This window comes from Macaca nemestrina, chromosome 2, assembly GCF_043159975.1.
Source record: "Macaca nemestrina isolate mMacNem1 chromosome 2, mMacNem.hap1, whole genome shotgun sequence".
Classification (NCBI taxonomy): Eukaryota; Metazoa; Chordata; class Mammalia; order Primates; family Cercopithecidae; genus Macaca; species Macaca nemestrina.
Window position 1 is genome coordinate 135,668,524 of NC_092126.1, and position 72,089 is coordinate 135,740,612.

A 72,089-nucleotide genomic window follows, 5' to 3' on the forward strand; every position below is an offset into this window, starting at 1 on the left:
AATCAGAATCTCTGGATTGGTGGGACCCAGGAGTCTGCACTTTAATAAACTTACTTCCTCCCCTCTGCTGCACATCAATCGTGTGCACACCAGTGATTCTGCTGTACTCAAAAGTTTAAGGACCGAAAATCACTGGCACAGTGGTTAAAAGCTTGGTGTCTAAACTCAGAGCCTGACTCTCTTATTAGCTGGCCCTGTGGCCAAATTAGTTACTATGCTTCATCTCAGTTCCCTCATCTGTAAAATGGGCATAAACACAGCATGCATGTCGTAGAGTTACTGGAAGCATTCAGTACCCTTAGCTGTAAGCAGTGAGCACTGCCTAGTGCTAGCTGTCATACTTTGTGGTTGGTGGAGGACAGAGAGGATATGAAAGCTGTGAAGGCCGAAGACCAGAAGCCAACCCAGACTTTAGGCTAGAGCTGGGGGACTGGGGTGCCAGGGAAGAATGATCCCCAAGCAGAGCACAGCAAAGATGAGATGTCATCCAGGGCAAGGCCCAGAGGAGGTCACATGCTGTAAAGTCCCTGCAGTGAGAGAGCATGGGGCACCTAGGGGTCAGAGCCAGACACAGTCAAGGGCAAGAAAGACAGGTAGGCAGGAGCCAGATGGGGAGAGGCCTGGTAGACCAAGGCATGGGCACTTGATCCTGTGGGTGATGGGGTGATGGGGAGCCATTCATGGGCTTGATGCAGGGTCGTGTAGATTAGATTTGTACATCGTTACACCTTTAGACATGGGCATCTGAGGTTCTTGCTTAGGGTGTGATTTATAAGACTCTGCCCTGGACCCCACAGCCTCCCTAACAACCTGGTTGAGGAGTCGGTGATCCCAAAGGATATGCCACCTGGAACCTACACCTACTTCTTTATGCATCATGCTTTACATACCTGGAACTCCTGCTCCAAACACCCTGAACCTACCTTTGGGGTCTGTGCACACCTATTTCTATTGTCCCCCTTCCTTCTCCAGGGAGGCCGCTGCAGCCTTTGTCCAGCAGGCCAATCTGAGAGGCAACTAACTGTGTGTGTATGGGAGGGGTTGGCAGCTCTTGAACTTGCGTTCTGTGGGGTCCACATGTGTGGGGCTGGAGATGGGCCTTGCACCCTCCTTTGTGCCTTTCTCCCAGGTTGCAGTAGGTATCAGGGGCAGGACTGTTGCAGATTTGATCTCTGGCTGGTCAGAGGGGAACGGACTAGGCGAGGCCTCCACACTCGAGGCCTGCAGACCTGTTATGAGCCTGTTGTCAAAATCCCAGCCAAAGAAAATGGTGGGTTCTGGCTAAGTCGTGGTGGCTACGAGTGGGGGAAGGTGACTGATTCAAGAACTATTCAGTAGGTGACCTCATACTGTTCCCTGTCTTGTCTTTGACTGCTCATGGGAACCAACCCACCATTCCACAGGGAGGAGGAGAAAGTAATTTGAAGCTAGCGGGGTTAGATGCAGAAACAATAGGCTTATCCAGACTATATAGAAAAAGGTAAAAGAAAAAAAAAATCAGTGACATTCTAACTGGTGTGAGATGGTATCTCATTGTGGTTTTGATTTGCATTTCTCTGATGGCCAGTGATGATGAGCATTTTTTCATGTGTCTGTTGGCTGTATGAATGTCTTCTTTTGAGAAATGTCTGTTCATATCCTTTGCCCACTTTTTGATGGGGTTGTTTGTTTTTTTCTTGTAAATTTGTTTGAGTTCTTTGTAGGTTCTGGATATTAGCCCTTTGTCAGATGAGTAGATTGCAAAAATTTTCTCCCATTCTGTAGGTTGCCTGTTCACTCTGATGGTAGTTTCTTTTGCTGTGCAGAAGCTCTTTAATTTAAGGAGATCCCATTTGTCAATTTTGGCTTTTGCTGCCGTTGCTTTTGATGTTTTAGACATGAAGTCTTTGCCCATGCCTATGTCCTGAATGGTACTACCTAGGTTTTCCTCTAGAATTTTTATGGTATTAGGTCTAACATTTAAGTCTCTAATCGATCATTAAAAAGTCAGGAAACAACAGGTGCTGGAGAGGATGTGGAGAAATAGGAACACTTTTACACTGTTGGTGGGATTGTAAACTAGTTCAACCATTATGGAAAACAGTATGGCGATTCCTCAAGGATCTAGAACTAGATGTACCATATGACCCAGCCATCCCATTACTGGGTATATACCCAAAGGATTATAAATTATGCTGCTATAAAGACACATGCACACGTATGTTTATTGCAGCACTATTCACAATAGCAAAGACTTGGAATCAACCCAAAGGTCCATCAGTGACAGATTGGATTAAGAAAATGTGGCACATATACACCATGGAATACTATGCAGCCATCAAAAAGGATGAGTTTGCATCCTTTGTAGGGACATGGATGCAGCTGGAAACCATCATTCTTAGCAAACTATCACAAGAACAGAAAACCAAACACCGCATGTTCTCACTCATAGGTGGGAACTGAACAATGAGATCACTTGGACTCAGGAAGGGGAACATCACACACAGGGGCCTATCATGGGGAGGGGGGAGGGGGGAGGGATTGCATTGGGAGTTATACCTGATGTAAATGATGAGTTGATGGGTGCAGCACACCAACATGGCACAAGTATACATATGTAACAAACCTGCACGTTATGCACATGTACCCTACAACTTAAAGTATAATAATAATAAATAAATAAATAAATAAATAGATAAAATAAATTAATTAATCTGAAGAACAACAACAACAAAAAAAAATCAGTGACACACAAAAGCTAATACAATATTACCTCACTTGCAAAGAGCGTTGCTGAAAGACAGGACCTCTGGTGCGTGGCAAAGACTGAAGAAGAGGGAAATCAGGGAGGGAAGCTTTGAGTTTATGTGAGACTAAGGCTAGGTAGTAATCTCATGCTTTCTCATTGCTGCCCATGAAAAAATTTTAGCTTGCCATCAAAAAATAGAATTTCTGGAAAACTTACACCCTCCACTATGTGCGTGAGGGCTTCCCCATGTTTGAAGACTCTTCTGATAAGATCAGTGTGGATATTAACACATGTGACCTTTTGATATTATATAACAAAATGTGTCAACATTTGGTAGATGTGCGGAACTCTGTGAACCAATATTTTCCAAATAGTTGATATAATGTTATAGAATCACACATGGGTTAAAGGTCCATTTAAAACACAACATAGATTGATTTTAATATGATAAAATATAAAAGCTCACTGATAGGGTTTCAGATTTCAGGTTGCACCTAACCATTACAAAACTACCACTTGTTGAGTTTTGGTACAGTATCAAAAAAGAATAGCCACAGTTTTCTGAAGAGGGTATTAAAATTGTCCTTTTGTTTCCAACTGTATGAAGCTGGATTTTAAAATATACTTCAACCAAAACAATGCATCACAATAGATTGAATGAAGAACATATATGCAAATCTGGCTGTCTTCAATTAAGACAGAAATTGAGGTCAGGCATGGTGGCTCAAGCCTGCAATCCCAACACCACCTTAGGAGGCTGAGGTGGGAGGATTACTTGAGCCCAGGAGTTCAAGAACAGCCTGGGCAACATAGTGAGTCCTTGTCTCTGCTAAAAAAAAAAAAAAAAAAAAAAAATAGTGTGGTGTGCACCTGTAGTCCCAAATACTTGGGAGGCTGAGGCAGGAGGATGATCGCTTGAGCCCAGGAGATCGAGGCTGCAGTAAGCTGTGATCGTGCCACTGTACTCCAGCCTGGGTCACAGAGCAAGACCTTGTCTCAAAAAGAAGAAAAAAGAAAAGAAAAGAAAAGATTAGACTGGCAAAAATGTAAAAACAATACAACTTTATTTTACTAATTTTTAAGAAAATATAATTATTTTTCATAAAAATATGATATACATGTTAACATATAAGGGGTTTATTATTGTTATTCTATTGAATTAATAAATATTTTAAATACATATTTTTAAAAACATTCTTTGGGCTCCTGTAGTTTTAAAGTTGTAGGGTTCTGAGGCCAAAGTTTGAGAACATCCGTTCAAACTATTTCTTGGAAAATCTCACTTTTTCACTTAACACCATATCAAGGACATCTGTTCAAATATAATATCTAATAATGTAAATAATGCTCCCTTTTTAGTACTTAGACTATGCCCAGAGACTGTGCTAAGCAGTTTGCAAGCATCAACTCATTTCCATTTACTGTTTACAAAACAACCTGTGTGAGGTAGGTACATTTACCGCTATCTGCAGATGAAGAAACTGAGGCACAGAGAGGTTAAACTGCTTGTCCAAAGATACACAGCTACTTAGGTGATCAGCCAGTTTTGAACTCAGGCACTCTGACTCTAGAGCCTGCAGGTTTCATAGTAACCAAAAGTATGGAAGTCCCAATATCTCTGTGAATAAACATACCTTGAGTAGGTTTTAAGGACTAGAGTGGTATATAGGGCTTTGCTTAGGAAAACATTGCAACATAAATTTGGGTAGGTGATTTATGTAACCATGAATCTTTCTCACCATAAGTAATCTGTGGTCTTGGTGTACCTGTTGTGTTTTTGCACAGGTCTTCTAGTACCCCCCAAAAAACTCAAAGACCAGAGAAGACTAGCTGTTCACCTGCACACTCTTTTGAGATCCTCAGTGAATACCTAGGGTTTCCCTGCCAAACTGTGAGGAGTGCCTTCTCTAACCCACCTCAATCCACCTTCTGTCTTCTTATTTACTCTTTCATGACCCCACAGTTTTCCTGTAGCCATGTATCCCAATTGCTAATGATCTGTTTGTCATCTGGATTGCTCAGACTTCTGCTCTCTCACTAGATCACGTCGGGGTCTAGTTGCTCCTTGAGAACAGGGAACCTGGCTGTTTGCATTCATCTTTGGGTCCTGTGAACCTAGGACAGTGCTCAGTACACTATAGCTCTCGTAAATGCTGGTCGAGTGAATGACTGTGAAGTAGACACTCTCAGAGCTCTGCACCTAACCCCTTCACTGTTTCTGTTTACACCAGCTCCTGAGGGACTCTGTTTCCTACCAGTCTATCCCTGCGCTTCTTCATCAGGGGCTGCCATCAGACAACTGGAGCCTTGCTGCACCAGTCAAGTGCTGGCGGTACCTGAAAATGTGTGCCCCTCTGGGGACAGCCCTTAACCAATGACAGGTGGTGAGAATTGCAAGTAGAAATACTTCATCATATCACCCCTCATCAGGACACCCCAGATGCACCCCACTCTTTCCAAAGCTCCCCTGCAAGATTGAATCTAAAGTACCCTTCACAGCAGGGGTTTCCAACCCCCGGGCCATGGACCAGTACCTGTCCATGGCTTGTTAGGAACTAGGCTGCACAGCAGGAGGTGAGGCAGGTGAGAGAGTTAATTTTCACCTGTATTTACAGCCACTCCCAGAGCTCGCATTACCACCCAGAGCTCCACCTCCTGTCAGATCAGCAGCAGCATTAGATCCTCATAGCAGCACAAACCCTATTGTGAACTGCACATGCAAGTAATCTAGGTTGCCCACTCTTTATGACAATCTAATGCCTGATGATCTGTCACTGTCTCTCATCACCCCAAGATGGGACTTTCTAATTGCAAGAAAACAAGCTCAGGGCTCCCACTGATTCTACATTATGGTGAGTTGTATAATTATTTCTTTATATATTACAATGTAATAATAATAGAAATAAAATGCACAATAAATGTAATGTGCTTGAGTTGTCCCGAAACCATCCCCCCACTCTCCTGGTCCATGGAAAAATTGCTTTCCATGAAACTGGTCCTTGGTGCCAAAAAGGTTGGGGACTGCTGCTTCATAGGACTTGACTTGCCACCATACCCCTGCTTGCTCCTTTCCCCTTCCCATCTGACTTCCCCACCACCCTGTGTTTTTTCCTGCAACACTTCCTCATTCAGCACACATATCTTTGCCTCTGAGTCTGCTCCTGGAAAACTGGACCTAAGACAGTTTAGAACTGTGTCTCCCTAAGAGGCATCACCCCTCATGCCTTATGGACACTTCATGTTTGTTGAATGAATGATATCAAGATCTCATTTATAATCCTAGAGCTCTTGGGCAAGATTTAAGGAGTGGAATGGCTAAGAAAGAAACTGTTTCAACAATATTCTCTAGAAACCTTGATAATGAAGACCTCTGGGAGGGTGGTATCTCCAGTGGAAGGCTGGAGCTGGTTCCTTCTGGCTTGTGGGAGCCAATTGTTCCATATTCTGGAATTTCGTAAGCCACTTGTTAAATTCTAAGGAGCTTGAAATTGGCCATGGTAGGAGTATTTACACCACAGAAATTGGCAGATGCTCCAAATCACAGCTAGTCCCATCCTCTCTTCTACCTTCAGGGAGCCAGTTTGCTCCACATTACTGGACATAACCCTTCAGGGTTAACAAGGAAAACCTGTACAATAAATAAAATATAGCATATTGGCTAAAACTATGGGTTCTGTAGCCAGAGAGACCTGGGTTCAACTGTATTGTCATTTATTGATTCTCTGACTTTGGCAAGATACTTGATTTCTCTGTGCCTATATTTTCTTCATCTATAAAGCAGGGCTAACACCATTCATCTCTTGACATAATACATTTGGTCTTAATGCCTCATGTGTAGAAGCAGCTCCATGAATGCTGGCTATTAAGTTAGAACCAAGAGACACATAGAAAGTCCTGGAATATGGCCTTGGAGACTACTGTTATGGTGCCCCCAGGTCAGCAGACTTCACCTCACTGCTTTATTCTTTAGTTGTCAGTGCAGCCCTGTCAGGTCACCTTGACCAAAAGCTGTGGTCTGGTGACCTCTTAAGAGGATGAATTGCTGGTCTCAGCTGAATGCTTATCACGTAGATACCCAAGGCACCAGATGTTGGCTCATTCTACAGATCTCTCGAAGAAAGAATGAGCACTGGAACTCTGTCTCTGTGGCTGCCTTCTAGAAAAGACAATCCACCGGAGGCAGATTTGTTAGCAGGAGCTGTGCCCAGATGGCTGGAAATCACATTGCCTCTGAGACCAAGACCCACGGTCCTGGGGCACTACAGTGACACAATCCCATCAGACTTGGCACCAACAAAGCAATACATTTCCTGAGTCAAATGCAATTGATTAGCTAAACTTGAGCAACCTGAGGACTGTGTAGCCAAAGCCACCACTGCCCTGCCCATGTCTCCTGGGGACCAGTTCATACCTGCTGGCTTCCTTTCTGCCACTGCTGCCTTCCACTTTGGCCACTGTCAACTCTGCACAAGATACATGCCCCTAGGAGTAGCTGGCAGCCCATGATTGATCGGAGTTGATGGCTAAATCCCCAGCTTCCTCACAACTTGGGTGAGACAACTCAGGGGTGTGCTCTACGACGTCTCCAGAGGTAACTAGTAGTGGGATGAGTCCAGTTGTCCACAGGAGTGACCTGCTCATGACACACTGTGATGGACTGCCTTCCCTTCCCTTCCTCATCTCCCCACACCCCTACTAGTACCTCCTAGTTCACTTCCCAGATAAAGTATAGGCCCTCACAGCTTGGTTTCAGAGTCTACCTCCAAAGACAATAGATGCCAATTATTCAACACCTACTCTGGACTTTCTTCTGTGGAAAGGTCATAAAAGGGGTGGGTCAGGGTCAGTGCAGAGAAAGAATAATGAGCCAAGCTAAGAATGACAAAGCGGGCTGGGATTTCTTTCTTATTTTTTTTTCTTTTTGAGACAGAGTCTTACTCTGTTGCCCAGGCTGGAGTGCAGTGGCATGATCTTTCGGCTCACTGCAACCTCCACCTCCCGGCTTCAAGTGACTCTCATGCCTCAGCATCCTGAGTAGCTGGGACTACAGGCATGCATCACCATGCCCAGCTAATTTTTGTATTTTTAGTAGAGACAGGTTTTCACCATGTTGGCTAGGCTGGTCTCAAACTCCTGACCTCAAGTGATCTGCCTGCCTCGGCCTCTCAAAGTGCTGGGATTACAGGTGTGGGCTGGGATTTCAGATGAAGGATTGTTCTTCTTCAGTTGGCCTTTCATCCTTCTTGGGTTTTGACATGCAATGCTTATGTCAACCTTGTAAACATTTACTGCAAGTGTTTTACCAAGACCCAGAATTATGGGTTTGCTGAGGAAGCCCTGGAAAAAATGGAGCAGACATTTAAAACGAAGTTTCTGGACTGGACTTTTCCATGAATAATAACAAAAGACAGCATTTATGAGGCTCTTACTTTTTGTCAGATACTGTGACCAAGGGCATGATCTTATTCAGTCGCCACAACAATGCTATGTGGCGGGTCCTACTATGTTTCATTTTGTGGTTGAAGAAACTGAGTCTCAGAGAGATTAAGTCATTTGTCCAAAGATGTCCAGACAGGTAGGTGGTGTAGCCAGGAATCCCATGGTCACCGGTGTGCCAGGCCCAAAGTGTGATGAAGATGTATAGATCAAAGCCTCCCTCTTCCTCTACCCCACTGGACTACCAGATCCAAGGAATGATGCATTTCTCTGATTGGTTCTGTTTTTAACAAGGTGCTGATGCTCATTGTGGAATACTGCAAAATTCCCCCTCCTTTCTCGACCTTTCTGCCTCTGCAGCAGCCTCATGTGTTCATCACAGGCACATCAGGTGGACGGGAATGAAAGCCACTGTGACAAACAAGACAAAGGCCACCGTTGCCAGTGGCCTGGGACCTGAAAACAAGTCATTGTGTGTTAATTCTTCATGGAAGAAAACGAAAGGTCGTGTGTGTCAGTGTGAATGCTGGCTGTGAAATTAATGCTTTAGCCAAATGACTCAGTTGAGACAGAAACATGATTTTGTTCGCACTGATGTGAGCCAACATCTCAAAAAAAAAAAAAAATGCTGCTTAGAGTCAATGGAATCTTCGGAGGCCAGGCCTTTCAGTTTCTGCTGCTCCTAACCAAGCTACTTTGGTCTCTCTGATTGCTGCCCTGCAAAAACCAGACAGAACTCACTTTTCTCCATCTTTCCACAGGTGTAAGAGTACCAGAGGGAGGAAGGTGGAAGCTACTAGAGGCAGGAAGCATAAACCGGGTCCCGATCCCTGATTAATTGAGAATCAGCCAACTTGGGAAGGGGACGGCTGCACAAGCCCACAGAACGCAGACTCCCAGAGGAGGCAGGGGTAGGAAACTCTTGGCTGTGGCCCGATTGTCTGGGAGACAGGAGTCAAGATGGCTTGGTTTCAACAAACTGGCTTTGATTACTTGGCGTTTGGCTCTGTGTTCTCTGGCCGGGTCAGCCTGACCCAAGGTTGTCACCCCAGAGGACTGTGAACTAACATGTGCAGTTAACTGGCCACTGCTGACCTGCACCTGGAAGACAACGTCTCAGTTGTTAGGGCTTTTGTTGGCCTGTTCGGGAACCGATTCTTTTTGCCTGCAAATTATTACAGGTTCCTGAGGGAACCATGCCAGTCCTTGCCCTTTAGCTGCTCTGCTCTGTGCCGGGGGTAGAGGCTAAAAGAGGAGACAGAATGGGGATAAGGAGGAGAGGAGAGGCCGTCCTTCGGAGGTGGATATTTTAAGGCTCTAATGTTAGCTGTGGTTGGAATTGACCAAGGGAGGCACAAGCAAGAGGTTGGTGGGCCGGAAGAGGAAAGAAATCAGACTTTCTCTCCAACTCCTCTCTCTCCTCTCCCTCAAATGGTCAAAATTTTAGGGAGACAGAATACAACAGGGCTGGGATTAGGATGAAGTGAATGAGGCTGAGTTGTGCAAATACGAGGTCAGCTCCTGACCTTGTTCATCATGGAATTTTTGTATTAATGTTGATATTTTTTAAATGTTGCATTGAAATATTTATCTTGATTACTGAGCTTTTTGACATTTCCTTAGACTTTACCCCAGAGCAAGAGCCTTGCTTGGTTCACCCTGGTCCTGGCCTTGCCTTCCAGTGTGTGGGACACATTTACATACAGAGAAAAATAAGCAATCCAATGGTCTAACTCTACTGGATATTCTCTATGCTGCTTTCATGCACTCAATAATGTGTAGTTGAGCACTTCTATGTCAATGAATATAGTTCCACATTGTCCTGGGCTTGAAGGATGTGTTATCAAATATTTTACTAACCCCCCCATTGATGCATCTAGCAGGATCTGTCCATGCCCTGCCCATATCTCTAACATTTCCGTGTGTTCCAGCCAAACTCCACTGCCAGTTCTGCATTTCAGATCTGCAGAATGCCATGCTGCCTATCACTTCAGCAGGGAAAACTGCCATAGAATTAACACCTGCCAGGAATAGCTCTTGACCAATGATTAAGAGGGAATTGGTGTGTAAATACCCCAGCTCCCTTGCCCATCGGGTGGGACAACTCAGGTGTGTGCTGTACACAGTATCCCAGAGCTTTCTCCATAGCTGCAAGCTCCAGTTGCCCACAGCAGTACTTGGCTTAATAACCTGCCTTGATTGACTGTGCTTCTCCATATCACTTTTCCTTTCCCTCCTGGGGCTGTCTACACCCCCCAACACAATAACAACTGCACTTAAATCTTTGTCTCAGGATCTGCTTCTGTTAAGAAGGCCATTCCGATTATTTTGAATTTTTCAATATTAACATGTTCACCACCCGTATGGATTTTAGCATATTAATAGCCCCCACCCCCTCCTTTGGGGATGTGGTCCATACAAACCAAGGGTAATAGAAGAAGGTAAAGTAGAGAAAAGAGACAGAAACTCTGAAATTCTACCATGTATCTCAGAGTTATGTCCTATAAAATGAGCCTTTTCACTATGTGCTGTGGCATCAAAAGTGTTGAGAAGCATTGTTCTCACTGGTCAGACTGTGCCTTCACCTCTGTAGCTCCAGTGAGTGACGCATAGAAGATAATGGATAAATACATGTTGCATGAATAAAAGGAGGAGTAATTGGTTCATGCTCTGAGCCTCTGCCAAGCTGAGTATGTGAGACCATTTGATTTACCTGAGCAATTGAGCATCTGTGCCTCAGGACTCTCTAGTTCTACCATCAAGACAGAGAATGGTGTGATACTCAGGTTAACAAGGTGAGTCCAAGAGAATTGCCCTGGAGGCATAAAACAGGGGCCCAGCCTTTGGAGATAAAGCATGCTGTGGTCCTAAAAGGCAGCAGGAGAAGAATCTTCCCAAAGTGAGAGTCAGGCCACAATACCTCCCCTGGGAGGATATCTGTGCCTGTGTATGTTGGAGAGAGAAGGAGCTTTTTCATCCCAAGCGAGTAGAGAGGTTACATCCTCTGACTGCTTCTCCCTCTCTCTGTCTTTCTCTCTCTCCTGCTGTGAAGGCCAAGTATGACTTCACAGAATCCCTAAGCTCCATAAATCAGTTCTAGATCCATCCCTTGCAGCTGTAATGAAAGCAGGATTTTTAACAAAAACTGGATGCTTCTACTGTTTCAGTTGCTATCAATTTACTCTAGAAGCATTTTTCTAAGACGAAAGGAAATCTAGTTACTCCAAGAGCTGACAAGGGAAGGCTGGAACTTTTCCTGAAATGTCCCATAGGAGCCCTGGCTTTTGAGTACATAGCACTCTTTCCCCCACCACCACCCAGCTGCCAACCCAGATCAAGGTTGACTTTGTTCATGTGGCTGGCTTGTCCCAGACAGTGACCCATCTGATCATGTCTGAGCTACCCCACCTCTTTTCCCCTATCTCCTCCCCACACTGAAGATTTCTGCTCTGTCCTGTAATTCCCTTGGAGAACAGATGCTGCCATTCGAGAACCACCAATACTGCTGGGAGTTTGCATTTCAAGAGACAGCAGCCCCTTTAGGAGGAGCCGAAATGGTGGTCAGCCTTCCACTGTCACTTTGAAAGGTATAACTTTTTATTCCCTGAGTTTGTACGCCTCCATTTTGACTCATCTTCTCTTCATTTCTGTCAGCATATTTACCTGTACTTCTGTCCACAGTTAAATCTTTGCCCACAAGGAGTTCACCTTGGAAATGACAGCATGACCCGACTTCACACTAAACATCCTAGATCATACACACAGATGGTCCTTTCACCTGGGACAGATGAGGAGAGCCAAACTTAAGATTTGTGTCATATGAAGGCTTGTTCTCAGCAGCCTGGCTCCTTGATCTTCCCCAAAAGGCAACTTTTCAGCTTCCCATAAATCATTCACTCACCTGCATTACATCATCTTTGCAGGACAACTGCATAGAAGTAACCTCCCAACCCAGCTGACCAACCTGAGCAGGTAGCAAGAGCTTCGTACATAACTTCCTAGTGGCCTCCTTGCAGGATTGGTTCCCTACCCACTTGTATTAGTCAGCTATTACCAAAACAATGCTGCATAACAATCCACCTCAACATTTGGTGGCTTAAAATGACTATTGATTCTCTCCACTGACTGTACAGTTCAGTTAGCTCCAGGCTGAGGATCGACCTCAATCTGCTTTACTTGCTAACCAGAGTATACTCTTTTCACGGTGAACAGTGGGAATGCCAGAGACCAAGTTGCATTGCACACTTCAAGCCTCTGCTTATGTTGTAGTTGCTCATATTCCATTGACTCAAGCAAGTCACAAGGACAAGCCTCAAGTCAGTGGGGCAGGGGAAGTATCCTGTTCCCTAAATGGGCAGGGAGAAGAGTGAACATTTGCTGAACAATAAGATTATCAATCACACTACCCCTCTAGCCTCATCTTGAGCCCTCTACCCCTTAATTCCTATTTAGCCAGTCAAAATATACTGGGCAGTCTCTAGCCTCAGGACCTTTGCATATGCTGTTCTCTCTGCCTGGAAGTCTCTTTCTCTTCCTAGTCCTCAATTACTCCTTCTGATTCTTCAGATTTATGTCTCCTTACTTCTGCAGAGAATTCTGCCCTAATCCCAAGACCAGGTCGAGCCTACACTCTGTACCAGGCACTGCCCTCAGTCACTGCCCAGCTTCCAGAAAGTCGCTCCATTCATAGCACTCTGAGAAAGCTTCCCATTTTCATGCTTTTGCTCCCTCTATCTGTGGTCTCCTGTCTTTTCGTTGTTGTTGTTTTTGAGACAGTATCTTGTTCTGTCACCCAGGCTGGAGTGCAGTGGCGCAATCATGGCTCACTGTAGCCTCAACCTCCTGGGCTTATGATCCTGAGCCTCCTGAGTATCTGGGACTACAGGTACATATCATCATTCATGGCTCATTTTTACATTTTTGAGGAGACGGTATCTCACCACATTGTCTAGGCTAGTCTCTAACATCTGGGCTAAAGCAATTCACCTACCTCAGCCTCCCAAAGTCCTGGGATTACAGGCATGAGCCGCCACGCCCGGCCCATCTGTCTTACCTGTATCCATTTTGCTCCTTTGTGTCCATAGCTCAGCCTAAACATGACTTTCCCTGAGCACCTAAAGTAACACATTACACTCTGCATAACACTTACAATTGACTTTTTTTTCCTTAGTCATTGGATAGCTCCACCAGCACGTATACTCCGGTAAAGAAAATTCTTGTCTAATTTACTCAACCCCATATCACCAGAGCCTGGCACACTGCTTGGCCCATGGTAGGAACTCAAATATTTTAAAAGCGAATTGCAAATTTGGTAGTAGTGCTTCAGCAGTCCTTGTGTCTGTGAGGCTGACCTCTGCAATGTCTGGGGCCAGATCTGTCTGTTTGCGGTCACACCTCTTTTGCCTAAGACAGGCCCAAGCGGTTAGTTACCTGGCTCAGCACGAATATGTGTTAAGCCTCTGAAAGGCGTTCTCAAGGTTGAGTTCCCACTGGCACAGATGTTAGTGCAAGTGGTTAGGTGACCCAGTAAGAGAGGGGAAGTGAGAGAAGGAAGGGAGAAAAAGCCCTACAGGGTGTGTCTGTGGGGAACTGGGGTCCGCGGTATGGGGAATGGAACACACCTTAGCTATCCCCATGGAGGGGCACAGGAGCTGGGGTGTGTGTCCACCAGGCATGGCTGAGGGCAGCTGGGGACTGGAGGGGTAACACCCTGGAACTTCTGGTCTGGCTTGTACCAGGGGCTGGGCTGGCTGGGGCAGCCAGAGAGGACCCTCGGGCAAAGCCAGCAGTTGTTGGAAACCGTTAGGGTGGGATCAGCCTGCCCAGGAGTGAGGGTCAGCGGCCACAGGCAGAGCCTGTTGGGGTCTGTGACAGAGACCGGTGGAATGAATGAGCTACCATCAGGGAGAGGACAGTGGGGTGAGGAGCAGGGCGGTCAGGCATGGAGAGAGACAGGAGCCATGCCGAGGCCAGCTTTTACAGCCACGTCTGGAGCAGCTCAGGGGTCTTAGGAGGGAGGGGTCCTTCCGATGAATGATGACTCATCCCAGGGGTGGGCCTAGGAGGATCCCGAGCCCAGAGTCCAGGCTCAAAGCCATCGGCAATTACTTGGCAATTCATTCCCGGTTTCTCAGAGGTAACAGCCAACTCAGGAACAGTGTGTTGCTGCCTTTAAAAAGGTTTAGAACATTCCGGAAAGAGACCTAAATTTAATAGCAGGAGAGAGGGAGGAGGGGAAGTGGTTGCAGAGCCTGGAGGGAAGCCAGGAATCCTGCCTCCTCCTCCCCAGCCTTGGAGGACGTGGGGACGTGTGTGGGCAGGTCGTTTCTGACCCATGGCAGGTCCCTGTTGATGGTCAGGCTGGGGACCGTGTCGGCCTTTTTGTTGTCCTGGGGTCTCCTTCTAGCCTATCCCAACACTGTGCAGTGCCTATAACCAAGAAGAAAAAGAAAAGAAACAGAGGAAACTCAAAGCAGCCAGCCTCTCTGATTTGTGAGCGGCTTGGGTCAAGGACCGTGGTTGAGCCAATTTTTAATCACAGCTCACCTGCCTAGTCCCACCCGTGAGACCAGTGACCACTGAAGCCGGGCGAAGGCCCACGTCTCCCTTTGCGGTGGTTTCTGTGGTTATCACCGCTGCACTGCACACCTCCCCTCTCCCCTCCTCCCCTCTTCACTTCTGCCTGTGCGCAGCGTCCAGACCGACTGCCCTAAAGCTACTTTAACTCAAGCACTGCCGGTCCGTGGAGGTCCCCTTGGACACCCATACTGCACAAGGGTTGTAGGTCCTTACCTCTGGGGCCAAATGGTCCGCGTTCAGAACCTGGCTGCGCCAACCACTGGGTCCCAGTTTCTCCGAGCCCCGTTCAGTGAGCGTGTCTTCCAATAAGCGGGGTGAGCCTCACATCACCTCGTTCATCTGGGGCCCAGGGAAAGCACGGTGGTCTGTTCCAGCACTGGAGGAAGCACTGTCTGTGTTGGCCTCGTGGAGAGACGGCTGTCCTCTCCAGGGAGGTCCCTTCCCAGAGAATTTTCAAAGGCAGTTTGACCGTTAGCAATTTTTTTTTTAGACACAACTTGAGAATCTTTTCTCCTGTGTTTCAAGTGACTTCCATTGGTGTGGTTTCTCCCAGGGACACCAGCTTGAGAATCACCTGGGGAAGGGGTAGGGTTGGGAGAGGAGGGGGCTTATCAAATGCAGTTCCTTGGGACCAGCTCGTCCTTTGCTTCTCTCAGAACCCCTGTGAGCAGATGAATAATCAACCTCCCTTACCATAGATGAAACTGAGGCTCCGAGAAGTTAAGGGATATATATGCCCACGATGATTTAATTAAATAATGACAGGCACATCTTCAACTGCTGCAGCCCCGGCCCTTGTCACAGGCTCCCTGTGGACCCCAGCTGCTAAACATAAACAAGCCCGTAGTGCAGCAGCCACAACTCAAGCTGGGGGGCCTTTGGGGAGGTAGATTTTTATCTCCCCCCAATCAGGCACAAGTGAGCGTTTCATAAATAGTTCTAACACAGCTGCCTTCCACAGCCAGCTCTTTGCACTGTAAAAAAACAAACAAACAAACAAACAAACAAAAAAAACCCTGATTTCAGAAACCATGTTCCCAGGCTTCATCGTTTCCTTCTGTTTTTCAATTCTTTGACATTTTGCTTGCAGGGGAACTTTCTCAAACACTTCATGCATCCATGCAACAAATATTTATTGAGTACCTTCTATGTGTCAGGTGCTGTACGAGGTGATAGAATCAGCTGCTGTGAATAAGATGAAGGTCTTGCCTTTATGAAGCTTCTACTCAAGAAAGCAAAAAGGGCAAGTGTCAGAGGGAAATGAGAGCTAGTAAGTAACATTAGGCAGGTGATAGGATTTAGGATATGCTCCCCAAACTAGAGCATCTTGGCATCTGAGAAAACCACAGAAGCGGGAAGGTCTCTCTGATCCCCACCCCCTCCCCTGAAGCACACCATCAAATATCATAGAATCCTCTGACCTTCTGCTGAAGTCGGTCACAAGAGCCTCATGTGGAATACAGTGGAATACTACCCATGTGGGTTGTGCCCAACTCATAAGCGGAGGAAAGGAGAGTCCACGACGCAGGGACTCAGCGGAGAATCTGAACAAACAGGCCCCCAGGTTATTATCAGTAGATCACACCCCCTGTGCCCAATCACACTTCTCCAGGACCGTCCACCTCTTCATCAAACTTAGCGTAAAAATACACAGGTTTCCCCGTTGTTGTTGTTGTTTGTAGTCTTTCACTTCTAAAGGCTCCCATGTCATATAAAACTATATTAAATAAATTTCTATGCTTTTCTCTTGTGAATCTGTCTTTTATGATAGGTATCTCAGTCATAAACCTAGCAATGGGTGAGGAAAGAAATCTTTCCTCCCCTGCACAAGGTAAGCAAGCTGGAGTGTGAAGGTGGAGAGGTGTCCTTTATTTTAACTCTAAAAGACAGAAACTTTTACAAAACATAACCTCAATGCCATTATCGCACTTAAAAAATAACCAGGACTCCTTAATAGGCAATCATGTCCCATCAGTGTTCACACCTCCCCATTGTCGCAAATATTTTTGCATGCTATGAACCTTACTTAAATTCGGGTTCAAACAAATCTCTTTCAGTCTTTAGGTTCTTACCCATTTCCTTTCTTTGTTTTTGTTTCTTGCAGGTTTTTGTTGAAATGGCCAGGTCATTTGTCCCCTAGAATATCCTGCAGTATGGATTTTGCAGATTGCATGCCTATGCCATCATTTCATCTGTTAGGAGGTGCCATTGTATGCAGAATGTGACGTCCGAGCAGAGACTGGACTGAAAGACACAAGGGCGGGAGCTATGCAGAAATCTGAGAGCAAGAGGTTTCCGTTCAGCTTTCATTTTTTCTTAGCTTTACTCTTCATAGTTGTGACCTCTGAAACCTCCTTCTTTTTTCATGTAAGTTCCCCTGCCCGACTATTACAAGTAACCCAGCTGGCTCACGCCTGTAATTCCAGCACTTTGGGAGAACGAGGCAGGCAGGAGTTCGAGACCAGCCTGGCCAACAGGGTGAAACCCTCTCTCTAATAAAAATACAAAAATTAGCCAGGCATGGTGGCATGCACCCGTAATGCCAGCTACTCGGGAGGCTGAGGCAGGAGAATCGCTTGAACCCAGGAGGTGGAGGTTGCAGTGAGCCAAGATCATGCCAATGCACTCCAGCCTGGGTGACAGACTGAGACTGTGTCTCAAACAAACAAACAACAACAACAACAACAACAAAAACAGGTAACCCAGCTGCCTTCATCAATCTACAGTGAAATATGTGTGGTTAAAAGCACTTGGCCTTGAAAACTGGAAACAACCTGAATACTATCAGCAGAACAAATCAATCAAGTGCAGTGTATTTCTAAGTGGAATACTACTCAGCAATGAAAAATGAATGAGCTACTAATTCAAGCACCATACACATGGGTAAATCTCGAAAATAAGTTGAGTGAAAGAGGCTAGATACAAAACAACACACAGGGTAGGCTACCACCTATGAGGTTTAAGGACAGGCAAAACTACTCCGAGCAGCACTTTCTTTGGGAGTGATAGTGACTGGAAAAGGGGCATAAGAGAACCTTCTGGAATGCCAGGGATGCTCCATAGCTTGACCTGGGTGGTGGTTGCACAGGTGTATGCATAGGCAATACTTCCTTACACTTAAGATGTCCATATCTTCCTATTTGTAAGTTATACCTCAATTTCAATAAAAAATTAAAATCAGGTGGACTTTGGATTCAGGCAGACCCAGCCACTAGTTAACTGTTTAACCTTTATCAATTCTCCCATCTGCTTAGGTCCTGTTTCTTCAACATAAAATGGAATAAATACAACTTACTTCATTAGTATTGCATGCAAAGCACTTCACACAGTGGCAGGTAGGAAGCCCTAAAAAATAGCTATTATTCCTTGATAACGTTCTTACTAATATCTGCCCAGCTCCCAACCCATGGCAAGCTCAGGGTGCAACCTCAAACCAGCAGACTCTGCGTTTGTCTCAGCTCCACGCGACATGTCTCTATTAGACTCACCAAAGGACTCATATTTGTAACTTGTTCTTTAATGATATGCACATTACCTCCTGCTGCTATTCTTTTAACATGTTGCTTTTATTTGATCTAATTGGAGCCACAGCGTGGTTAATCACAACATTTAGTGGGAAGTTTGAAGAAGCCAATGGGTCCCTCATGTGTGTTGGGCTGCAACGCCGGCCCTGCCAGGTCTCCCTGGAGCCTGGAGACAAGAGACTTATTGGGGAAACATCCTATCCATCTGGAATCCTTTCTCAGAGGACCTTCTTTGCAAAGCTGCTGCCAAACATTTGCAACTGGTTTTTCAAGAAATCGCAGTTTATTGGGGCTGGGAAATAATCTCAAAATTGACTTCTTCCCATCCATTTCCTTTCTCTGTGTTTGATTCTAGCGGTTTCTGTTGGAGCGGCAGGTCATTTGTCATGTCTGGATGTTGCTGCCCTCATCTCTGCTCAGCTGAATTCCCATTTTCCTTTGGGTAATGTCTCCCTTGGTGACATCTTGGTTCAATTCTGGAACTTTTCAGACACTTTAAGTTACTAGAAAAAGCCCATTCCAAGAAATGAGACTTAGTGTTTTTATAAATATATTTAAATATAAAAGATATGTAGAAAAGTACACAGATTACAAGTGTACAGGTCAATGAATTTGTATGAAATGAACGCATCTGTGCAAACTCAGATCAATAAATTAGACAAGATCATAATCTTACAAACCTTCCTCTAATCATCCCCTCCCAAGGTACCTGCTGTCTGGACTTCTAACACCATAGATCTGTTTTGCTTCTCTCTGAACTTGCTATGAATGAAATCAAATAATGTGTCAGCCTAGCTTTGTTTGCCAGCACCTGTGTCTCTTTGCCTCTTTGCCTGGGGGCTTCCTCTGAGGATTGGAGCTCACTCTGCCAGAGCAAGCAGCAGGCTGAAATTAACCAGGGAATTAACACCTTTCAAGACCAGGAGGCAATCAATGGCTCTTCAGAGTTGTTGAATCAGTATCCCAGCCCCTGTGAGGAATATCTCAGAAGGCATGGTCTCTATTGACTGTCAGAGGTCCCCAGTGGGACTAAGCTCCTATTGCCTGCAGTGATACTTTGCTCTGTGACACACTCTGAAGAGTGTGACTTCTTCCCTTCCCTGATTCGCTTCCCCATTTCTCCTATTAGTGTTTCCTGGAATCCCCTCCTAAACAAACTAATTGCCTCAGAACCTGCATCTAAGGGAACTATAACTAAGACAACCCATGATTGTCTTCCAGTTCCTTTTGCTTGGCCTCAGAAAGCACAGTCCCCTTCCTTTCCCCAGTGAGGTTAGAATAGCTTTAAAAAACAAAAAAAGTGAGGGAGGAGGAGGGTGAGGAGGAAGAGAAAGAAGAATAAAAGGAGAAGGAAAGGAAGAAGGAGAAGGAAAAGAAAGAGCTGAAGGAAGACGAAAGAGATGAAGGAGAAGGAGAATTACACTCCTTCCAAGGCTACAGGACTCTCCCCTCTCATTTTGTTCTTTTAAACTGATAGCTTGTGGAAAGGCAGTAATGATGATTAGTAGTAACAGGGCCCATTCTGCCAACCTTGTCAGGTCTGAGAACAGTGCGCTGCCTCCTTGTTCTCCCCTATCCCAGTGGTGGTGCAGAAATCTCCCTAGCTCTGTGCCACTGTCAGCCAGTCTGAGATGATAGGAGAAAATGCCACTTAGTCTCCTGTTATACATTTTCAAGGCTGGTCTTAGCCTCCAGTCTTTCAGGCTTCTCCCAGACACCAAGAATTTACGTCCTCATCATTCTTCATCTTCCACTTGGGACCCTTCAGTGGGGCTTAGATTCTCCCAGCCTGCCCCTTCGCAGTCCTGGATGACTGCCTTCTAAAACCAGAACCGCTCTTGGCACACCTAGCAAAGCAAGGAGCTGCAAATCGCTCCACTAATGGACTCCACTGGGATTTCAGAGGTAAACTCCCATTGTAAGATTTCTGTGTCAGAAACTTCCACCAAACTCCTGCATATTCCTCTTGCTGTCAAGCAGGAAAGGCCAGGACTCTAGAATATGCAGTTTCCAAGTGCATATCTGCCTCCACAAGGCACTCTTGGAGACGGTAATGTGCTCACTGATTGGGCACATTTTCAATATGAGTTGATTTGCAGGTGGCTGGGACTGCAGCATCAGGCAGAGCCCTCCCCAGCTTCCTTGACACAGGGGGCCGAGGTTGGGCCTCTGGGTTCAAAAACTCCTAAAAACTGTTGGCAAAATGTTGTGTGTATTTGCTCACCTGTGTTGTTCTGAGGAATAGTTTTGTAGATTTCCAAAACTCCTCAAAGTGGCCTAGGACCCCATATTATTTGCAAACTATGCATCCGACAAATGTCTAATATCTAGAATCTGTAAGGAACTCACACAAATTCACAAGCAAAAAACAAAAAAAATTAAAAAGTGGGCAAAGGACATGAACAGACACTTTTCAAAAGAGGACATACATGCTGCCAACAAGTGTATGGAAAAATGTTCACTATCACTAATCATTAGAGAAATACATATCAAAACCACAATGAGATACCATCTCACACCAGTCTGAATGGTAATTATTAAAACGTCAAAAAATAATAGATGCTGGTGAGGTTGTAGAGAACCTTATACACTGCTGATGGGAATGTAAATTAATTCAGACATTGTGGAAAGCAGTAAAACAGAATAACCATGTGACTCAGCAATCCCATTATTGGGTATATTCTTAAAGAAATATAAATCGTTTTACCATAAAGGCACATGCATACATATATTCATTGCAGCACAATAGCAAAGACATGGAATCAACCTAAATGCCCATCAGTGTAGATCTGGTAGACTGGATAAAGAAAATGTGGTACACACACACCATGGAATACTATGCAGCTATAAAAAAAGAACAGGATCATGTCCTTTGCAGCCACATGGATGGAGCTGGAAGCCATTATCCTCAGTAAACTAATGAAGGAACAAAAAACCAAATACCACATGTTCTCACTTATAAGTGGGAGCTAAATGATGAGAACACATGGACACATGGGGGGAATAACACACACTGGGGCCTATCAGAAGGTGGAGGGTGGGAGAAGGAGAGGATCAGAAAAAGTATCTATCAGATACTACGCTTAGTACCTGGGTGATGAAATAATCTGTACACAGAACCTTTACGACACACAGTTTACCTGTAAAACAAACCTGCACATATACCCCTGAACCTAAAATAAAAGTTAAAAAAAAAAAAAAAAAAGAACTCCCTATTGGTAAGAGAGCTGATTATTTGAAAACTGAGTAACCCTCCTAGGCTCCTGTGATCCCGCTTCAACTTTACCAAATAGACACAGGTAACCCAATTATGGCCAACTAGCCTTGGGGCTGGGCTCTAGGCCATGATGCACTCCATTAAATAAACCCAACTCCAGAAGACCTTGAGGAATGATGTAAATCTCCTCCTCCAAGAACACTTGAATCACAACCTGGAACGTAGGCTACATTTCCTCTTCACACATTTCTTTTCTCAAATTCTGACTCGTGGAAGCAGCTACTCTCCCCAAAATCTCCTTTCCCTGCCTCTTCCTAAAGGCCCGCTCTTGCCCCTTTCTCTCACCTCGTGCACCTCTTTTTTTCCAGGTAGCTTGAACCTTTCCTAACTCGAGCCTACTTTGTCTCTCTCAGCTTCTTACCACTGTCCCCTCCACCCATTAACCTGGGCAGCTCAAGGAAGGAGCTATGGAGCCAAGCAACACAGGCATAGAAGTCCAGAAGGTAGCAGAGGCGCGACAGCTCCAAAAGCTATGTCCACATCACTTTGTTGGTATCACACTGGGTAGACAAAAATGAAACCAAAGCAAAAGTTACCCTGTATTTTATTTTTATGTTTTATTATTATTATTATTATTTCTTTTTTGAGATAGGGTCTCGCTCTGTCACCCAGGCTGGAGTGCAGTGGTGTGATCACAGCTTATGGCAGCCTCAACCTCCCAGGCTCAAGCAATCCTCCCACCTCAGCCTCCCAAGTAGCTGGGACCACAGGCATATACCACAATGCCCAGCTAAATTTTTTTTTTTTTTTTGACAGAGTTTCACTCTGTCGCAAAGGCTGGAATGCAGTGGTGCGATCTCCGCTCACTGCAAGCTCTGCCTCCCAGGTGCACGCCATTGTCCTGCCTCAGCCTCCCAAGTAACTGGGGCTACAGGTGCCCGCCACCATGCCTAATTTTTTTTGTATTTTTTAGTAGAAACGGGGTTTCACCATGTTGCCCAGGCTGGTCTCAAACTCCTGGGCTCAAGTGACCCTCCTGTCTTGGCCTCCCGAAGTGCTGGGATTACAGGCACGAGCCACCACCCCTGGCAGTAGTTACCTTTAAATTTAAACTGTGTTATGAAAAAAACGAGGTAGGGCTGTTTGAACTGACATAGATATCTAAGATATATTACGCAGGGAGTACCAGGACATACAGAAAAGTATTACTTCCTTAAGAGTAAGACACCTGGGACACAAAATTTAAGGGTGTGCTCACTGTCAGGGTTGTGCAAACCATGTCCCTGGGCTAACATGAGCCTGAGAGTGGGTGCCTCCTTAAATTCTGCACCCTTGGCCTGGCCCTGATATGAAAAGAAAACAGTAAAGCAGAACCATCTTATACATGTGTAGTATGATCTCGTATGTAAACACTACGCATGTGTATTAAATATATAGAAATCTCTGGAGGGATCACACCCAACCTGTTCTTAGTGTTTCATTCTGAGATGTGGCATTGGAGGGAAGAGAGAAGGGCTTCCCTCTTAACTGTACCCACTTCTGTACTGTTTTAAATTACAAAATAACAATTATATATGGCTCTTATAATTTTAGACAAGACAGAAAAATAAATAGAATAATAAACCGTATTACATGTCAAAGGGTCTACAAAATATATATACACAGACTGTGAGGATTTTCTTCTGTGGTCAGATGCAAATTGTGAAAACTGAGACATGTTGACGATTCTTTTTCCCCTGATTTCAAAGCACCCTCAGTCCGCACGGCAGCCGCCACCTCTGATTCATCTAGTTTGAGGTCTGTTCATGCAGCAGATGGAAGTCAGCATGCCCTTGGGACAACACGGCAAGGGTGGAGGGTGGTAACGCTTCCCTTTCTCTCCTCCAGAGTGAGGGTGAAGGCGACAATCAGCTGCCCCTTCCCATGGGGTAGCACTGTGATGGGAAAGAGTGAGGCAGAAGAGGCTGGGACTGCCCCACTGCAAATGTCTGGCTGGCAGACACACCTAGGAAGGCTCTTAGCCATCCATGAAGAAGCCTACACATTAGAGTTGTTTTTCCAGACTCCAAACTTTCTAAGCAGTGATATTTATCCACCTATCTTATCCAAGTTTTTCAGTGAAACGTTTAAAATGTGCACATTACTCCAAGCAGAGCAGAAGAATATAACGACTTCATTGTTTTCCTTCCTGGCATCCTCTGCATGTCCCTTGACCCTGGCTCTTCCTGCCTGACTCAGGAGTTCTCCATCATTGGCACTGTTTCCATCATTCTTGGAATCAGACAGGAGATATACCAAGCCTGTGGCCCAAGGGTTTCTTGTCAACACCCCAGAGAATTGTGAGCTTACTGGAGAGTCCCCAGAGCAGTGGTTCCTGTCTAATGGGAACTTGCACCCCAGGGGACACTTGGCAATGTCTGGAAACACTTTTGGTTGTCACATCTTAGGAGGAACTCTTGGCATCTTGTGGGTGGAAACCAGGGATGCTACTATAAACAACCTCCAATGCAGGGGGAAGCCCCCACAACACAAAATTATCTGGCCCAAAATGTCAACAGTGCTGAGATTGAGAAACCTTGCCCTAGAGCCTCACTACTCAAAAAGGGGTCCATGGACCAGTAGCATTGGCATGTCCTGGGAGCTCGTTGGAAATGCAGAATCCCAGGCCCCACACAAACCCCAAGTTGAGATAGAGCAGAAGATGAATAACCCCTATGTCAATCAGGATAGGCTAGTCAGTAAACGTTCGTGTAGAGGGCCAGATAGTAAGTACTTTAGGCTTTGAGGGCCAGATGATCTCTGTTGCAACTACTCAACTATGCCTTTGTAGTGTGACAGCAGCCCTACATGCTAAGTAAACAAATGCACATGGCTGTGCTCCAATCATTTGGCCAGCATCACTTTGCTGACCCTTGCACAAAGTCCATTTGTGGAAACAAATGATCCCCCAAATAGTGAAGATTATTTCCCATGCACACTGCATGTCCATCATGAGTTGTCTGAGGTCCCTGCGCCATGCTAGCCCCAGTCAGGAACCCAGGGTCCCAGATTCTAACACCACAACCTTCACTGATCATCAGGGAGGGAAAATACATAGCAGGCACGGCACATGTGGTACACAGACCAAGCATGCGTTTGCTCCTGGAGCTTCCACCTGGAAGTACCACCCACCTCTCTCATATTTTATTGGCCAAAGCAAGTCATCTGGCTGTGCCTAAATTCAAGAGGGTAGGAACATATTCCCAGAAGGATGGCAATGCCTAATGACCGCCTGGATCTCCTCTCCTCAGAAATCCCGGCCCTACCATAGGCTTAATTCATCCCATCTATGAAATCCATTAACTATCTGGATAGACTTGAGCAGAGTTGCATCTCAGATTAGGCATGGACCACTTAGTGGTGAGTTCATCTCTTCCTCATGCCTCTATAAGGAATAACAGTACAAGCATACATTTATGTGATTGTCTGTACTGTGCCAGGCACTGAGCACTTAATATATTTCATTTATTTCCAATCTCACAACAGTTCTAGGAGGTGAATGTTATCTGCCTTTTACAAATAAGAAAACCTGAGACCAAGAGGTGATGTAGCCTGTCCAAGGCCACCAGCTGGTAAATGGTAGAGTTAGGATTCAAGTTCAGGTCTGTCTAACCTCAAAGCTTGTACATTTTAACATCATCTTTTGTTTTTGTTGTTGTTGTTTGTTTGTTTGTTTTTGTTTTTGTTTTTGTTTTTTGAGACACAGTTTCACTCTGTCACCCAGGCTGCAGTGCAGTGATGCCATCTCAGCTGACTGCAACATCTGCCTCCCAGGTTCAAGCAATTCTCGTGCCTCAGCTTCCCAAGTAGCTGAGATTACAGGCGCAAACCACCATACCCTGCTAATTTTTTGTATTATTAGTAGAGATGAGGTTTTATCATGTTGGCCAGGTTGGTCTCAAACTCATGACCTCAAATGATCCGCCTGCCTCGGCCTCCAAAGTGCTAGGATTACAGACGTGAGCCACTGCACCCGGCCTATACTTTTTTACTTTTAATCTTCACAATAATCTGATGGAGTATGTATCATTAGACCCATTTTACTGATGAGGAAAAGGGGCCAAGAAGAAATGTGTCCAAGCTCACATATTCAATGGTAGAATCAAGATTCCAACCCAGATCTACTGACACTGAAGACTGCGCTTCTAACAGTTTCTAGTACTGGGACATCTGTTCCGTAACTGAGGCCCTAAGGCACTGTAGGTGCCTTGCCCATATCCTTGAATCTTACCACTTCAGAGGGCATCAGCTGACTGTCAACTGTTAGGACTTCTGTCTCTTTGCTTGAGGGCTTTCTCAGAAGTCACACAAGGAAGACATTCCCTGTCTGGGCTCAGGGAAATTCAGAAGAGCTGAGAGATGGCCACTGGAGAACCAGCACCCTGCCCCTACCCAAACTTTCAACCAAAGATTGGCAGAGTAGGTGTGAAACATCCCAGCTCCCTTGCCTCCTGGGTCCAATAACTAGGCGTGTACTCTAACTGGTTCCCAAAGGCCACAGTAAGATAAAATTATAGTTAACTTCAGTAGCAGCTGACTCAATCACATACTCATTATTGGCTATTATCTTGGATCATCAGAGTTCACAAATAAAAATTACAGGATCCCCAGTTAACTTTGAATTTCAGATAAAACTGATAGTTTCTGTAGTGTAAGTATGCTCCAGCCAATATTTGGGACACATACTAAAAAAAATTATTCTTTATTTGTCTGAAAAATATTGCATAGGACATGCTTATATTTAAAAAGTACTCATTGTATGACTTTCTAATTTAACAGGCTTCCTGAATTTTACCTGGCAACTCTACAGCCAGTCCTTTCCTAGGTCATGGCCTCACTTCCCTATCTCCATCTCCAACTACACCGCTTTTATTTGAATCCTTGTCTCAAAGTCTGTGCTAGGAGGAGCTCAGATAAGATGTAGGGTGACATAAGGAGCCAAACATGTCTGCACACAAAGAGATTTTACTGATGCTTAAGGGCCATCTGGACCCCATTGGAGCCAGGACAGTGGGGCCACCAGCCAACCTCTACGAGAACCATTTTGAATTCAGTGTATATGAAAGAGAGAAGGCTTTCTTCCCATATTGCCACTATTATTATAGCTGGAGGCTTACTGTGGGCGGTAACTCTTTATCTTCTCATTATATGCTCTTCCGATAAGCATTGAAAGACGTAGACATTTCTAGGCACTTCTTATCTGAGATTTCCTCCACTGAGTTGAGCATCAACAGATCAGACAAATACTCGGGATGACATAGTCCCTCCTTGGACCACATCCTGCTGCCACTGAATACCCATCCCACCCACGATCTTCTTTCTTAGCATACCTTGATTTTGCTCACCTTCTTCAGAGCAGCTGCATTCTTCAGGAGAAGCCTGAGCTATCCACAGAGAGTGACTCTTTTTCAGTGCAAATCAACCATGATAATACCATTGTTTCTGCCAATATGTGGTTTAGAAATGGATATGAGATGCACTTCTGGCCAGGGGGACATGAGAGGCCATATGGGAAACACCTAAAAAGAGGCTCCTTTATTGTGACCCTTGACCTCCTAAGAGGCACGAGTAGTGGATGCTAGCTGTACCGCCCAGATCCTCTTTCAAGACAGGCACTTTCCCCATACCCGCCAGGAGTGCTTTATCCGAGGTCACCCCACCACCACCCACTCAGCATCAGCACACATCCAATGACTAGTCAATGGAGAGGTACAAAGGTCCAGCCTCTTGCCACAGTTTTGGAAACTCTGAAGCTCCATCCCAGCTCCAGAGGGCCCTGTGAGTTCAGCTGAGGCCTCCGTTGCAGCCGCATCATAGCTCAACTCCTCCTTTTGGCCAGCCTTGCCTCTCTCATTCCCTAACAGCTGTTGTTCCTGAGAATATTCTCCAACAACCTCCCTGCACACAAATTTCCATTTCAAGGAACTGGTGTTAAGACAACATATGAGGAGCAAGTTCCCTTTTTCACAAGCAGATATTGCTTTCCACACATGGAACTACAGCAGCCATCTTGGGGCCATGAGGGGAACCAGCCTAAGAAGATAAGTCCATGCTCTGAGGACAACAGAACAAAAAGATAGAAAGAACCTGGGTCTTCAATGATGTCATTGAGCTGCTAAATTAACCTGCTCTAGAACTGCCCTACTTCCAGGATTCTGGTCATGCCAGCTAATAGATGTTCTTTGTCATAAAACCTCTTTAAGTTGAATCTTATGTTGCTTGCAGCCCAAATCACACTTTAAATTACATACTACATATCAGTAGGAGGCAAAGGGAAATACTTCAAGTCAAGGAAGTGCCAGAATAGCATGGATTCCAAAATCCGGTACTTACGTGACTTGCCAGAGTACTCCAAGTCCAGATGCAGTCCCCTCATCTTAACTACTGTGACACTTGTCCAGATGCAGTCCTCTCATCCTAATCCCTGTGACAATTCCCTCTCCTTTTTATACCACTGTTGTCCAGTAACGCCAGAGGCTAAGAAGTATGCAATTCTTTGCACAACCCTGAGAAAGAAGAAATCCCTAGATAATATTTTGACACCTTGTAATTCATGGCACAGCCATGCCTCTATTTCACTTTCTCCTTCTTTTCTTGTTACTTAGAAAGAAAATAGCAGAGAAACATGTCAGGCCAAGAAAGGCTAAATCATCCCAAGCGATGTCAACCTCATAAATATTATGAAATACTGTAGGATGCTCAAAAAATATTTATACAGTTTTGCCCCCTCTTGTGATGAAGGAAGTCATTGAGCTGCATCCCCAGGCCTTTCGACATCTCGGTAGCCCTGTCTCAAAAGTCAGGGGTGCCTTTGGCACACAAGCTGTTGTCAGTGAGCTAAAGATCAGACAATCTGTGCATTAAGTGCCTAAATACACAACTCAAGCATGTGGCCATTTTTGCCTGAGTCTTTATTTTAATCAGTTATATAGAAGATTGGAAGTAAGATCAAGGGCTCTGGAATCAAACAGTATAGAGTTAAGTGCTAGACTATGGACAAATTATTTAACTATTCTGTGCTTGTTTCAACATCATCTATATAATGGAAATATTAATAGTACCAGTCAGCTTGGACTAAGTTATGCTGCAGTAACAAACAGCCTTAAAATCTCAGTGGCTGGCAACAACAGAAGTCCATTGCTTATTAGAGCCACATGTCCACTGTTGGCTGTTGTTCAATTCCATGTGATCTTCATCCCATAATGCAGATTGACATGGAAGCCTGTATTTGGGATACTGTCAATCTCATGGCAGGTAAAAAGAGATCCTGGCAGAACCACACAATGATTGTCAAAGCTTCTGCTTGGAAGTGGCAAACATCAACTCTACCCAAGCTTTATAGCCCAAAACTTGTCACACAGCAAGACTAAAGCCATGGAATGGAAAGTATAATTCTCGCACATGGAGAAGATGCCAGTGTTTTGGACAGTAATACAATCTACCACATAAGCATGCAGGATTGTTCTGAGAATTGAAGGTAAAGGGAAGAAAGTAAGGTTTCAAAAAGTTAGCTATTATGAATATTAGTACCATCGTTTTAAGTTCTAAGTTACTAATTGGGATAAGAAAGTTTTTATAAATGGTTTCTTCTATTCAGTAGTCATTTAGATTAAGCTTTTGAAAGTGCTGACTCAAGAGCATGTGGATTATAAGGTTCTGTGAATCAGTAACCAAATAAATAAAGTTTATTGGCATAAAAGTAATGTCTGCTACATGAAGATGCTGTGAAGATTAAATGAGATGCCTGCAAATTCTTTGTCACTTTTCCCATTGAAAGTGAGTCTAATTCTCCTCCCCTGGAATCTGAGCTGACTTTAGTGATCTACTTGACCAACAGAATGTGGCAGAAGTAATGTGTCAGGGCTTCTGAGGCTAGGTCATAGAAGCCTTGCAGCTTTATTCTAGCCTTCTTAGAACCTCTTAGAACACTTGTTCTTGGAGCCGTGAGCTGCCACATAAGTGAGAGGGGGATCCAGCTGACTCCAGTCTTCTGGTCTTCTGTGCCAAAGTGCCAGATATTTGAGTAGAGCCATTGTGAAGCCATCAAACTAGCCTGTCAGTTTAACACCACCAAACAACCTTGGTTGATCCCTTGTAGAGCACAAGAATCACCCTGCTGAGCTCTGCCTGAATTCCTGGCTCACAAAATCATGAGATAGAATAAAATGGTTGTTTTAGCCACTAACTTTTTGATAGTTTGCTGTTTAGCAATAGATAACCAAAACACATGGAAGCCCTTAGCAAAATATCTGACTCATAATTGCTTTGGAAATTAATTGCTAATATCATTGGGTCTTGGGTAGACTCACAACTTACCTTCCCCCATTTAGTTTGGAATGCCCATGACTTAAAACTGAAGAAAGGATGGCAAAGACAAAACTTTAGTCAAATGTTTTAGTTTCCTTGACATTTTCCTAAATGTCCAAAAGGGAAGCCATAAACATGTAAGACAATAAGCCTAGGACTTTCAGGAATCCCCTGACTTCCCTTGGGTTCATTGGATACACACGTGCCTAAATCTTTCAAGAAAGCTAAAATTCAATATTTTAAAATTACTTAAACTTTCAGATAAAATTGACGCAACTACAAGGTGTCTTATGTTCACCTGGCGGTTCTATGTATCCTTCAGCTTTGTACTCATTTTAAGAAGTAAGGACCTAGATTCTAGAGTTGGAAAATTGCCATATTCAAGAATAGATGAGCATGTATGTCTGGGCTGGTGCCATCTCTTTTGTTGTTGTTATTATTGTCATTGACTTGTTTATATTCTCAGCATAGGGACTTGGCCATTTTAGGTAGAGGTTGAAACAGAGAGATACTATATGTTCCCCAAATTTCACTCTTTTTCCACCTGGGGACACAGCTAGACCATATTTCCCAGGATCCCCTGCAGTTAGATGGGACCATGTGACTGAGGTGTGGCCAGTGGAATGTGGACAGCAATGATGGACACCACTTCAGGGCCTGGTCCCTGGAAAAACTCCTGTGTGACACTTCACTTTTTCTTCTCTCATCTGGAAGACAATCCAGGAAGAATTCTGTGGCCCTAAAAGATGGTAGAACCCTAACGCAAAGGAGCCTGGGTCCCTGAGTAGCTGAGTGGAGCAGATCTCCATTTCCATCCCCACCAGGCTGACCAGCACTGGGATGTGACCTTAGTGAGAAATAAGCCCTGATTACAGTAAGCCCCTGAAATGAGGGGTTGTTTTGTTCTAGCAGTGAGGCTGTCTTAAGGAATACAAAGATATGGGGCGGGGAACATGTTGTGGCTTTCCCCCGTCTCCAACATGTGCAAGCCGAGGAGCCGCAATGCCTTTGTTGGAGAGTTTACTGACAATAGTTACGCTGCCTGTCACAACTCCCAGAAGAAAGGAAACAGTGGCTGAGAGGGCTGCCCCTGCCCTCCCCAGTCTCCTAAGGGTATAAAGCATGAATCTTTTCTTCGCTCTTTCTCTCTGCAGGGGAACAGCGGGAAGATATCTAGCACATCATGTTCTGCTGGCTCCAGTGACAAGTCGATGAAATTCTATCACTCGTCCGACAGGAGACCTCAGAAGTGACTAATTTAATCCCTGAGGCCTCTTTAGAAGGAGAATCCTCAACTTTCTGGGCAACTCCTCCCTTTACTCTGCCTGGTTTCCACGAAGCAAGATAGTCAGTCACACTCAAATCAGCTCAGCAGGGAGCAGATATTCTTAGAGTGATTCTTCCCTAATTTGGCTGACTGAATTGAATAGCTATTTATTAGAGCTCTAAAATGGTGCCTTTTGCGTAACATGGCCTTCGCACCATTCCCTGGAAATCACTCTGTCGAGAATGTAGGAAGGGGAAGATGCATCTGCCTTGAGCGAGGCGGGATAAACCAGTTTCTGGGGCCAGGCCAGACTGGGAGGCAAAGAAAGCAGCATCTATTACAACCTTCTTCAGCCTCAGGACTTGGATGTCCTTGGCTGCTATTCCCCAAGACCAGATTAACGTAGTGGTGGGTGACTCAGAAAGGAGGCAGCCCAGATCTGGAGGTCACACAGACCTAGGCAGACTAGCACCTGCTACCAGCTGTGTGACCTAGGGATGTAAGTCAACCTTTCTGAGCTCCTGTTTCTATACCTAGAATATGGAGGTGCATAAAATCTAACTCATAGAGTTCTTAAAAAGGGGTGAATGAGGGCTGAGCATGGTGGCTCGTGCTTATAATCCCAGCACTTTGGGGGCCAAGATGGATAGATCACTTGAAGTCAGGAGTTCAAGACCAGCCTTGCCAACATGGTAAAACCCCACCTCTACAAAAAATACAAAAATTAGCCAGGCATGGTGGCATGCACCTGTAGTCCACAGCTACTCAGGAGGCTGAAGTGGGAGGATCGCTTAAGCCCAGAAGGTTGAGAGGTTGAAGCTGCAGTGAGCTGTGATGGCACCACTGCACTGTGGGTGACAGAGTGAGACCTTGTCTCAATCAATCAGTCAATCAATGAAATAATTAGTGAAATGCCTGACTTCGTTGTAACTCTCCTTCACTCACCTTCTGGAATCTTCATAGTCACTAAATTCAAGTCCAAATTCTTGCAATTGACCTTGCCATCTGTATTAGTCAGCATTATCTAGAAGGGCAGAACTAATGGAAAATATATATATATATATGGGTTTCTTAAGTGTTAACTCACATAATCACAAGGTCCACAATAGTCATCTGCAGGCTGAGGAGCAAGGAGAGCCAGTCTGAGTCCCCAAACTGAAGAACTTGGAGTCTGACGTTCAGGGACAGGAAGCATCCAGCACGGAGAAAGATGTGGGCTGAGAGGCTAGGGCAGTCTAACCTTTTCACATTTTTCTGCCTGCTTTATATTCCCTGGCAGCTGATTAGATGGTGCCCATCCAGATTAAGGGTGTGTCTGCCTTCCTCAGCCCATCGACTCAAATGTTAATCTCCTTTGGCAACATCCTCACAGACATACCCAAGATTAAGACTTTGCATCCTTCAATCCGATCAAGTTGACACTCAGTATTAACCATCACACCATCTTACTGCTCCTCGGTGGCCATTAATGTGAAATTTGCAGGGGAAATGAGCTAGAAAAACAAGCTTGAGATTTCAGAGCGTAGCCATAGTGGACCTGGTAGCTGAATCTCCACAGAACCTTAGAGGAGAATAGGGAATAGCACCTCTATCTAACACTTAAGTGGGCTCCTGTATGACCCCAAGTCTCCTAACCACCTATGTCAATCTCTACCCTGCAGTACTGAACAGGAAGAAATTGGAGGCTGGTTGGCAGACCACACCACACTCTCCCGTCATACTTGAAACACATCATCAGATCATCCAGAAGCCAGGGATTACAAATACACGGCATGCATCTCACTACTCTCCAGTCCTATATCTGTAGCAGACAGCATTAATCAATCACAGCCCTCTTCCCCACTGAGTCCACACAAGGCCCCAGAAGTCTTTCCCACTTAGCACTCCAGGCAGACACCACCAATCGATCAGAGATGTCATGTAAGTGCAAAACCCTTTATGAAGCCATAAACATTTGCCCTCTGGAGTGGCCTAACCCCAGAGAACGAACAGGCAGCCAGAGGGATCCAGTAAGGAGTAAACCAAGACAGATCGTTGAGCTTTCAAGTGCTTACAAGAACTCATTGCATGAGTGCTAACAAAATCTGGATATGGTGATGCAGTTAGCCATGGAATCCAAGTTTGGAGGGCTAGTCCTCAAATCATGATTTCTGCACTTTCTAGGTATTGCTTTCCTGGGCATTTTCTTCCCTATGGCAATGAGGTTTCCTCAGGAGCATGAGCAAAACACACAGAGAGGGAGGCCATTTCCACACAGTTCTGGGCATCGTTAGCCAATCCTCTAACTAAACACTGGTGTCAGCAAGACCCGTTAACCAGAGCTCATCCCACCCCCAGAACTGTTAACAAGACAATGACATATAGTGCAGGGTGTTAAATCTTCTAAGGTGGAATCCTTGTCTTCAGCGAATGGCCATGAATCAACTAAACAGGATATGCCAGGATGTTTAAGATGGCCATATATTTATTTATGAGTGAATGACCAGTTCAGTATTTCTGCCAGTTACCTTTATGGTTTTTATGAGATTTGGATAATGTTTATTTATTGCCCATACTGTTTTCCATTCACAATGGAGCTTTGTCCGACATTTAGAGACATTTTAAATGTTTTTTACTGGTTTCTCTGGCATGAATAAAGGGAGCTTTTTTTCTTTGGATTTCTGCAAGGAACTCATGCAAAGCTAATTTGGATGATAAAACGATACCATTTCAAACATCTTCATGCTCGGATCATATTATTTGAACCTTTTCATAGGAAGAGATTAATTATGTGGTTTGCATCACTAACCTTAGAATTTTAATAACAAGGCTGGTCAGATGAAGGGCCAAAATATGTCTTTTACAGCAAAATATGTTACGTCATGAAAATCTCTTCCGTTCCTACTGTTGGACTGTGCTTATGTGCTTGTTGGCAAGCCAAGAGGTAAATTTGTTTAATTGTTTCCAGAATAGGCAATATATACCCAAGACAAAGCTATACTATTTATTGTTGTTGTTAACTACAATATGCATAGCTCCCATTTATTGAAAGTTTATTATTATGCCCAGATTGGATGTATAATCTCATTGCAACCCAGGGAAGTGAGAACCAGTGGTCCCTGCTTTCTGGGTGAGGAAACTGAGGCTTAAGATTGGTAAGTAGCATGCCTCGATTCCCCCAGCAGGTACATCATAGAGGCAGGACTCACGGGCAAATTTGTCTAATGCCAAGGTGAGTCTGTCTCCAACTCTATTCTGCTGTCCTTGCGACTCAGGCTTTTGAGATCCTCCTCCCAAATTATGTTATATGGTCAAATTCATGAAAAAAAATCCAATTGGCTGCCAAATTTAATGTAGACATAACAAAGAGCTAATTAACGGAAACTCTTATTTTCCAGGCTACTCTTGTGGTTTTAAGGATAAGTAATCTGAGGCCTGGAGCTGGTGACCTATTGGTTTGAAGGGCCCTGGGGGCTGTGTTGTACACTCAGAGGAGCCGGGGTACAGAGCCTCACCTCTTCCCTCCTTTTTGCCAAGTGCTCTAATCTCCTGTCATGACATCTTCTGTCTGGCTCTCTACCAAACCGTCAGGAGAGCATCACTCCCACCATCACAGTAATTATCATAAGCATCACAAACCCCTCCAGCAGCCACAGCAACAGCTTGCTTTATGGTGCACCTACTGCCTGCCAGCCAGGCCCTGAGTGTCACATCATAGATGTGCCTGCTCTCATTTTATTCTCCCAACATCCCTGAAAGGTGGGAGAAATACACTACCCATTTTACTGGGTAAATGGGTAAATGCTGGGACACTGCAGTTTAACTTGGATCTGTCCAAAGTCACACAATGTATATGAGCTGGGGACTAGAATGCAGGGTGCTAACTCCAGGGCCTAGGCACTTAGCTTCTCATTGTGAGAGGCTAAGAGACCCTTCACCAAAGAGGCAAAGGAACACACCCAGGACAAACTCACAGGTGGTCCCAGAGCTGCAACAAAAACCAGGGCTCTCTCTTCACCTAGAACTTTCTGCACCACACCATACTGCTTCCATTCTTCCTCTCCAGTTGTTCCCCAGCAAACAGGCATGGATGGTTGGCCACTATATACCAGGAACTGTGCAATATGCTGATGGGAACCAACAATAAAACAAAAATTGGAAATAAGTCATAGTTCCTGTTCTGAGGGAATCCAATGTCAGACTTTCCTGTGTTAGATTCCTGCCATCCATGCCATTAGCTTTGTAAACTTGGGCAACTTATTTCATCTATCTGTGCCTCAGTTTCCTCAACTGCAAAATGTGATAATATTACTATATGGCTTTCTTTTTCTTTTTTTTTTTTGAGACAGGGTCTCACTCTGCCACATAGGCTGGAGTGCAGTGTCATGATCACTCAACCTCCAAGGCTCAAGTTATCCTCTGGCCTCGTCTCCCAAGTAGCTGGGACTACAGCTGCATGCCACCATGCCCAGCTCATTTTTATTGTTGAGTTTTAGTAGAGATGAGGTCTTGCTATGTTGCCCAAGCTGGTCTCGAACTCCTAAGCTCCAGAGATCCTCCCATCTCAGCCTCCCAAAGTGCTGTGATTATAGGTGTGAGCTACTGTGCCTAGTGTTACCTGCTTTAAAAGGTTACTCTGAGGATAAAAAGAAAGATACCAGGGCTTGTATAAATGGGTTAAGGTATGTAAAATACCTGGTACCTTCCCTGGATATTTTTAAGCTCTCAAAAAATGAGGGCAGCTATTTGTTCATGTCCCTTGAGTGTGAACCTAGGGACTTGCTTCTAACAAAGAGAATGCAGCAAACACTATGGGACATATAATTACACTCATGAGTTGGCACCCAAGTGCCAATCTAGATTTATAAAAGGCAAATTCCAAAGGAGGGAGTTGAGATGTGAATTGGAATGCTCTGGGATGCGTTCACAGAGGAAACATGGGTTGATACGGTTCTTGAAAGTTGGGCACCTCAAATTTAGATAATGAGTAGTAATTTTAAAAATGTATAGCTATCATTTCCTACCTACTACACACTTGACAGATGGCACTCTCTTGCTTATAACTCTATATGTTTATAGACTGTATTTAACAGCTATGAAGAAATTCAAGCTCAGAGAGGTGAAGTGACTTGAACAAGATCAGACGATCACAAAATAGTTGGACCAAGAGTCAATCCCCACCTGTCTGACTCTTTGGCCTGCTCTTCTCTCTTCTGTAAAGGTCTTTGAGGATAGCCCAAATAGTGGTCAAGTGGGAAAAGCTGCCCCTGTGTCTGGTGGTAGGTGGGGTGCAGTTCTTACTACTGTGGTTGGTGCTGAAAACAAGGTCTTCACCTGTTGCACATGGTCCATGCACAGAATTCAGGAGGTCTGTGAACTTTGGTGGAAATACAAATTATATCTTCCTTTTCCTTAACATTTACCTGACATTTAGCACTGCCTTCCATTTTGAATCTAGGCAATAAACCACAGTACTGTTAGCAGTGCCTGTGACTTCTTCAGCAATAGATTACTTGGCCAACACGCCACAGCAACAAGGGGAATAACCTGGCTCCAAAGTCAGAGTCTGCTCTGCTTTACTCAGATGCACACATTAATTCACAACACTACCACCCTGTGTCTTAATTGCTTGCTCACTTGATCAGCTTCTCGTCTAGATTGGATTACTTCTGAGGCCAGAAACTGCCTCTCATTCGTCTTTAAATTAGTATTTCAGCAAGAGCCTGGCACAGAGTAGGGACTGATACAACATTTGTTGCCTGTGGTAGCCAACCTTCTGCAATGGTCCCTTGTGAGCCCTGAATGTCTGAGACGGGTCTCAGTCAAGTTAGGAAGTTTATTTTGCCAAAGTTAAGAACAGACTCCTGTGACACAGCCTCAGGAGGTCCTGATGACATGTGTCCAAGGTGGTCCAAGCACAGTTTGCGTTTATAAATTTTAGGGAGACATGAGATATCAATCAATATATGTAAGAGAATGGCGGGACAACTCAAAGCAAAGGTGGGACAACTCAAAGTGGAGAGGGGCTTCCAGGTCATGGGTAAATAAGAGACAAATGGTTGCATTCTTTTGAGTTTCTGCTTAGCCTTTCCAAAGGAGACAATCAGATATGCATTTATCTACTGATAGAGGGATGACTTTGAATAAAATGGGAGGCAGGTTTACCCTAAGCAGATCCCAGCTTGACTTTTCCCTTTAGCTTTGTGACTTTAGGGCCCCAAGATTTATTTTCCTTTCACACCCTAATGACCCTACCTCCTGTTATTCATGTCCTTGGCAATGTTATTCATGTCAAGGGTAATCTTTGACCCTTGAGTGTAGACCGAGACTTGCTTCTAGCAAATAGAATGAAGCAAACATGATGAGATGCCATTTCCAAAATCAGATTGCAAAAGCTGGAACTTCTCGCTGACATTCTCTTTCAGACTTTTCTTGCTTTTTTGCCCTGATGGAGAGGACTCCCTGGCAATGAACCAAGAGAAGCCTCTGACTAACAGCCAGTGAGGAACTAAGGTGCTTAGTCCAGTAACCCAGGAGGGATTCTACCAAAAATCACTGAGTGACTTGGAGGTGGATCCTACCCCAGCTGTGCCATCAGATGAGACCACAGACTCTAAGCCAGCGTCTTGATTACAATGTATAAGACACCCTGGGCTGGAGGACTCAACCAAACCGTGACCAGATTCCTAGCCCACAGCAACTTTTACATAGTAAATCTGTGTTGTTTTTAAGCTGCCAAATTTGGGGATAGCTTGGCATACAGGATTAGATAACCAATATCTTGCTTACCAGAAGAAAGGAGAAAGGGGAGAAAAGGTGGGAGAGAGAGAAAGTGCAACAGAGTTCTCTGCTGTGACTTCCCCTGCGGCCATAGTCTGGGGGTCATTTCATACTTCTTAACACCATAACCCCACACTCCAATCTCTCCCTGGTTCCCCTTAATACTAGTAACTGTAGCACAACCTTGTCTGTGGTGGCACATGATTTAGGTTTCTAAGGTTTAGTGAATTTCCTGCCATGGGCCATACCATGCTCAGTGACTCAATCCAAAATTTTATTGTAACCAATATACCTTTCTTCATCAGGACAGAGGCCAAAATTGATTAGTTTTCTTTTTTAAACCAATTTTTTTTTCTTTTTTTTTTTTAGAGATGAAATCTCACTATGTTGCCCAGGCTGGTTTCAAACTCCTGGCCTCAAGTGATTCTCCTGCCTTCCAAAGTGCTGGAATTATAGACATGAGCCACCACACCTGGCCAGAACATTTTTATTTTTATTTTAGAGCTGGAGTCTCACTCTGTGAGACAAGGCTGGAGTACAGTGGTGGTATCATAGTTCACTCCACCTTTGAACTCCTGGGCTCAAGCAATCCATCTTCCTCAGCCTCCTCCATAGCTAGGACTACAAGTCTGCACCACCATGCCTTACTAACTTTAAAAAAAATCTTTCATAGAGAAGGAGTCTTGCTATGTTGCTCAGGCTGGTCTAGGACTCCTGGCCTCAAGCAATCCTCCCACTTGACCTCTGGGATTATAGGCATGAACCACAGTGCCTGGTTAGTGTTCTTTTAATACTCAGGTAATAACTCCAAATCCATCCTGTGACATGCACAAAACCGATTTTGTTACTGTTCACTGGATTCCCAGTAATTTCTAAAATTCTGCAGTGGGGACAATTGGTCCACAAAATCACATGAACGTGGTCAGTTGCGTCAGCGCCATCCTCACTCAATCTCTCAGGATCCTACACCTTCAGGGAAGGTGGATTTGCGCCCACTCACCTTCCATCCATGCCCAGCTACTTACACAGCTCCACTTTAAGCCCATGGACCCTAAAGCCACTGCCAGAGCCCAGCTTTCAATGGCGTTTTCTAATTGGAGTAGAAGTGCCAGCTAAGAGACCCCCCAAAGAACTCCCAAAGATTTCCCCCTTTTCAGCCCAGACAAGTCTTCTTCTCATTGACCACAACACTCATTCTATGAGCTGTAGTGGCTTTATTTGCATAGCTTCATTTTCTCTGTTCTAATGCACCAATCATGGGAATGCATGCTGCAAATTTAGTAGTAGAATTTTGTGGAGGAAAAAAATCTATCATGTTGAATATATACATTGATTTTTTATGATATCAAATTTATTGAGGTGTTTATATGTAGTTTATATATGGCTCATAAACTATAAAATGTACCCATTCTAACTGTACATTTCAATTAGTTTGGTTAATTTATACCCCTGTATAACCATGACCACAATTAAGACATGCAACACTTCCGTTACCCCAAAAATTTCCCTTGTGTCTCGTTCCAGATAATTCCCTCCACCCTTGTCCCTGGGAACCCTGGGAAACTCCTGATCTGCTTTCTGTCATTTTAGATTCAATTTGTGTTTTCTAGAGTCTTCTATATAGAATGCCATAATATGTCTGCCTTTGTGTCTAGATTCTTTCACTCAGCATAAGGTTTGAGATTCATCTGCAGGGTCAAATAGAAGGTATCAAACATAACCATAGTTCATTCTTTTTTGTTGCTGAATAGCATTCCTGTCTCTTTGTTTTGATGTGTTGCTCTTTTTTGCATTTTCCAACTTTATTAAAGAATAATTAACATACACTAAATTGCATATAAAATGTGTATAATCTAACCAGTTTTAACATATGTGTACATCCATGATGTACACACAGACTTTTATGAATCAGAATTACAACAAAACAGTGCATCTTAGATCATTGAAATATAAGGTTGAATAACTCTTTTATTCAAGTCCTTTCCAGAACTCTGGGTTAGTATTTGCCTTGCATTTGACAAACCAAAGAATCATTGATTATTTTCCTCCAAAACACATCTCCTCTAAGGAGACTTGCTACCTCTGAGGAAGAACATTTTAGTCCTTCCACTGAAAAAACAAACAAACAAAAAACATAAAACAAAAAGCAATGCTTACAGTGCATCTCACTGCATTCGTATTTCTATGAAAGGACTCTGAACTGCAGTGACATGAATGCAACTCAAACCGGCTCAAGAAGAAAAAAGCAGGGAGATGGGTAGGATTTCATCTAACATAGATGAAAGCCTGAGGGCTTCAGGCATAGCTGTATCCAGGAGTTAAAATATCATCAGGACTCGGTCTCCCTTCCTCTTTTTCCCTCTCTCTAGAGGCTGCTTTCCTCCCTCTTAGCTTCATTTTCTCCATGTGGTGGACTGTGGCAAAAGCCACTTTGGGTGTTGACCTTGGTGAAATTGAATGCAGGGAATTGGTTACAGAGGTGATGGAGTTGCTGAGAGGACAGCATGGCCGTGTTGAAAACCCAGGGATTAGCGACAGGAGGAAGACACTGCCTCCTTTATGTCAGAGAGACAAAGAGGGAAGGATGGTGTAACTGGAACCCAGGGGCTTGGGGACACCTGACAGAAGCTGGAACCAGAGTAGGGCAGCCTTGCGGGGCGTTGGAGCCACAGAGGAACTGCAGCTGATGCCTCCCAAGGCCAGCAGGGAGAGGGAGAAATACCCTGTCTCTTCTCTCTACTTTCACCCTCACCCTCCCCCAGTGCCTTTCTTGGCCCAACCCAGCTGGAAGCCAGCTGGCAAGAATGCCCAGGAAATGCAGCCTGCAAGGGTTAGTGCCCAGGGATACCGACAAGACAGAGGAAGAGGAAGGAAGTGGGAGGCACAGTCTGAGTGCAGGAGGCCCACCCCAGCACAATCCCCGTGGAAAGTGAGCTTGTGAATGGTTCCCACAGAAGTCAGGGAACAGAGTCTGAGGTGTCCAGGTTTGGGTATCAAGACCCCTCCAGAGGTAGGAGGCTGGCAGAGGATGGGGAACCAGCAACACAGACACCAAGCAGAGCCAGAGAGACCCAAAGCAAAGTCAAGGTGCTCTTCCCTGACATGGATGTGGGGCTGCCAAACACCAGTGTCCACCACATGCTGCTCCAGCTGGACACATGCTAGAGTCCACACAATTGCAAATGGCCCAGCTCGGGCTGTTTCCACAGAGGAGAACTTCAGGTTTGCTGTGATTCCAAATCATGGCCAAGGTTAAGACCTTACTGATACAATCCTGGTCCCTGGGAAAGTGAGAAGGGGAAGAAAGTGATGAAGCAGCACTATTTCTGCCCCTTCCAATGAGGCGCCCTGATTCCCAAGCCTGGCGTTTGCAGCATGAGGCCCAGGGCCTGGGTGGGAACAGTGGCTTAGCATCCAGGACCTGGGAAATGCAAAAAGTAAATGACTCACCAGTCTTCAGTGGCACATTACCTTCTAAAGGAGACACTTTGCAACCCAAATGCCGAGGCCAGAGGATTTCCTACGAGTCTTTTACGATCTCTATAAATTTCAAGAGAGAGAATTGGTGAGCAACTGGGCTCTGTCACTGTCAGGCTCGCTGATTGAACGTGCCTTTAATGGAGTCTCCGGCAGCCATAAAAATGTATGGAAACAGCCTCCTGGCCACAAGCAAGCCTGATAGATGGGACAGTGACACTCAGGAAAAGTCAGATGGGCTGGGCTTGTCCTCATGCCTGTTGAAGAGGACACATCTTGGTCCCTTAGGATAGAACTTGTGTTTGGAGACACATGAGGCATTCTACATACAATTTCTCCCCAGGGGAAGATACACACACACACACACACACACACACACACACACAATCAAAACATTGCATGAGGATAGCTTTATACGACAGTGTGCCCCAGTAGTTAAAGGCTTGGGCACTGTAGTGGGTTAAATAGTGTTCCCCTCCCAAAAAAATTTCTGTCCACCCAGGACCTCAGAATGTGACCTTATTTGGAAATAGAGTTTCTGTGGATGTCGTTTTCCATGTCATTTTAAAGTCTTTGTTCCACTGCACACTGAGGATATTGATAATGATACCCACATATAAAATGAGCAGAGGATAAAGAGCATGTATGACCACCTAATAAATGCACAAGCTATGTGTCGACTGTTTTTACTACGTATGAGAAAAAAGAGAAAGAGGGAAGGAAGGAGGGAGGAAAGGGGGAAAAGGAAGGAAGCTATTAAAAGTTGGCTAATTCACATTGTAACCCTGAAATAATACAAGAGCATCCTAAAGGAGATCTCGCTTAGCAGACAAGTTGCCTTCCTTCTCCATAACCCTCTAATTATAGCACTTCAGAGGCCTCTTAAATCTCCTAGAGAAGGGTGCACCCGCTCATGACATTCTTTCCTGCCTTCTGGCGTGATGAAGCCGCGCCGCTAGCTTAGCCCTAGACACCCCCTGTCCTGATGGTCACCTGATGGTGCAAGCCGGCCAGAAAGTTCAGGAGTCCAATTCAACACTCAGATATGAAAATGCACAGAACCCCTTTATTCCTGACATGAGCATATGGTACAAATCATTTGGCATGCACTAAATCATTAGATACTCGTTTATTTTGGAACGTATGTGAAGTGAGCAGAATAAGGCATGTACTGTTTTCAAGAGAACTCATTCCCTCTGCTGGGGGCAAAAGACCGCTCATGGCAAGGTATTCTTTGAAAGTAAATTATCTTCAGAGGAAAGCACGTGCTGTTCTAAAAGAGAACATAGCTCCCTACACATTCTCAAGTTCAAGGGGTGTCTGTGTATGCGCATGCACACATATATGTGTTACATGCAACAACAATTAATATATGTATTACATGCAATAATTCATGGTTGGAAAACCATTAATCATATTTATTAAAAATTGAAAAGACATATATATCCAAAATAACAGTTTAATAAGTTCAAAAGTTTTGCTCACACATAAATAAGAGAAATCCAGAGACAGATAGTTCAGTGATAGTATACTGGCTCCATGGTGTCATCAGATATGCAGGCTCATGTCTTTGTGCTTTGTTAAACTCAGAGTGAGTGTCTTCCTTCTTTAGAGTAACCCTCTGGCCCAAGATGGCTGCTGGAGCCTCAGCTACTACATGTGCATTCCAGGCCAGAAGTAGAGGGAGGGGAAAACAAGGAGTGTACCTTCCAGGGATATCAGCTTTTCCATATCATCTTCCTGAGGTCCTACGCATTTCCATAGTCACATATACACCCCTAACTGTAAGTAAAACTGGAATGTTCTCTTTTTATTGGATGCTTTTCTATCTCAAATAAAATTAAGATTCTGTTACTCAGGAAGCTTGTGGCCTCTGCCATGACATGAAAAACTTAAAAAAGTAAACTTGACCGAGTCATTTGTGTATGGGATAAGGTCTAGAACAGAGATTGGCTATCATTTGGAGGATAAAATTAATCACATTTCTTTGCTTCTGTTTGTAAACTGATTAGACATATTCAAGAGTTTCAATGCAAATTTGAAAACAATTACACATCTGGAGAAATACATGCCTTTGTGGACTTTACCTTATAATGGAGTTTCTCAACTTTGAAATAATGCTCTAATTATACCCCTATTTGTTGACATTTAATTATTGGAGGGCAATGGGAGAAGAGAACACCATTTCTGTTAAAATCATCTCATTGGTGCCACACCTGTCCCTAGACAGTTTGCATGAAATAGACATAAAGCCATTGAGTCAGTGACAACCAGAAGTACTGGGAATCTTTCACAAAGAATTCAGGGATGGATTCTAATCTTTTCCTGCAGATATGAAGCTATTGAGTCAGTGACAACCAGAAGCACTGGGAATCTTTCATAAGGAATTCAGGAATGGGCCCCCCTAATCTTTCCCTGCTACTCCTGTGAGGCCACAAGCCAGATTTATTAAAGCCAATAGAAGGCAGACCTGTGCATCCTTCTAGAGCACAGACTAGCTTTGTATTTCACAAAATACTCCACAAAGGATTCCAGAGGCAAGTTCATTTGGAATATACTTAGTCCGGATAACATGGCTTCTTGATATGTTTCATGTTTTGACTGCAGGTCTTCTCAGGGCCTTAAATGTTTGGGTGTGTTGTGAATCCCCAAGACTGAGCCACATGATGCAGCATCTTCCTAATGACCTCAGGCCCTTTTTGAGTGGGCACATTTGAGAATCAGTGTTCTGCAAAGCACACCTTGGGAAGCCACAAAGAGCTTTTCCCTGAAGCAGGGTTTCTCAACCTGGACGTTGTTGGCATTTGGGGCAGGATAATTCTCAGTTGTGGGTGGCTGTCCTGTGCATTGGAGGGTATTTACCAGCATCCCTGGCCTCTGCCCACCAGATACCAGTAGCAATCCCTACCCCACCCAGTTGTGACAATCAAAAGTATCCCCAGATATTGGCAAATGTTCCCTGTGGGCAAAATGGCCCTCAGATGAGAACCTTTACTCTAGGGAAAGTTCTGGAATCAAGAAAACATATTGCAATGATACAAGAGACCACTGTCTCAGGTATGAATATTCAGCTCACTGTTAGAGTCCTTAGCAATAAGATTGTTATTTGTTAAAAGAGACAGTATTACTGGTGAAGACTCATTTCAAAAATGGAAGTGACAATGAAAGTTGCTGTTTCTATGATAACTAATTCGAAAGCTTATGGAAATTTATGGAACAAGTGCGTAAATTAAACTTGCTTTTAAAATGTGGAGGCTGGATGCGGTGGCTCACGCCTGTAATCCCAGCACTTTGGGAGGCCAAGGAGGGCAGATCACCTGAGGTCAGGAGTTCGAGACCAGCCTGGCCAACATGGTGAAATCTCGCCTCTACTAAAAATACAAAAATCATCCAGCTGTGGTAGTGGGCGCCTGTAATCCCAGCTACTCGGGAGGCTGAGGCACAAAAATCACTTGAACTGGGGAGGTAGAAGTTGCAGTGAGACGAGATCATGCCACTGTACTCCAGCCTGGGCGACGGAGTAAGATTCTGTCTCAAAATAATAAATAAATAAATAAATAAATAAATAAATAAATAAATAAATAAATGTTGTGGAGTTAGGTATAGACAAGGTACTGTGTTCTTTAAACAAAATTTAATCCCCCCCTCCATCCCGGCCAAACTCCACTTTTTACATTGTTTCAGGAAAATATCTATTGTTGAAAGTCAAACATGGCATTTTTTGATGCTCTTAAAAATCCAGTGGGTAACATCCTACCAATGCCGTTCACTAAAATTCTCCTGGTCCAGTCACGTAAGTGTTAAACTATGAAAACCCTTCTAGGAGGTGCCATCCCCAGGGTATTTCAGTGGACTTCAGAAAAATCTGGGTCTGGAATATCTTATTGCCCCAGAAAGTAAGGAAGTGCTCAAAGATTGATGGACACATGTCCAAAGAACCAAGAGCCAGGCTGATGGGGCTCCTACTGTCCAAATACGGGATACCTTGAACATTAAAATAAATAGCAAGCGAGTAAATGCATTGAACAAACTAAAACTTCATGAATTCATGGAAATAAAGAAAGGGAAGGAAGGAGGGAAGAAGGAAGTAGGGGAGAAGGGGAGGAAGGGAGAGAGAGAGAAAAAGAGAAAGCTCTTCCTTACAGTAAAAAGAGAACAATACCGTTAAAGGTATGATGAGATTAGAAAATCACCATTTGACCCATCGTAATAATAAATAATTCTGTCAAGAATCATGAACACATACTAAAACCAGTGGGTAAAAGTTTGAGGAATAAAAGGATATTTACATAGCCCCAAACTATCTTCTTATAATATAGTTGATTGACCAGGGGAAGAAGGAACTTTACAGCGGACAAACCTAACACCTCAGTCACAGGACGGACCAACATCAAGGGCGGCTTGATAGGACACACTGGGAAGGCCACACTCTGCACCGTGGTATTCCTTCCAGAAGTGCAGAAATTGAGTCCATTCATGAGGAGACATCAGACAAACCCAAATTGAGAAATACTTTATGAAATAGCTGGCTTATACACTTCAAAAATGTCAGTGTCACAAAACACAAAGAAAGCCAGAGAAACTGTTCCAGATGAAAGAAGATCAAGGAGACATGAGAACCAAAGGCAACACATGATTGGGAGTTTCTTTTATTATAAAAGGACAGTATTGAGATAAGTGACAAAATCTGAATGAGGTCCATGGATTAAATAGTAGTATTGCATCAGTGTTGATTGCCTGATGATGATCACTGTACCACTGTGATTATGTTAAGAGAATGTCCTTGTTTTTAGAAAACACCTACTAAAGTAAAGGTATGTGTTTGCTATTACTCTGAATGGTTTGGGAGACAGGGAAAATATATATGCATGTATGTGTGCATGCGTATTATTATGTATAATTAATATATTTAGGGGGAGAGAGAATGAGAGGGGATGGGAGTGCCCTGGAGAAAGCACGTGTGATAAAATGCTACCATTTGCAAAGCTGCAAAGTCTGGTGAAAAGTATAAGGGGGCTCTTTGTACTTTTCTTGCAATTTTCCTGTAAGTCTGAAATGATGTCAATATTGAAGGACTAAAAAGAAAAAAACTCTCATATCCAGGATCCCTCCTCCTACTGAATTATCCTTTCTGCTTCATGCCCCCTTCTCCTCCCACTACACCAAAAGTCTTCCAAATCTCCTTCCTCTCTCAAGGGGGTTCTGAGCAATTACCCACTAGCCTTGGTCTCAGTGGCTTATTACAAGTGGATTCCCAGATGCCACCCCCAGAAACCCTGGCTTGGGGCATCTAGAGCCGGTGGTTGTCTACAGATGCCTGAATCTGGACACCCAGAGGTTCTGATTACATTGGATTGCAGTGCACTCTGGGCCTCAGAATGTTAGTTCCCTAGGTGATTGTTATGGGTAGCCAAGGGTGAACATTCACAGGAGTCATCTGAGTATCTTGTTAAAATACAAATTCTGGTTCACTAGGTCTAGGGAAGCAGGAACCTAAGATTCTGCATCTCTGATCGTCTCTCTGCGTGGATGATATGCAGTCCAAACCTTGAACAGCAACGGTGTCATCGAGAGTAGATTCCAAGTGTTCTCCGCCAACAGATCTTCACCATCTCAAGTTCTGAAAACTCTAAAGGGGGCAGACACAGCATCTGTTTTATTCTCTGCTGAATAACCCGCACTCGGTGCTCCATAAATAGTTGTTGAACGCGTGCGTGAATGAGTGAGTGAAAGGCTCCTAGTACCATGCTAATCTCCACTAGTACCTCCCAGCCGCTTAATATTTCAGAATGGTCATGTTTTGCATTAGAATCACTCCCATCAGATTTCAAACAAAAATCAATGGCTTTTGAGACTGAAAACCACTTTGGGGTGAGAAGAGTTGGCAAGATCCCACTCCCCTTCAGGAATGGCCTGGTGCAGGTGCAGATGACGAAAGCGGCCTCTGAGTCAGCTGCTACCCTTCTTCTGCACTTCTCAAATCATTTTCGTATTAGCATATCTCTAAGTGCATATAATTTTCACATCAAAGAGTGTAATTTTTTGCAGAAGTGGAGTAGAGAATAATTTATCCACTGAAGTATCTCAAGCAGCAGTCTTGATAGCATGACATAAAAATTACACAGAAGACAGGCATTTAGAAAAATTTGGTGGCAGAATTTGTATTATTTAAGTAGATGTGGAGAATATTCACCCATGGAAACTGAAAAAATATACATTTTTGGAGCTAAAACAGATTCCTAGTTGAGGGAGGAGAGGGCAGTTTGAGCTGGTATCTCACTTCCTAGCTCACTGAACGAGGATATAACCCATGGTCTGGCTTTCCTTCCTAATGGAATGGTTCCCTAGGACCACAGAATTCACCATCCCTGCTTGTCCCCAGGCCCTGGAATTCCAGCTTCCCCGGGATGCAGGAACCTCAACTTCATCTGAGGGAACCCTCCATTTTGAGAAACAGTCTGGCGAGGTGAAAGGCACATAAAGAGAACCCCTGCTCTAACTTCAATTCCTCAGTGTCACCTCCCTCGTGCAGCCAGCTTGGCTGGGCACATGCACGCTCTTTCTAATAAAACAGGTCTCTGCGGTCCCCTCCTTTTGTCCCAATTTCCATGTCTTTGGACACCAATCTCTCTTCCTGGTCCCCTGTGCCTGAAACCCTCTCAGGGAAACCTGAGTAGACCCTGTACACAGAGCCCTTGACTACACACACACACACACACACACACACACACACACACAAAACTCTAACACACACACCCCTCTAATACACACACATACCTAACACACACATACACCTTTAACACACACACCCCTAACACACACACCCCTAGCACACACCTCTAACACACACACCTCTTACACACACACCCCTCTAACACATAGACGCATCCCTAACACACATACACACCTCTAACACACACTCATCCTTAACACACACCTCTAACACACACATACTCCTAACACACACACAACCTGAATACACACACACAACTCTAACACACATCCCTAACACACACCTCTAACACACACACATACTCCTAACACACACATATCCCAACACACACATACCTCTAACACACACATATGCCTAACACACACACCTTTAACACACATACACACACACACCCTAATGCATACACACCTAATACACACACACACACCTACTACACACACACCTACAACATACACATACATGCGCACCTAATACACATACCTAATACACACATGTAACACATACATACACCTCTAACACACACACACAGTGCACACATACCTACCATATACACCTAATACACACACCCCCCTAATACATATATACACATACATATACACTTCATATTGGAGAGAAGGAGATGATGTTTGTGTCCCCGCCCCTAGAAAATGTATCAGGCAAATCTCATAGCTATTTTGGTCATTTTTTGGTGTAAAACACTTTAATTCTGATGTATGTAAAAAGTCCAGTTGAGGACACTGCCATGCAGTCGGGAGGAACTATCTTTTCAATGAATGCTGGTAGGTCTGTTGGCTATTTCTAGGGGGAAAATAATGTATCTTACCCTTCCTTAATTCCAGATGGATGACAGTGCTAAACACAAAAGGTAAAACAATAAAGCTCTTAGAAAAGAAAGTAGGAAAACATCTTTGGGATCTGGGGTAGGCAAAGACTTCTTAAGCAGTACTCAGATAGGGACTAACAATAAAAATGGCAAGTAACACTATTTATAATAGTCCCAATATTGAAACTACCCAAATATCCATCAATGGCAGAAAAGTAAATAATTGTGGTATGTTCACACAATGGAATTTGATACAAAGGTGAGAATGATTATAATTGCACACACACACAAACAATAGGTAATCTCATAAACATCAAGTTGTGTGAAAGAAGCAAAACACAAGAGGAAATACCAGCCAGGCACAGTGGTTCATGCCTGTCATCCCAGCACTTTGGGAGGCCAAGGCGGGTGCATCACTTGAGGTCAGGAGTTTAAGACCAGCCTGGCCAACATGGCGAAACTCTGTCTCTACGAAAACACAAAAATTAGCTGGGCATAGTGGCGGGCACCTATAATCCCAGCTACTCAGGAGGCTGCGGCAGGAGCATAGCTTAAACTCAGGAGGGGGAGGTCGCAGTGAGATGAGATCGTGCCACTGTACTCCAGCCCCGGCAACAGAGTGATTGAGACCCCATCTCAAAACAAAACAAAAGAGGAAATAGTGTATGAACCCATTTATGTGAAGTGCAAAAACAAGCAAAACTAATCTGTGCTATTGTGTTTGGAGACAGTGGTTACTCTTGGGTCCTCTTGGGTTGATGTGGAGGTAAAAGGGCTTCTCAGAGGCTGGCGTGTCCTATGTGTCCCTTGGAGTGCTGGGTACACAGATGTGTTCATTTTATGAAAATCCCCCAGTTTGGATACTTCGAATATATGTGAGTTTCTGCACATCTATTAGACTTCAATAAAAAGCTTTCTTAACTACTATCCAAGTTAAATGAAGATTGACATTTGGCAAAATGCTTGTGTCGCTTTTGAATAGGGGCTTTGTTAACGTTTTTATTACTTAATAGAAAAAAAGCGCATGTACGTGGTTCAAACACAAAGATTCCCACCGCACAAAAAGTGTACGATGAAACATAAGCCCTTCCTCCATCCCAGACCCACAGTCCCCTTCTTCAGAAGAGCAACTGAATTATTTCTTGTGTATCCTTCAAGAAATTGTATATGCATGTGTATAGGAATTACGTGTGAATCTGTATTAAGCTACATGTGTTTTTTGTACAAATAAGAATAAGCACTGTTTCCTGTACCTTTCTTTCCCCTTAACAATACCTTGAACGTAGGTCCATATTATTAATCTCACTATATGAGATTTACAAAAAGAGGTGAGTCTTTATGTATTAGTAAATATGTATTAATATTATCTATTAAATATGTATGGATTAGTAAACACATCTCACCACTTTTTGTAAATATCATATAGTGTTTTGTTGTAGAGATCCTATATTCCAGGGTGTGTGAGTCTATTCTTGCACTGCTATAAAGAACTACCTGAGACTGGGTAATTTATAAAGAAAAGAGGTTTAATTGGCTCATGGTTCCACAGGCTGTACACTGGGGAGGCCTCAGGAATCTTTCAATCATGGTGGAAGGGGAAGGGGAAGCAGGCACATCTTACACGGCTGTAGCTGGAGGAAGAGAGGGAGGGAGGTGCTACATACACCTCCAAATTTAAACAACCAGATTTCTTACTATCATAAGAACAGCAAGGGGCAAGTCACTCCCATGACCCAACCACCCCCAACTAGGCCCCTCCTCCAACATTGGGGATTACAATTCGACATGAGATAGATTTGGGTGGGGACATACATCCAAACCATATCACTGGGGTTGGCAAATTATCAACAACATGCCGAATTTGGCCTGCTGCCTGTTTTTGTAAATAAAGTTTTATTGGAACATGGCCATGCCCACTCATTTACATATGGCCTATTGCTGCCTTCTTGCTACTGCGGCAGAGTTGGGCTGCAACAGAAACTGTATGCCTTCGTTTCCAATGGCTGCTGTAACACATTGCCACAAACTTAGTGGCTAAAAACAATGCATGGTTATCTTATGTCTGGGGGTCAGAGCCAAAATAGGTCTCGCTGGGTTTAAAGGAAGGTGTCAGAGGGCTGCAAGCCTTTTTGGAGGCTTTTGAGGAGAATCTGTCTTGGCTACCCGTGTTCCAAGGCTTGTGGCTTCCTTCTATCTTTCAAGCCAGTGATGGCTAGTCATGCCTTCCCCACATCACATCGCCCTACCTGGAATTTCCTGCTTCGCTCTTTCATGTTTAAGGACCCTCATGACTAACTTGGAGCCACCCCAATCATGGAAAATAAAACTTCCTATTTTAAGGCCAGTTGATTAGCAACCTTAGTTTCCTCTGCTAACTTCATTCCCTTTTGTCATGTAACATGACATATTCACAAGTTTTGGGGATTAGGACGTGGACCTCTTTAGAGGAGGCATTATTCTGCCTATCACATATATCACCAGCAAAACCTACAATATTTACTTTTTGGTCTTTTCCAGAAAAAGTTTGCAGACCTCTGTTCTATGCTGTCCTTAACCAGTAGCTGCAATTAGCTAAATTCTAGCCACCAGCTGCTCTTCTCCCAGCATGGTAATCTACAGCCTCTTGGTCAGTGAGGACTCTATTCTTGGCTCATGTTTCTTTCCACCAATCCCTCTCCACCAGATGTCCTGCTATAGTTCTTGATGACTTCAGTATCCATGTAAATGATTCTTTCAATATTCTGGCCTCTCCCAGACTATCTCATCTCTAACGATCACAGATCACAGCCTCCACTCCCCTCAACCACCCACTCCCAGGGCACTAGGCCCCGGACCTCGTCAATACCACTCAGTGCACCTGTCCATCATCTAACTTTCAACGTTTCCTCTCACAATCACTTCCTGTTTTCCCAACTCACTCCTCTAATGTGCAACAGCCATAATCTTTCAGCTCCTCTGGGACCTGCCATCCCTGTAGCACCTTTTCCCTGTGCCTTCCTCCATGTCCCCACTTCCCTCCTTACCCAGCTCAACTATAATCCCTCCCCTGCACCATCCACACCCTCTCCCCGTCTTTTGCCATTTATCCTTGCTGGTGAATGTCCAGACCTCATGAAATCCAGTTCTCCACTCCCTATGTGCTGGAGCCACTGAAGCAACCTGGAAAAAAAACAAAACAAAACAAAACAAAAAAACAAACAAACAAACAAACAAAAACCTGTACAGCCTCAAAACCACAAGCCTCAGTGGGCCTCCAGGACTGCGGAACCATTTTCCATCCACTTTCTCTTCATCCCCACAAACCTCCCACCCCCACAACCCTGTCATAAACCTTGCCTTTATTTTTACTTTGAAAACTGAAGCAACCAAAAAATATATTCAGAAGCTCCCATTGTCCAGGGTTGCCAGATAAAACCCAGGGTGGCCAGTTAGATTCGAACTTCAGATAAATAGTGAATTATTGTTTAGCATAAGTACATCCCATGTAATGTTCTACAAGAAATTATTTGTTATTTGCCTGAAATTCAAATTTTGCTGAGCATCTTGCATTTTTATTTGCTAAATCTGGCAACCATACCGCCCAGCTTTAACCAACCTACCTGAATCTGTCCCCAAGACTGTGTTGCTAACCTAAGCTCAGCCTTGGTGATGGCCCCAAGGACTCTTGTAGTTGTTCTCTCTTACATGTCTTCAAGTTTTCCTTGTAACTGTATCACCAGCATCAGAACACAAGTGTAGCATCAATATCTTTATCTTTAAAACAAACTTCCTTGACCCTCTCCACCCTTTCCAGTGATCACCCCATCTCACTGATCGCTTCTAAGAGAGCAAAGCTCTTGTAAGGCAGCATCTACATCTACCTTCTCCCCTTTTCTCCTCCCATTTCTCTCCAGAAAGGCTTTGTTGCCTCCACTCACCAAAACTGCTCTTAACAAGGGGCAGTGCACCAAAACTGCTCTTAACAAGGGGCAGTGATTGCCATACGGCTAAATCCAGTATCAGTACTCAGTTCTCATCTTACTCAAACTATCAGCAGTTCTCATCCCAGTAGACTGCTCACCTTATTAAATTTATAGACTTTATTTTTTAGGGCAGTTTTAGCCTCGCAGTAAATAGAGTGGAAAGCAATGCAGAAAACTCCTTCCTATATAGCCCTTATCCTTCCCCAACATGCACAGCTTCCCCCATGACCAACATCACACACCAGAGCAGGACATTGACTACAGCCAATGAAACTATATTGACACATCATTATCCCTCAAAGTCTATAGTTCACATTAGGCTTCATTTTTGTTGCTGTGCATTCTATGGGTTTGGACATCTGTGTAATGACAGCTGTCTACCATGGTAGTCTCATACACATTCACTCATTCTTGAAACACTTTCTTCACATGGCCTCTGGAGTACATGTCAGTGTTTCCCTTTCTCTCTCTCTCTCTCTCTCTCTCTCTATCTCTATCTCTCTCTCTCTCTCTCTCTCTCTCTCAACTACCTCCCTGGCCACTCCTCCTCAGGTTCCTTTATGGGACCCCCTTTGGCCTCCTGACTGCGGTGCCAGTCCTCATACATTTCATTTTTATCTTTACTCATGTTCTTGGAGGTAGATGACCTCATTGCTTTAAATCCCAACTATATTCTGATAATCTCCAAATTTCTATTTCTAACCCTGGCCTTTCTTCTAAACTCTAAACTTAGATATCCAAGTGGAGATGTTGTGTCATTATTTAGAGCTTGGTATATAATAGGCATTTCAGAATTAACATGTACAAAAATGAGCAGCCGATTCTATCACCACTCCAGCTTGTTCCTCTTAAAATCTTTCCCCTTTAAGCAAATGTCACCTCCATTCTGTCAAGCACTGTGAAGGGTTTGAGATTTTTACCTTACTTGCAAACTAACCAATTAGCCTCCCACAGTTTCATAGATGCTAGTAAAACATAAAATTCCTGGGCCAGAGACAAAGGACCTTATTATTCACAGACATAGTGGTTTCCAGGGCTTCATCCTTTTATTATACCAAATCCCCAGTTCCCATAGGGTAATGTGAAGGAGGCCAAGTGTCACCTGCAGATTCAGTGGGTAGCATTACAGGACAGGGGCCCTGCTTAGAGAATCCAAATATTTTCTGATTTGTAGTCAGCAAGACTGTCCTTTAATTTGAGGGTGTCTCTGTCCATTTTCTGCTGCTGTAACAGAATGCCATAGACTGGGTAATTTATAAAAAACAGAAGTTCTGGATGCTGGGAAGTCCAAGAGCACAGCACCAGCGTCTGGTGAGGGTCATTCCAGGTGGAAGCACAGAAGGTGGAGGCAGGCAGATAAGACAGACAGAGACAATCTGGCCAAACTCATCCTTTTTATCAGGAACCCACTCCTGTGATAACCAACACGCTCCCACAGTATCAGCTTTAGTCAATTCATGAGCAAGCTGTCCTCATGACCTAATTACCTCTTAAAGTCTCCACTTCCCAATACTGTTACATTGGGGATGAAGTCTCAACACATAAAATGTTGGGGACACATTCAAACCACAGCAGAGAGAAACATTCTTTATCTTCCAAAGCTGTTCCCTATACAAATATCATTTAAAAGATTGTCTGAAACTAAGGCCTTCCGTGCTTCTGCTCACCAGATGTGTGGAAACATGAGAGTCCCTGGAGAATTGTCTCCTAACATATTCAGTCTTCCCATTACCCGGGCCAAAACTTCCCAGTTCAATCTTGGCTGCTTTCTGCTTCCCACCCCAGCAACACATTCTGCTGTCTCCTCACCACCATCCATTCCACTCTACTTCATGCCTCCATCAGCTTTCTCCTGGAGGATTGGCCAATGGCAATGATTACTGCTTCTCTCTCACAACCCTTCAGTCTTCCCTCAATACAGCCATCAGAGCAATCCTCTTACACTCCAAGTCCAAGCCTGTCCCTCCTCTGCTCAATACCTCCAGTGGCTGCCGTCTCACTGAGGATAAAGCCAAAGTCCTTCCCTTCCAGGCTTATGACCACACTTCCCCAGCCCTCCCACTCTCTGCTCTCATTTCCTTCCATTCCTCCTCACTCACTCCTCACTCACTTCCAACCGTAGACCCACACTTTTTAAAAAAATTATTTATTTTGAGACAGGGTCTGGCTCTGTCACCCAGACTGTAGTGCAGTGACAAGATCTCAGCTCACTGCAACCTCCACCTCCTGGGCTCAAGCGAGGTCCCACCGGTCTCCTTGCTGTTCCTGAAGCTCATTCTCAGCCCATGGCACTTTTCATTTGCTACTCCCTATCCCTGTAACAGCTTCCTCCCAAGCATCTGCCTGGCTCAGTCCCTCAACTCTGTCAGAGTCATTGCTCAAATGTCACCTGACTGGAGGAGCCTCTGGATTTGGTTTGGGTTCTCCCAAAAGCAGACCTACAGACAAGGGCCTGGGTCCGTTAGCTTATCTGGGAGGTAGTTCAGGCCACAAAATCAGGAGGTGCAGGAAGTGAGATGGGGGAGGGATAAAAACTCATAACGTTTATGGAAAAATGGGGGCCACTGGGCCTAATCCCACTGGGAACCCTCTGAGAGACCATTTAGAACATACTTCAAAATCAATCCCACAGAGAATGGGAGAAGCTGAGAAGCTGGGCCATTCATTCACTGAGTCGCTCCCTGTATTTGTTTGCTAGGGCTGTCATTTAAAAAAAATACCATAGACTGGGTGGTTTAAACAACAGAAATGTATATCCTCACAGTTCTGGAGGCTGCAAGTCAAAGACTAAGGTGTAAGTGGGGTTAGTTTCTCCTGAGGTCTCCCTGGCTCGCAGATGGCTGTCTTCTCACTGTCTTCTCGCTGTGTCCTCACGTGCCCTTTGCTCTGTGCACAGGCATCCTGGTGTCTCTTCCTTCTCTTATAAAGACACCAGTTGTACTAATTAGGGCCCCACCCTCCTAGCCTCATTTTAACTCAATCACCTCTCAAAAGCTCCTGTCTCCAAATACAGTGACATTCTGATGTACTGGGGGTTAGGGCTTCAACATATGAAATTGGGGTGGACACAGTTCCACCCATAACACTCCATCATTTCTTGGTTGTCGCTATTGTACCTGCTCATGCAGGGCAAGTTTTATGACAAGGAAGAAAACCCTTGTACATCAAATCAAAGGGATGCCGGATCCGGGGGTGGGGGAGCTGCCAGCAGGGCCAGAATGACCCCCAGGAGGAGTCAAGCGTGGGCAGAGGGGAAATGAGAAGTGAGTCTGCAACATCATCCATGTTTCCCTGACTACTCTGTCTAACAGAGCACCTCTCTGTTACTGTCTGGTTCTTCACCTTGCTTTATTTTTTCTCCTTATCTCTTATTACCACTTGATATATTCTATGATGATATTTTTATTGAGATCTAATTTGCATACCATATAATTCACCCATTTAAAGTGTGCCATTTAATAGTATATTCACAAAGTTAGACAACCATCACCGCTATCTAATTCCAGGGCCCTTTGATCACCCCAAAAAGGAAGGCCGCATTCATGCCCAGTCACGAATATATTATATTTTACTTTATTTGCTTAGCGACTCTGACTCTTGCCACCAGAACATGCTCCTTAAGTGCAAAGACTTTGCCTAACTTGCTCACTGTTCTGTCTCCACTCCCTAAAAAAGAGCTGGGTATATGGCAGTAACTCAAAAAAGTATCTCTTGATTTAACATATGAACCAGAAGCCACCTCCCTGAAATTGACTCTGGATTTTGAGACAAGGGAAAAGACCAGGAATGGCAGGTAACCGGTTCATTTCACCTCAGATGAATCTTGTCCTAAAAATGCAGCCAGATGCTCAGGGGCTGGTATTCAGGCTCCAGCCTAGAATGGAACGGGGCCCCTTTTGAGGTTGCTGGCTCCATAACTGGGCTAATCTAAAATGTATGGGACTAGGGCCGGGTGCGGTGGCTCACGCCTGTAATCCCAGCACTTTGGGAGGTAGAGGAGAGCAGATCACCTGAGGTCAGGAGTTGGAGACCAGCCTGGCCAACATGGTGAAACCACATCTCTACTAAAAATACAAAAATTAGCTGAGCATGGTGGCTCACGCCTGTAATCCCAGCTACTCGAGAGGCTGAGGCAGGAGAATCGCTTGAGCCCAGGAGGTGGAGGTTGTAGTGACCGAGATTGTGCCACTGCACTCCAGCCTGGGTGACAGAGCCAGACCCTGTCTCCAAAAAAAAAAGAAATAAAATAAAATGTATGGATCTGTGGCTGGAAAGATTTCTTTTGATGTGTGTTACATCGACTGTGTCATAGTTCTTTTCTTATGTCTTGAATTTTAACACTCATAAGCTTTAGAGTGAGTTGAAGAGGTAGCGGGTGCTCAGCTTGATACCAGAAAGAATAGGCCTTCCGTCTCAGCTTGCTCACTCAGGAGTGGTGTGACCTCGAAGCAAGTAAAGTAACCGTTCTCAGCCTCAGTTTCCTCATCTGTAAAATGGGGCAGGGAATGAGGAGAACAAGCCCTACCTCATAGAGTAGTTTTGAGGATCATATGAGCAAAAACACATAGTTCACCCTTGATGCATAATAAGTGCTCCTCAGCCATTAGCTGTGAGCCCTGAATGAGGCCATGCTCATAATGCCCAGAATATGACACAAAATAAAGTACATGCAACAAATGACTTGGATGAATTGGTCTCCTGTCTGCTAGACATTCCAAATGATCACTGAATTCTGTGTCTCTGCTCAGGAAAGTGAAACCCTATAATAGTAACTTATCTTTCATATGTATTTGTGTATATATATATGTGAATATATGTGTGTGCATATATTCACACGCACACACAAAGTCTATAGCTTCTTATTTAAAACCCTGGGGCCCAGAAGCATTTAGGAAATCAGAACTTTCCAGATTTTAGAAAGGGGCATATACATATACTATGTGATTCCCCCAGTGGGATGAGGGCAGCAGTCAGTAATCAAATGCATTGATATTTTTGCCGTGAGACTTATGAATGGCCACAGAAGTGAACCACGTGGACTGACAAGCAGCACTGCATCAGCACAGGTCAGGGTTAGCAGGCAATGATTGGAAGTCAGAACAGGTTTTAACACCAACAAGTAATTTTATAAACTTTCAGTTTTCAGAACTTTTCAGACTTGCATAGAAGGGATGGTAGATTTGTACTTCCATTTTAGAGACCAAAATATTTTGTTTTCTACTCTCCCCTAAGAAGAGGCAAGGGAAACAAACATCTTTATTTCCCCAAGCATGACACTTTTATATATTTGCAAAGAGAAAAAGATGATTACAATGTTCCAATAAGAATGATATATGCAAAAGAAGGGGGAAAAAAGATCCAAACTTGAGACTAATTTCAGCAACAGCAATGTAGTTTTTTCAAAATTCCTTGCTCACAAATTCAAAAACAAAAACTGTCACACTGATGTGCCTTCCCAAATTTGGTTGAAACATCTCTCCTGGTTTTGGAGAGGTCTTCTTTTGAGCACCAGCCAAGAACACATTCTCATGGCCAAGTTAGAGACATAAAAATGCAAATGCAAACACAGAGAGGCCCTTCCAATAACAGCCTGAGCGTGACTCCGGTGGTCCAGACACCTTCTGAGCTACATCATTAGCGCACTGAGTGAGGCCCCCATCCCTGGCGAGGCCAGTGTCTGTCAGACTCAGAAAACATTTCAATTGTGTGTAAACTCTACCCATTTTATTGAAGCGTTCTCAGTCCCTTGTCAAAATAATTAATGTGCATCAAAAATAAAAACAAACAGTTTTTCCTCCATTGGGAGTTGAACATTCCCAGAGAGGAAAGCAGCTGAACTGCAGACAGCGACCAACACGCAGGGCACCTCTGCAATCCTGGGCAGATAACAGGTGTCTTGGAAGATGCTGTTCCTGCTTACAGTTCTGTACAGCTGAATTCTGCAATATAAATTATTAAAGAATGTGCAGAACATTACACAGTTCATGTACTTAATGATTATAGTTCACAGTCTAGGTCAGATATAATTAGCTGTTACATTAAAATAGCTTCACAGAGCCATTTATTCTGATTTAATTACTTAAAATGATAGCATAATGAGCAATGCTTTCAAGGAAAAAAGTACTCCTTTAAATGGGCTCATTTTAAGTTAATACAAAGAAAATTAATCATTTAACTAAATGTAGGAGGACAAGTCCATGTCTTAAGTGACATCATTTCCATGTCACAAAGGTTACTTCCCTTTGACAACATGTTGCAAGTAATAGGAAAATAAATTCCACCCCCGCCCCCCCATGAAAATAGATTCCCGTTTTCACCATTCTCTCCAAGTCTTATTCTCTTTTACTTAAGCCTTGGTGCAAGCGAAGATGACTTAAAACACCAGCATTGTGACGCACACATCCAAATGAGATCACCTCCATGGAGAGTAAGGAGGTACAGGGAATCCACACCAGTGAGACGGTGGCATTAGGAAATAGAAGCAGCATCGTGGCACAGCAATTAAGAGAGCAGACCCTGGAATCTGACAGGAACAGGGTCAGATAGCAGCTTTGTCCCTTTACCTGTGAGACTGTGGGCAAGTTGTCTGGCCTAGCAGTCCCCAATCTTTTTGGCACCAAGGACCAGTTTTGTGGAAGACAATTTTTCCGTGGACCGCAGAGGGTTGGTGGATGGTTTGGAGATTACTCCAGTGCATTACATTTATTGTGCACTTTATTTCTATTATTATTAAATTGTATAATGAAATAATTCTACAACTTGCTATAATGTAGAATCAGTGGGAGTCCTGAGCTTGTTTTCCTGCAACTAGTTGGTCCCCTCTGGGGGTGATGGGAGACAGTGACAGATCATTAGAAATTAGATTCTCATACGGAGAAGGCAACCTAGATCCCCTCGCATGCACAGTTCACAAAAGGGTTTGCGCTCCTGTTAGAATCTAATACTGCTGCTGATCTGACAGGAGGCGGAGCTCAGGCAGTAATACGAGCAGTGGGAGCAGCTGAAAATACAGAGGAAGCTTTGCTCACTCACACCGCTCACCTTCTGCTTTGTGGTCTGGTTCTATTCCGGTCCATGGTATGGGAGTTGGGGACCCCTTGTTTAGCCTGTCTGGACCTCCACTTCCTCATCTTGAAGCTGGGGATAAAAAGCACCTACCTCATTGGGTAGTTTTGAAAATCAAATGAGATTCAGTATGCAAAGCATTTAGCACATGCCTAGCATGGAGTAGCTGAGAATAATTAGTAGCTCTTGTTAGTGTAAATGGAGATAACCGAGATTTTGCTGACTCCTGACCCCTTCCCTGCATGCACTCCTCAGAGTCTCTAGGCCTCTGTTGCATTTTTCCAGGATAAATTATAAACGTCTTGAATGGAAAGAATGGGGCCTCCCCAGTGCAATTTCTTTCTTCTGTTTTCAATAACTATAAATGATAAGAGATCCTCATATGAAGCTTTGAGAGGAGTATCAGTTCACTCAAAGAAAATATTCTACAAGGTTTAAAAACATATGGCAATGTTTATCTGCTTTTTTTCTGTCCTGAGTCAGGCTTTGTAGTAAAAACATTTGATGCCGGGCTCAGGGGAATGGGAAAAAAATGTTCAATCAGGAACCTTCCTGTGAATACCTTCTTAAGACAGCTGTAATACTACTCAAGGGATGCTGTATTTATTTGGATCCTGGGATGCTTAGCAAAGGTGATGACAGAAAACACTGGCTTATGGATGCAGGGGGCTGTGGCAGCCAAAATAATGTGTCAAACTTGGCCTTGCTTGAGCAAACACCATCCAAGAGAGAGCTGACACAATCTCCAAACGTATAACATTCTGGATGAGAAAACCAAAGCCACAGGGTTTGGAGAGCATGGGCTGTCATGGGAATTGCTTTTGTTCAAAATGAGTTTTGCCCCCACTGGGGGCAGCACCGCATGCTGTGCTGAGTTAAGGAGGAGAGTGAGGTAAGAGGGCTATCTTAGTTAGGGTTCCTCCAAAAGCTGACTCTAAAGCAAAAATCTAGGCACAAGTAATTTACTTGGGAGGTGTGGTGGTTGGTTTTGTGTCAACCTTGGCTAGGCTATGGTCCCCAGTTGGTAAATTAAGAACTAATCTAGGTGTTGCTGGAAAGGTATTCTGCAGATGTGATTGCCATCTACATCAGTTGACTTAAAGTAAAGGAAATTAGCTTCCATAATCTTGGTGGGCCTGATCCAATCAGTTGAAAAGTAATAAAAGCAGAGTTTCGGGTTTCCCTGAGGAAGAAGAAATTCCACTTGTGGACTCCAGTACCAGCTTCTGCCCAATAGTAGTTTCCTGCCTGCCCTGTCTGATGGCCTGACTTACAGATTTTTGGACCAACCTAGACAGCCCCCATAACTGCATAAGCCAATTCCTTTCAATAAATCACACACACACACACACACACACACACACGGAACATTTTCATTTCTTTAATGAAATTTCTTTTTTTGCTACTTTTTTTTTAGCTGTTTGCTTAGTGGGTTCTCTAGGGCTTACTATATACATTTATAACGTACCATAATCAGCTTCAGATTCATATTAACTTAATTCCAGTGAGATACAGAAAAGTTATTTATATGGACCTCTACTTTTTCCCCTTTCTGGGTTATTTATTTTTGTACACATTATAGCCATAAATGTCATAAGCCTAACAATGTATTGTTATAGTTATTACTTTTTATGACATTATGGCTTTTTTAAAAGGTGAGAAAGGAGAGCAAGTATATATTTATAACTTTTGTTACATTAGCCTTCTTTTTTATCATTTCTGGTTCCCTTCATTTGTCCCTGTGGATTTGAGTTATCATCTGTGATTCTTTCATTAGTCCCATGTAGTTTTGCTCCAACCCAAGCACCTTTAGTGCTGTTATTGGCAAATACTTTACATTTTTGTAGGTTATGGTCTCAACAGCACATCATATGCATATCTTATGTAGTTGCTTTTTAAGAGAAGAAAGGAAAAGAAAGATGGATTTATATTGTCTTTTATAATTACATGATTACATTTGCTGGAGCTCTTTGTTTTTTGTTTGAATTCAAAGTATTATCTGGAGTTATGTGCTTTCAGCTGAGGAATTTTCTTTAGTATACCTTATAAAGTGGGTTTGCTAGCAACAAATTCTCTCAATTTTTGTCTATCTGGGAATATCCTTATTTTGTCTTCATTTTTAAAAGATAGCATTTCTGGATAAAAAATTCTTGATTGACAGATTATTTTTCTTTGAGCACTTTGAATTTGCTATCCCACTGCCTCTGACCCCCCATTGCTTCTGGTGGAAAGTCAGCTGTTAATCTTATTGGTGATCTTTTGTAAGTGACGAATCATTTTTATTTTCCTGCTTTCAAGATTTTCTCCTTGTCTTTGGTTTTCATCATTTTTACCATAATGTGTCTGGTTTTGGATCTCTCTGCATTTATCCTATATGGAGTTAGCTGAGCTTGTTGAATGTGCAATTAAGTTTTCTTTATATTTGGAAAGTTCTGGCCATTATCTCTTCAAATACTTTTTTTCCTGATGTTTCGCCTCATCTACTTTTGGTACTCTCATTATGCATACCATATATTGGTGTACTTAGTAGTGTTGCACATTTCTCTCTGTTATTTTTCTATTCTTTTTCCTTTGTTTTTGGATGGCTTAATTTCTATTAATCTATCTTCAAGTTCACTAATTCTTTCTTCTGTTGATTTAAATCTACTGGTGACTCTCTCTAGTTAAATTTTTACTTCAGTTGTACTTTTCAAAACCAGAATTTCTATTTTGTTCTTTTTAATAATTTCTATCTCTTTATTGATAGTTTATTTGATGTTACATTGTCCTCATACCTTCCTTTACTACTTTAATCATAGTTTCCTTTAATTCTCTGAACACATATAATGCCTGATTTAAAGTTCTTGTTAAATGTAACATCTGCTTACTCTCAAAGGCAGTTTTTGTTGCCATCACCATCCCTGCCCTCTTATACACACACACACACACACACACACACACACACACACACACACGGGGAGAGAGAGAGAGAGAGAGAGGAATCATACTTTGTTTCTTTGCATGTCTTATAATTTTTTGTTGGAAACTGGCATTTTAGATCAGGTACTGTAGCAATGCTGTACTCTCCACCCTCCCTTGGAGGTTGTAATTGTTATTTGCTTGTGTAATTGTTATTTGCTTGTTTAGTGACTGGCTGGATTATTTTAGTGAAGTCTATTTTGCTCTGTAAGTAAAACTTCTAATATTGCTCCTCAGGGATTGCAGCCTGGGGTTTGCCTACAGTCACCCTGGGATGACAATAGTGTTGACAGACTCTTTGACTTTCTCTTTCCTTGACTACTCCTAATGTTAAGCTACACTACTGGCTCTAGTGTTTTCAACATACCCTAGGGTATAAATTGCTTCACAGGCTGATCCAATCAAATTCCATTTTCAAGAAATAGTTGCTTAGGTCAATGTTTGATATTTTTTCTGACTCCAGGAAGGTTCTTCTTATTTATTTCTTTTCCCCGTTTCTCTCTGGCAAATAAATTGGCCTATAGTCTAGCCCATGACAACAATGAATCTGTCAGTCTCCAAATTGTCTTTGAACACAACTTCCACTGTTTTTGAGAGGACTCTTAGGCTTGAACTTCTTCATACTTTGTGGCTAATCAAGTCAGTTCCTTTGTGGAGATATTTGGAGCTCTCTGTTCTATGGTCTTCTCACCCCAGGCAAAATCTCTAAGCCCAGGTTCTAGTACTGTGGGCAGGATCAATGGCACATTTTTATCTAAGTAATAATCCCACTTTGGGAGCTAAAGATTTGGTGGAGGGAGGGGCAGCATCCCCAAGTCACCTTGTCTTATTTCTCTCCGCAGCATGGAACCCTCACTCATGAGCTGGATCAAGAGTGATTAAGGCCCTGGTGTTTTCAGTGGGACTGTGCTTGAGGTAGAGCCTCTGTCCCATGAGTGAGGGCTAGGCAGAGGAAGAGAGCCTCCACCTCTCAGCCTCACTTGCCACCACTTAGCCTCAGAGACAAGGAGCTAGGACAGAATGGGAAACACTGACATCCTGCCCTTCCTGGGAAGATCACTCTCTGACTGGGAGCTAGGAGAAAAAGAAACCTTGTTTTCTTGTCTGTATCACTCTGGAGTGGAGTTTCTGTTTTGCTGGGCTGAGAGGAGGAAAGGAGGGAAAAGATCTTGATTCAAATATCATAGACTCTTGCTGTTCTTACTGAATATCAGTAGATTTTTTTCAATAAGGGTTTCTTCATTTGCTATGTGCCTTTAGGACCATTTCCAGAGGTTAAAAGAAAAAGAAACAGTTCTCACCAGTTTCACTGAGAACAGGTCAGCAGAGGTCTTCACACCATTATGCCAGAAGTGGAAGCCACCTGAGTATTTAAATATGAATCTGATTCATAATCCCCCTGGAAGAGTGGCAAGAAAAGGGGATTTATTTTGAGGCTTCATGTGAAAGTATATTGCATATCCTGCTTCCACTGCATTGCTAATTCTATGACTTCAGGCAAATTATTTTACCTCTCCTTGTCTTTGATTCCTCATCTATAGAATGGGAATAGTAATCCCTACATTGCAGAGCCCTTGTAAGGAATTGAAATTACGTATCAAAGCGCTTGCCACATATCAGGTTTTCAGGAAAATGAGGTGGTTTTTATTATCATTTATTATCATTCAGGAGAGCTGAGAGAGGAAATTGGCTCTGGAAGAAACGGAACTCAGGCTCAGGAACACCTAATAGTGGATCCACCTCACAATTTCTCTTTGATCATGAAATTGACTCTCTTGAGATGTTAGGCTATTCTCCCTGCCTCTGTGTGCCCACCTCCACACATACACACATAGTACAATTCATTCAAGGGGGAAAAGAAAAACAACAGCTGATTTTCCTCTTTTTTAAAGAATCTAGTTTATCAGTTTAACATACCACAGGAAATCCTCCCACACTTGAAGAAAACTGTTACAAAACAGAGAATGGCAATGACATAGCTCATCAACAAAATGGGAAATTTGGAGGAAAGAGGTCCCCCAAAACAGTGCTAACATGAGCAGGACCTTTCAGCAGTGGTTTTCCAATTGCAGAGTAGAGAATTACTTCTGAGGAATTTTGTTGAAAGGCTGATTCCTGATCTCCTCTTCTTCCTCCCTCAGAGACTCTGATTCTAGAACTGGGGCCCTGGAATTGGCATGATGAACAGCCCCCGGCGGATTCTGATGCAGGTGATCTTGCTACTTTGAGAACTCTTCATTGGAAGCTGACTCAAGCATCTGTAATGCCTTCCAGGTTCTTTCTGAACAAAGACATACAAAAGGTTCATACTCTGGGTCCTCACTGAGAAGACTTTGGGGACTCTTAGATCACTTCAGTTCTTAATTCAAGCTCCCTCTTTCCAGAAAGTCTAAAGGCAGCCCAGGGTCCCTATGCACAACCTGAATTCCTTCACTTCTTCCTTCTAGGAAGAGAAGTAAGTAGGCCAGTCCTGGGCCTGTTGTCCTCACATTCATTTCCCACCCTCCCCTAGCTCTGCTTCGTATGTCAAGGAAGCTAACTCTGGGGGCTGCATGTCCCATGTTCCTGGGTGAGCTCCCTTCTAGCTGCTTTTGTTCAACTGGAGGTATTGGTGGGAAATCAGAGGCAGGACGAAGAGAGAAGCCAGAGGATTTCTCCCTGCGCATCCATCTGCAGCAACATTTTCTCCATGCTCCAGTTGCCACTGCACAGCCCACTGTGGACCCTGAGTTCTAGGTGACCCTGGCCACTGGAATCTGGTGACATAACCCCACTTCCTTCCCTAGTCTCTATAGCCTAAGTGTGGCATGGTCTATCCCTTGCCTTCTTACCTCCCCCAATTCTCCATATTCAATTCCCTGTGTTGTAAATACCTGAAGGGGTATTTCTACCTAGACTCTGATTGAGACATCAAGTTTGGCAAATAGAGGTGAAGTTTCTGGTGAGGAGGGAAAGGTACCCTTTGTAGAGAACAGGGAAGAAGGAGGGAACAACTAGGGGTCCTTGCCCTGAAGAACGTTCACTGGTCAAGCTCCCATACCTCCTACCTCCAAAAAGTAGGGAAGGAATATGATGCAAAGGAGCTAGAACCAAAGGAGAGGGGTGCTGTGGTGGGCATGCATCCCCCAAGTTTCACATGTTGAAACTAAATCATCAAGGTGATGCTATTAACTGATCTTATCCATCATGATCTAATCACTTCCTAAAGGTGGTAATACTGTTAAATCACCGCCTTTAGGAAGTGATTAGGTCATGATGGATAAGATTAGTGCCTTGTGAAATAGTTGGAGAGGGCAAATCTGTTTCTTGCATCTCTTCCACCATGTGAGGACACAGCATTCTTCCTTCTGGAGGAAGCAGTACGCAGGGTGCCATCTTGGAAGCAGAGAGCTATCACCAGACACCAAGCCTGTTGGTGCCTTAATTTATACTTCCAAGCCTCCAGAAGTGTGAGCAATAAATTTCTATCATTAAATTACCTATCCTATATTACTTTGTTATAGCAGCACAAACGGACTAAGACAGGGAGCAAGTACATCCTAAGCAGAACCATTACATCAATGGCTTCACTGTAGACCAGGATTTCTCAACCTCAGCATTATTAACATCTTTGCCAAATAATTCCTTGTTATGCAGAGCTGTCCTGTGCATTGTAGGATGTTGAGTAGCACGCCTGGACTCTACTCATGAGATGCTAGTACCATACTACCCTGAGCTGTGACAACCAAAAATGTCTCCAGACATTGCCAATGTCTCCTGGGGGGCAAGGTCACCCTCTCTCCCCTCAGTTGAAAACCACTGCCCTAGACCCATTTAGCTTCAGAGTTCTTGAGCCCCTAGTAATTCTTCTGCTGTGTTAGCCTTGTTGGAGTCCACAAAGTCAGCTGAGAAGAGAAATAAATAATTATTGCCACATGCTCTACAAAGAAGTTGCAACTAGGCCAAGTGCTCAGAGCTGTCACCAGGAAGTATGGAGTCCCCCTGCATTCTCCTCATCCTCTGCCTCTCTTTCCCCATTAATCTAGGTGAAATCACATAGAAGCCTGGCTTCAGAGGTAGAAGAATCAGGGCAGAAGCAGGGAGGGTCTTTCCTTTCTATCTAAATTTCATGAGGTAGCTGGGAGTTTTGGCTATTTGTATAAGAGTCTCAAGTCGTTTAAGTGCAATCCACTGCTTGAGGCTGCAGAGTCAAATACACCTGTCGCCTATTCAAAATCTAGTTCTGCACTTGAATGTAATTGGGCAAGTTCCTTAATCCCTCTGAGCCTCAGTTTCCATATCTGTCAAGTGAGGATAATTCTTTTTTTATTGATGTTTTGTGGGTACTAGGGGAACAGTTGTAAATTGCCAAACAAAAAACAAACAAAAAAAAAAAACCACAGACACTCACTAGATGAAAAGCTGGAAAACCATGACCCACAGTCAGATCAGGCTCACCTAAGGTTGCCAGATTTACCAAATAAAATATTGGATTTGGCAACCCTACATGTTGGCCACCTGCTTTCATAAATGAAGTTTTATTGGATATTGCTATACCTGTTTACTTCTATGTTGCCCACGGCTGTTCTTGGTACACAAGGCAGAGTGCAGTAGACCGTGCAGCCCTCAAGTCTCAACTCTTTAATATCTGGCCCTTTACAGGAAATATTTGCTAACCCCAGCACCACAGGGTCAGTGATGTTTATAACAGCAGTGTGATAGTGCCAGCTTTTAATGAGGCAGCGCCTCCTCTAAATGAGTAGGCAGCGTGGATATGATGGGACTCTGCACCCAGTCAGGTGTCCTCACTTCAAACCCTGGTTGTCCTGTGGAGCATTGGACAAGGCATTTAAACTTGTAACACCTCAGTTTTCTCCTCTCTAAAATGCTGCACTATTGGAGCTGTCATAGGAAAGCAGAGTGCACTCGGGTTCATTGGTTGTTCTGGGTTTATTTGAAAAACCCAGAGAATCCTCTCATGGGGTCCTGGGAAAAACTCATCAATTAAATGCATATCAAAGGAACACCACAGTGCTAGGAACATGGTAAATACTTATCACGTCCTAGCTTACTAAGGAAGTATGATAGTTATTTCTATTACTACCATTACTTCTATTACTGCTATTATTTTACTACCTCTGCTAATCCTTCACAGCATTGTTGTGAAGCTTAAATGAGATATGAATATAAATGGTCTGGCCCTAGTAAATGCTCAATAAATGCCACTTTTGCTCCCTTCTCCTCTACCCATTTTCCTGGGTCACTGCCCATCTGTCCACAGCAGGGTCTTGCGTGCCAGCCAGCCCTGGCAGCTTTGCATGAAGAGTGCAATCCGGCAGGCTCTCCCACTCAGAACATAGCTCTGGTGCCAACTCCTTGGGCCTTGTCTGCCCCAGGAGTTTCCCATTGCCTCACTCCCTGCACAACAGCACCACTTCCTTTAGTAGCCCTGTCTCCTTCCTTCACTCTCCCAATCACATCTCAGTTCCCCAACTCACACACTTACAGAAATCAGGGGAAGGGAAGAACTCGTTCCTGCATCTTGGCCCCTTTCCTGGGATCTGGCTGAGAATCTTGTGCATATGAGGTGCTGGCAGAACCCCATAGAAGATTAGTGTGCTAATGGCCTCATAAAAATGAAACATTTATGGAGAGGGCTTTATTTCACTTTACCTCAGTTCCCCTCTTTTAATGAGGCTGGCTGAACTGTGGGAAGCCTTGGGAGTCAGACAGACAACACAATTTCCAGTTCCAGACTCTGGTTGTGAGGAGTGAGAAAGAAGTTGTGTTCCCCATCAGGGGGGTTGCAGGGCAAGGGGCAGGAGCTGAGGAGTACCAGGGGACAGAGGGCTGGGGTCTCTGAGAGGACTTCCTCCTTCACCAAGGACCCTTTATCTCCTCCCCAGAGTAGAAGGAGTTCTTTCAAGAGGAGAACAGCTAGAAGCATTGGCCAGTCTGCCAGGCTCATGACTCGTGTGCCCCTCACTAACAATAGGTCCTTTGACCCACAGTGGATTCATCTCAGTCAGCGACCAACATGGCCCTCACTGGCCTTGGCTTCTAATCTTCACATGATATGAGCTCACAGCTTGGCCAGAAACACTGGACTAAGTTCTGGCAACACAAGGCTCTTGAGAGAAGCACCTTGTTGCTCCCCAGCCCCCGTCTCCTCTCTTCATCCCTTGGCCCCAAACTTCTTCCTCATCTCCTATCTGCCTCCTCTCCAAAATATAGCCTGGGTGGCTGGATCCCTGGCTTTGACATCAGCTAGATCTGGGTTCAAATCCCACCTCTGCTGTCCAACCTTGGACGAGCTCATCCTCCTCCCTGGGCGTCATTTCCTCATCTTTCAAATGGCAATGCGGCTGCTGAAGACATAGAGCAACAGCACTGAGAGACACCCACAGCAAGCATTTGATAAACACAGGCTGTTTCACAATGGCAGGATGACAGGGCTTCAGTCACTCCTCACCTCTGGACTGGGACACTTACCAGGACCTTAGCCTAAGGGGCTAGATGAAGGCTTGGTAATGAGTGGTGCTTGAAGGACGTAGTCTGGTTCCTCCCTACTGTATGCCCGTCTTCCCTCCTCTTGCCTCTTCTTTAGAATTTAACAGCCGCAGAAACTGATTGAACACGTGCTGTATGTGAGGAGCTGAGGCAGACCAAATGCCTGTCCTCCAGGCTCTCCTGTTCTTTCATCTGCCTGCTGAAATGCTGACTGGGATCAGGGATCTATCAGATGCAAAGATCGAGCTGGATGTGACGCATTCTTAAATCCTGCCGATGCTGCTGACCCTCCACTTCATGAGGCTCTGAGAAAGATGCCTTCTCAAGAACAGCAGGAAAATGTTGGCTAAAGCAGGCAGGGGCTCCACCCCTCAAAGCAAAGAATGCTGGTAAACTAGGTCATTGCACATGAAGAACTGCTTCTTCCTAAGCGACTGGACCTAACTATTGTCAGGTCTGCAGCAGGGCCCCACCCCAGAGGCCCCCAGAGGCAGAAGCCCTAAGAGGCTTCCCCATCTCTGCCTAAGGCCATCTCTGGAACAGGGAGCAAGGTGGAGTTGGTGGATCTGTGCCTCAGCTTCCTCACTGCTCAGTGCTGTGTCCTATGCGGTGTCCCAGAGGTCCCCCATGGGATTGAGCCCGTGGCTGCCAGCAGTCACCTGCTCATTAACTCACTCTGTATTGATTCCCTCCCTTCCCTCTTCACTTCCTCACTCCCTCACTCCCTCACTGTGCCTGTTAGTGAAGTGGGAGAAGTTCCCTTATCCCCCTGGCAGGGCGTGTGTGCCACAGGGCTGTGGCTCCCTTCTTCTGTGCTCCGCTGTCCAAACCCCTAGGAGGAGCATGCAGATGGGCAGGTCATGGGGAGTGTTTTTGAGCTCCATCCCAACAGCAGTGTCTAGGGTTGTTTACAGCTCCCCAAGCCCCAATGGGTGGGTGTCACAGTGCATTCTTTCAGCTTTGCCATCCGCAGGTGGCTCATGTTAATCAACTCAGTTAGACCCTCTGCCTTATCACAAGGACAGAGGGCTTTCTGTATCCCAGGTCTTGGCCAAATGTACCAGAAAAATCAGATCACATGTGGGCTTGGAGGATGGGTGCAAGGTTTTATTGAGTGGTGGGAGTAGCTCTCAGCAGATGGATGGGGAGCCAGAAAGAGGATGGAGTGGGAAGGTGGTCTCCTGGAGTTGGACCTCCCAGCAGTCAGACTTTCCTCCGACCGCCCCCAGCTGAAATCCATGTCGCCCCACCATGGATGGCCTGCCAGCATCTGCTGGTGTCTGCCGGTGTGCTCTTCCGCTCCTCTGCTCCTCTTGTCATCCAGACACTTGTGTGTGTGTCCACTTAAGGTCTCTTGGGTTTATATGGGCACAGTATTGGGGGTGTGGAAGGCCAGAGTGGTCTTGGAAAACGCAACATTTGGGCACAAAAACAGGAGTGCTTGTCCTCACTTATGTCCATGGGCACAGGCTCTTGGGTGGAGCCTTCACTAGCACCCCACCCTTCTCTAACCAGCACTTTCCTGCCCCCTCCTGTATCATTAGGATCACCTCCCAAGTAAGCTACTTCTACCCAAGCCCTTGCTGTAGATTCTGTGGTACATGCAGAGGCCACTCTTTAGAGAAGGGCCTTGTGGGGATGTGGACAGCTGCAGCCTCAACTGTCAGCTCCTTCAGAGGCAGCCTCAGCTGCAGAAGTCCTGACCCGAGGTCTTGCTTCATCCAGGCAGCTCACACCTAGTCATTGTGTAAGGCAGGGTATAAAGACCAGGCCATTTCAGCCCAGCATGGGGACAGTGACAGGCGATGCCCACTCCCTGTTCCCTGCCCCTGCTGGCTGGCTGAGCCTGGGGCTTTGTCAGGCTTGTGCTACACTCTGACTTCTCCCCTTGCCTGATCCTGTTGCCTTGCCTTTCCCTTCAGAAGACTTGATCCCTAATAAACATCTTGCACCCCAAACTCCATCTCAGGGTCTGCATTTGGAGAACTCTGCCCTCAAGATTCCCTGAAGCAAACCTGCATCTCAGATCTTACCTCACAATGTGGGTGAGCAAGAGAGGAGAGCAGAAGCCAGTGCAACTCCTCAGCTGGTGAAGTGCAGCCAGAGACAGAGAGAGAGAGAGCGCCCAATTCCTAGGTGAAAGAAAGGAAGAAATGGGATTGAGGAGAGAGAAAGAGATGACTGGGCCTCTTCCCTTGGAACAACACTCTGGGCCTATGGGACCACAGGAAAGAGAGAAGCAGGAGAGAGAAAACCATCCACTTGCCTAGGCTTTTGAATGCAATGACCCTGCCACCTAAGGAATGGTGGCCCATGGAAATTCTTCCCTCACAGGTCCCCAGTTCCTCTGCCTTCCTCCCTTTGTCCAGGGAATGGCGTTCCTTCAGCCTGTGAGCAGCGGTTCTGCCAAACCTCATTAACCAGGTCCAGGGAACAAAATTCCACTCTGGCCTCTGCAGTGCAACACTCGGCCAAACTCCCTCCAGAAGCAACTGCATGGCCAACAGAGGAACCTGACTCACTGGAATTTGCTTTGTCAACAATCGTTGCATTATGAAGAGAATGACAGGCTTAGCGGGGTAGCTGTGGGAGAGACAGTACTAGAGGGTGTCTGCCCTTGAGAGGCTCTAGAACCTACCTGCAAACTGACACAGACCCAAAAAAACTACAGAGCAAGGCAAGAGATGCAAAGTGAATGTAAATAGTTTTTGAAAAAGAAATGCCTA

General features: G+C 44.3%; 1 long non-coding RNA gene across 1 annotated transcript; it reads right to left on the reverse strand.

Annotated features, from left to right (window-relative positions):
• Window positions 1-15,764: 15,764 nt before the first annotated feature.
• Window positions 15,765-34,623, reverse strand: LOC105479583 (uncharacterized). The gene is made up of 4 exons (XR_985974.2): window positions 34,592-34,623; window positions 16,816-16,987; window positions 16,165-16,287; window positions 15,765-15,965 (listed from the first exon to the last, which is right to left on the reverse strand). It is a non-coding gene; the product is annotated as an uncharacterized lncRNA (long non-coding RNA).
• Between the last annotated feature and the right edge of the window lie 37,466 nt (window positions 34,624-72,089).